Consider the following 72089-nt stretch of genomic DNA (forward strand, 5'->3'; position numbering starts at 1 on the left):
AAATTATGTGTAAAGCTTGTTGGAAGGCGCTAAATGCCCACATTCTGAAGTACTGAATGAATATAGACTGGGTAAGTTGTGCGTTGTGAGCTGTACTGCCTCAACACATTTACACAGCTTGCAACTGTAATACTTGCATCACTGTGTTAAACCTTAGGCTAAGATTATACCTCTTAATGAATACCCCTGAATGAATAGATTATGACAGCATTTTAAAGTTTTAAATTCGACCAACAATTATACGAAATATTGAAAATCAAATTTTATTGTCCCTCGCCAGACAGGCAATCAGCAACTAAAATCGTGTGCCACGATCCATGAACCGGGTTAAAAGTTTACTAGGAGGCACCTTCCATATTGACACAACCATTTTTTACGATCATTCATGGCGCGCCATGTGATTTCTCATTATCATGTAGTAGTATTTTGGTCTAACAGTAGGTGACAGCTCAATCTGTAGAGGTGTAATCCCCGCACAATACAACCCAAATTCCCAACTGCGATCATTACGTAAGTGGACAACATGGATTCTTATCACGAAGGATAACGCTTGGCGACGCGGTTTCTGTGGAAGGAGGACGCAAACATTTCCGATATTCATAGGGGATTGGTGGCAGTCTGCGAAGAGTGTGCACTGACACGAGAAGTGCTCTTGCAACCTACGGCTCTCGTCCACAAAGGAGTCCGAAAACGAAGGCCACCATCGCCGAAATTGGATTCCAGGTACCGCCACATTCACTATATTCTCATGACGTTACGTCTTTAGCTCCTTTAGGCCTTTGGAGCCTGTCGCGCCCACTGCACGAGAGCTGCTCGCTATTCCCGGAAGTCTGCGAAATGATCGCCGCTCAGAGATTTCTTCACAGCCCCGAAGGGGTCAAGTTAGGAGAACTATGGTTGTGGTAGTAGTAGATCTCTCCACAATAGTATGGTAAAAACTGAAATTGTTCCAATCTTTGTTCCACATATCTTATTTTTATCCTCCAGGCTAGTGTAACTGCTGTGTAAAATTGGAGCTTAATGAAATTATATTTAGAGGTCGCTCATCTCCTTTTTTAATTTCAGGTGAATGAATAGTTGAGTATGGCCACTACTGCTACTGGTCTGAGATATCCTGCTAACTGGCTCCTTGCAAAGCCATTATGCTTAGATGTGTCCAATTCCACCATTTAGAGGAATACAAGACACTCCCGGACAGTTATAAATTGACCTGTGAAACTGTAGTTTGAATATGGATGCGTGCAAGGATTCCGACACAGCGAATAGATTCGTGTGTTACGAAACCATCTAAGCTACATGAGAAATATCTGAATTTAAAGAAAAACAGAAATAGATAGACAAAAGTTGAAATAATGAAACAAAATATATTCAAAAAGTATCTGAACCAGTTATTCGATATTGTTACGAAAAATATGATAAAAGAGATTCTAAATAAAGAAGACAAGCAGTTTCTTCAAAAGCAAAGTGAAGATATCTATTCTAGTAGAATGGCAGCGGCTGATCTGAAGACACTAGCAACAGAAACCAATAAGAGGGAGTGAGAGGAAGGAGAATAAAGCGAGTTCGATATCAAGAAGAAATGAATGAACCCATGAAAGGATCAGCAATAATTCTTTCTTCTGCTTCGTCATCATCATGTTTATCGTCTACTGAAACTGATGACAAAGAAGAATATCGACCATCGAAATCATGAAGTACAACTTCATCACCTGCTGCAGATGCTCTCTCCATACCACCGAATGTGCATGTAAACATTTTCGAGTCACGTAATGTTGTTAGTGCTCTGCATAGAGTCAGTCTTATAGATCGTGGAGCAGTATTTGCAGATCGAGCCATTGCACAGGCGCTAGGTCTAATGTTTCTGATTTAACTATCTCTAGTAGTTTGGTCAGGAAGTCGAGAAGGAAAACAAGGCAAGCAGTTGTAGAAAGGGAGGGGAAGGTAATAATTTCGATAGCCCTTTTCTTTCACACTGGGATGGCCAAATGCTTCCAGACATCAGTGATCGAAAGAAAAAAATTGACGGAATTGCTGTCCTTTTTACTGGAAATATACAAGAAAAGCTTCTAGGAGTCCGAAAAATAGAACAAGGAACTGTTGAATCTCAGGTTCAGACGTAGACCTGCAGAAATTTAGTTAGAGAGTTGAATCTGATCTCAAAAATCAAATAAATTGTGTTGGATACTACACCTAGTAACACAGAGCTTCACAAAGGAGCGTGGACAAAGACCAAGTTACTGTCAGAAAAAGAGCTGGTGCGGACTGCTTGCCGTCATCATACTGTGGACATTGTATAATCAGGTGTATTTTCCTTTACTTTTGGTACTTCTGCAAGTCTAAAAAAACATTGTTTAAACATTTCCAACAAAACTAGTTTTCAATTAATCACTCTAATTATTCTGCAGCAGCAGACTAACTATTCAAGGATCTAATAATTAAACAACTGCGGCATGAAATGCTGGATTACTTGCCAAATTCTCTACAAGTTCAGCAAGCAAGAGATGATTATAAAGAATTCTTAAAATTATCATTGGTGTTCCTTGGTGGTGAAAGAGGTACTAGCGAGTCATTTCGAGCTCCTGATCCGACACATAATTCTCGCTGGATGGCGAAAGGCATTTATGCACTGAAAATATTTATTTTCCAATCTCAGTTTAAAGTAACACAACAAAATGTTCAAAATATAACTGACTTCGCTTTATTTGGCTGTCATTTTTATATCAGAGAGTGGAATGAAGCGCACGTTACTATCAGAAGCCCTTATAATTATATCAGACTTGTTTCTCTCCTGGAGTATTATCACAACGAAACTGTAGCTAATAAAGGCATCTTTGATTTCTTTCTGAGCACTTGGTTGCCTTAAACTTCTTCCATGGTAGAGCAGAATCAGAAACAAAGGAAAATATGCTGAAAAACTTGCGACGCCCACGAATGTCTGATACTCCTCGTCGACTCAAGATAGTGAACGAGGTACAAGAGTTGGAAGACCTGAAGTTATAGAATCTTGTGGCAGAACGGACCACTGGCTTTTTCGACGTTTTAATTACAGGAGGAGGAGAGAAATCAGCATCTTTTCCACAGTTATCTCCTACAGAATGGCCAGATCTTCCAGTATTCAAAGAACGTCGTCACCGCTGCTCTGAGATGAAAGTAGTAAATGACACAGCAGAACGCGCTGTCAGCCACATCCAGTAGTCCAATGAAATAATGACGAAGGATGAGGTGCAAAAACCGTTTCTTCTTGAAATTATATACAAACATAGAAAAGTGCTTCCTACTTCTTCAAAAGCTGATGTCATGACACAATTCGGACATTCATCAAAAGATCTCTTTTTCCGTGAATTATGAAACTTGTGTTCCGTTGAGCAACCTCTGAAAGTAAATATTTTTTGATAAAATTTTACTGGTTTCTATTACACGTAAATGCATACTATGAGCCTTGGAGAGCCATGAACTTTGAAACTTCAGTCTTTTGGACCACCCTATTGCTGCAGTACCTCTAACCCTATTTCAGCGTTGGCGGCCGTGATTTTTCCACTCGTATGGGGACGTGCGTAGTGTTGCAAGATCACTTTTCTTGACGGTACACACTCTCCACACACTACCTCCTATCGTCTGTAAATATCCTCCGTGTTTAAACTCTCCTTACGCAGAAACCACGTCGTCCAGGGCTGCCCTTGATATCACGCTTCATGTTCTACACTCAGATAATGACAGAAGGTGGGAAAAAAGACTGTACTGTGCAGGTACTACGCTTTTGGTGATTTTGATCCGACCTAAAGGTAGACCAAAGTACTACGTCTTTGGAGGTGTAATGTGAGTCAAATGGTGTACCACGAATGATGGTTCAAATGGCTCTGAGCACTATGGGACTTAACAGCTGAGGTCATCAGTCCCCTAGAACTTAGAACTACTTAAACCTAACTAACCTCAAGACATCACACACATCCATGCCCGAGGCAGGATTCGAACCTGCGACCGTAGCGGTCGCGCGGTTCCAGACTGTAGCGCCTAGAACCGCTCGGCCACTCCGGCCGGCACGAATGATGGGATAAAATAAAGGTATAGGTATGATGACGACAACTGTTTGAACTCGGCATAAACAGGGACCATTGGTTTGTAGTAAATGTGTTTGAGGAACGAAGTGACACATCATGTAGTAGTGACACTTCATGTAACTCTCTTCATCCGACTTTCTCTCTGTAGATAACGTAGCTTCATATCACAGTAACTTCGAATGCTTTTAAATGCCTCCGAGTCACTCAGACATACTTATGTTTCGATGAATCGTTTACCAGCACCTCAGAAGCCCGGAATCTTCTCAGATCATTTCTCCATCAATAGAGCCTGTCGGTTTAGTTCTTTTCCTCCTTTTTTCGTTAGTCTTGTCTTCTAGGAACTCGTAGGTGGCGTACATAAACTTAGAATCCACACATCAATCAAATGCAGTGCTTACAAGAGAAGCTACCCATCGCACCCCCCTCAGATTTAGTTATAAGTGTGCACAGTGGGTAGGCCTTGAAAAACTGAACATAGATCAATCGAGAAAACAGGAAGAAGTTGTGTGGAACTATGAAAAAATAAGCAAAATACACAGACTGAGTAGTCCAGGTGTAAGATGGGCAACATCAAGGACAATCTGAGCCCAGGAGCGCCGTGGTCCCGTGGTTAGCGTGAGCAGCTACGGAACACGAGGTCCTTGGTTCAAGTCTTCCTTCGTGTGAGAAGTTTACCTTCTTTATTTTTGCAAAGTTATATTCTGTCCGTTCGTTCATTGACGTCTCTGTTCACTGTAATAAGTTTAGTGTCTGTGTTTTGCGACCGCATCGCAAAACCGTGCGATTAGTAGATGAAAGAACGTGCCTCTCCAATGGGAACCGAAAAAATTTGATCGCAAGGTCATAGGTCAACCGATTCCTCCACAGGAAAACACGTCTGATATATTCTACACGACACTGGTGACGGTATGTGCGTCACATGACAGGAATATGGTGTCGACCCATCTAACTTGTACACTTGGCGAGTGGGTAAAAAGATTCTTCTACCTTGCCCGATTTAGGTTTTCTTGTGGATGTGATAATCACTCCCAAAAAGTGATGGGAACATAAGAGTTTGTCACATAAACTGCAACAAATGAATGCAACAGTTTCACAGTCGCACAGATTTCCCTGTGCTCTGTCAAAACATATGTTTTTAACGTTTTCAAATTTTTCCGTGTGTAGACCGCCAAATCCTACATATGTCCTGGAATTTTGGAGAGCGAAGTTGATTATGTGTGAGTGCCTGAACTTTGATAATTGTCTGAAAATACAAAATTAAACTTTTTACTCGAGGGAAGACTTAAGCCAAGGACCTCTCGTTCCGCAGCTGCTCACGCTAACCACGGAACCACGGCGCTCGTGAGCTCGCATTATCCATGATGTTGCTAATCTTGCACATGGACTACTCAGTTTGTATATTTTGCTTATTTTTTAATAGTTCCACACAACTTCTTCATGTTTTCTCGATTGATCTGTGTTCAGTTTTTCAAGGCCTATCCACTGTGCCAACTTATAACTGAATCTGAGGTGTGGGGGTGGGGGGGGGGGGTGGGGGGTGCGATGGGGAGGTTCCCTTGTTAGTAACTCTTGTTCGGTAGTAAAAAACGCGAATTTAGTGTACGAATATTTTATCGCTACTGTGGATAGAGTACAACACTTAGTAGGAGCTGTAGAAATAAAGGAAAAGTCGCATTATAGTGATATTAAAGGTGGCAAGTGCAGCTTGGTGATGATGGTGTCTGTGTTATTCTCTGACTTAACTACTGATTTCTTCAAGGTTGTGGTGGATGATATTTAGAATGGCGTCGGCTGTGTTGCCTTGAATGTCCTGTTAGCCTTGTCGTATGACACGTGCTTAGTCACTTTCATTTCAAGAACCTCCTTGCCGATAGCTTGAGGTGGACACTCCCGGTTCTATCTCGAACATGTAACTCATGCCAGAGGAGAAGAATATTCCGAGCCTGTTTCGTTTACTTCTTTGTCACAAAATCCCCACATAACCATAGTCTACATGTACCATATATATGAGACGTAAAATCAATGATAACGTTTCGAAATACACAGTTATAATTTAGACGAACAAGTGCGCCTTCAACTATTTTGGACAAAACAGAGAAATGGATTCCATGCATATTATAAAAGTCAATGTATGTTTGTGTATGTACGTATGTTCCGCATCTCCTCCTAAACCACTGAATCGATCCCAACCAAACTTTGTGTTGTGGCGTAACAAGATAGCTACGCCACAACAGTTGGCGACGAGACAATAGAGTTTGTATTACTTTGCTTGTGTCATGGCTTCGCCACAATCTCCAGATGTACTGTCCGAATTTTATCGCTTGCAGAATCAGCAGACGCAGGCGTTATTGGATGCCCTTGGACAGCTCGTCCAGGGTCAACGTGCACTGCAAAACGATGCGGCCGCCGCCGCTTCACCGTTACCGCAGCCACAACACGCAGTTGCACCACCATTCCATAATTTTCAGCCCGACCTGGAAACATGGACAGAGTGGTCACGACAATTTGGATTCCATCTCGCTGCCTACAGAATTCAAGGTAATGAGCGGCAGTCGTTTTTGCTTTTGTGTGTAGGTGTGTCCACCTACCGTGTGATAGTGAAATTGTTTCCCCGACGCGACGTAGCAACTGTGTCCTACGAAGAAATTTTGTCCGCTTTAGATGCCTGTTTCAAGGAAACGGTCAATGTCGTTGCAAAAAGGTTTACGTTCTTTCGTACAAAACGTACGGCCGGTCAGACTAATAGGGAGTGGGTTGCAACATTGCAAGGACTTACTAGGGATTGTGCTTTTGAGTGTGAGTGTGGTCTCCCTTATTCAGATACTATGGTGCGTGATGCAATAGCACAGAACGTTTCTGCTGTTCACATACGGGAACAGATTTTGAAACTAGTCAGTCCCTACCTTCAACAAGTGATAGACATATTGGATAGGCAAGACACACTTGACTTTGCTCAGGAATCATTTTAAACTTCGCCAGCCGTGTGTCACATTAACTGGCCCGCCGGGCGCGCTGCACGGAACGCTAAACAGCCCTCGCGCACGTCCGCGCAGCTGCCGCCACGCTCTCCGCCAAGTGTGCCGCGTAAGCGAGCAAATGCAGTGAAATCATGCCCGCGGTGTGCAACTCGACATTCGCGTGACAATTGCCCATCACACCAAGCTATTTGCTTTTACTGTAATAAGAAAGGCCATGTTCAAAGTGTTTGCCAGAAAAAGCTCAGATCAGACAATCACAACCATTCCAGGCCCTTTGCTTCGCGCCGGAATCGAACCAAGGACAATCAGGCTCGTGGACCTTTGCCCATGGACATTCATGTAGTTAATTCCGCCCCGTCCAGTGCCACTTTCTCTAACAGTGACTGTGTTCGTCCCACAAAAAGTGTGCGTCGACGTCGCCGGAAATCCCGTCAAGTCGCCACTGCTTCTGTACCTGTATCAGTTCAAATTGCACGTGCAAGTCGCTCTTGTCGTCAGCAGGACAATAAACTTTTTGTAGACTTGGACTTTGAAGGCAAAGTGATCCCATTCCAGCTCGATACTGGAGCTGCAGTTTCATTGATCAATCACGACACGTACAAACAACTGGGCAAACCTCCGTTGCGTGCCGCAAATGTTCAGCTCACTAGTTATTCAGGACAGCATATCCCTGTGTTAGGACAGTGCACTCTTCTTGCCACATACAAGGGACAAACGAAACTTGTGTCATTTTACGTTCTTCGTTCTTCTTTTGCAGTGAACTTGTTTGGTTTAGATTTATTTCAGTTGTTTAACTTGTCAATACTCAATCAGGTCCTATCAGTGAACTCAGACTGTGCCTTCCGCCAGTGTTTCTCGTCTTTGTGAAGAATTTGCAGACATTTTTGCACCGGGCCTTGGTTGCGCTAAGAACTATGAAGCACATTTGGACTCCTGCTTTTGCTCCAGGCGACGTTGTATTCTATCGCAACTATCGGGGTTCACGGCGTTGGCTCGCAGGGCGCATTCTTCGCTGCCTTGGCCGCGCGATGTATTTGGTTTTGGGGGCCTATGGTGAGGTGCGTCGGCATCTCAATCAGCTGCGCCTCTGTCGTCACTGGGTTCTGCCGCTCCCCGTCTGCTTTCAGCGACGGTGCCGTCCGGTCAGCGCCCTGGGCACCCATCTACTGGCTCGCCTCATCCCCAGGTGTTATCCGACGCTGCCTTCCATTTTGCCCCATGGCGACGCGCCGCCGCCGCCGCCTGTTCTCCCGCCGGCGCCGCCCGCAGTGGACGCGTCGCTGCAACCGGCCGGCGCCTCCCTGGGTCACGCGCCGCCGATCGCTTCCCGTGACCAGATGTCCTCCGCCGAGAAACTCTTGCCCGCTCCGGACCAAACGTCGTCTTCGCCCGTCGGGTGCCCCGACGCAATGGAGGTCGACCCTTCGGCCCCTCCTATATCTCTAAGGGCGCATACACCGCATGTTGACGTGCACCCTGGACTAGGTTTTCGGGCGTTTCCTAGCTCCCCTCGGACCGAATGGCCGGGTGCGGGTGGCACAGCCTCGCCTGTTGTTAGGCTCCCCACCTCATCGCATACGTCAACATGGGGTCCTCCCCACGGCGGGCGGAAGCCTTAGAACACGACCGTTCGCCGATTTGCGGGGGAGGAATGTGGTGTCACCGCCAGACACCACACTTGCTACGTGGTAGCTTTAAATCGGCCGCGGTCCATTAGTACATGTCGGACCCGCGTGTCGCCACTGTCAGTAATTGCAGACCGAGCGCCACCACACGGCAGGTCTAGAGAGACGTACTAGCACTCGCCCCAGTTGTACGGACGACTTAGCTAGCGACTACACGGACGAAGCCTCGCTCATTTGCAGAGCAGATAGTTAGAATAGCCTTCAGCTAAGTCCATGGCTACGACCTAGCAAGGCGCCATTAGCCTTACATAGCTTGTATCTAAAGAGTCTCACTTGTATAGTCAAGAGCGATGTACCACAAGGATGGATTAAAGTTAAGTATTCAAGGAGCTACGTACTTTTCTTTATAGCATTCATTACGTATCCTGTTTCAGACCTATCTCTAGCCTGCGTCAGTAACGCGTGCCTTTCGGCTACTTCCGTGTGGCGTAGCTGTCTTGTTACGCCACAACACTTTGTACACTTAACACTCACTACATGGATAGAACCACCGTAGAAGTAAGAACCACATATCTGTGAAAGGGGAGGGGTGGGCTGGAAAAGAAGCGTAAGTCTCGATTTATAAACAGTCAGACTATATCATCCAATATTTGAGAATAAAAGGCCTGAGTGACCTGTAACAAACTTTACATTTTTCTAATCTTTACGGGACTTTTACTCGCTCACAGCGCCATAAAATGATGATAGGGGAAATGTTAACCGTTTGCTACATTCCCGCTGTTCATGCAGTAAAACTGCCGCATAGGCCATGGCAATTTAATTTATTTCTTTTTTTTTCCTTATAATCCCATTCGCAACATATATTTCACACAGTATTCACTTTTACCACTGAATGTGCCTGCAAAAATATATTATTGCACGACACTAAGTTTAGGAGATATCACGCCGTAAACGCTGAGATGCGTGAAAAGCATCCGCAACATGCATAACGATGTACTTTATTATTTCTTAACAACAAACTCTGTTCGCAACATATTTCTCACACAGTGTTCGCATATACCTGCAAATGTATGCCATAGTATCACACCAACTCAGGAGGTGTGGTGCCATAACCATTGAGCTGCATGGAAATAAACTACAGGGCGAAATTCTCTAGAGTACAGGTGAAATACATGTACAAATATGCATGAAATTTGTTAAATATATGTGTGACATGTTCGTACGTAGTCAAAGCTGAGAGTAAAATGCTGCTCCTAGCCTCTGAATGGATTTCTACCAAACTTGGTACACGTATCACTTACCATCTGGAAACAGATACTGCGGGGGTAAAAACCTACAACTTCTCACTGGCGTGAGGTGATAACATGCAGAGAGAAGGGGAGAGGAGGAGGTGGAGAGACAGATAGGGGAAAGAGAGAGATGGAGAAAGGAAAGAGGAAGTAAGTGGACAGAAACAGGGGAGAGGAAATGACGGACAGCTGAGGAGGAGCTTATGGGCAGAGTGTGGAGGGGGTAGGCAGGTGGACAGAAAGGTGGAGGGGGAGGTGGAGATTGCCAGAGAGAGGGAGGAGGTAGGAGATGGACTGGTGGAGTGGAAAAATACACACAGACACAGCTAGTGTCGTAATGAAAGGACTTGTTTTCTACGTTTTTCAGTGTGCATTTCTCTTTATTTTGTCAAACAAAGCATTAGGTCATTAAATGCAAATTAACTGTGATTGTATTGTTACAATACATTTTTATACATCTGTAAATACCCGTTCAGATAATTGTGTCACTTGGTCGGCGAATAAGCAAATGTTTACTGCCACACAGGATGCACTTGGCCTGATTAATGTTTTCCGTTCACTGCGTAAACATGACAATTATTTCTGTCGTCACTTGCATAAGTGTGGCTGTAAATTGCTGCGCCTCATTAAACCACTCACAACATCAGGTATACAGTCAAGCGCCATCAATCAACGCTGTCTGCATACAGCGTACTTTTTGCATTAACTCTTCTGTTTGCTGTTTCGAAGCGAATGGCAAAAGGAAATCTGTCGCAGAGCTGCATAAGCCAAGATGGCATTATTTTACTCTTTGAAAAATATATTTGTGAAAATTGCTGAGATAGGTACGTATGACCATATGACTGAAGTTAATTCTATGTGATATATTTGGTATATGACGATACACAAGTAATTAGGATTATGGGATGAATTTTCACCATGCAGCGACTTATACACTGATGTGAAACTTACTTTAAGATTAAAACAATACGAACTCGGAACCTTTGCCTTTCATTGACAGGTAGTATTTACGGAAACAAACCTGTGAGGGCGAGTCGTGAAATGTGCCCGGATGGCTCGCTCGACGGAGCAATTATGCGCGAAAGGCAAAAGTTTCACAATTTTAATCAGCCGGGAAGTTTCAGGACTGCAGAAATTTGTACACAAGCTTATAACAAGGTAAGAGCAGTGTAGATGGCGTCGAATTCAGCAAAAACTCTATGTAAGGATAAACCGGAAGTGCACAGTGCACGGTCAGTTACCTTCACTATCTTTGTCAACTCATAGTTCCTGCTTTGTCTGTAACAGTAGTTTCCAACCTTCTGAGACCGTTACCCCTGAGTGCTGACAGTTACTAGGTAGTACCTTCCATTCAAACTCTCCCCGAATCAACATCGGAACTAGAAACTCACTAAACATTAGAATGAAAATGAATTTTCTTTGAACACATCTGTTTTTAAACTAATGAAAGATAAATGCTATTTAGTTTTGTAGGTGTTTTATTAAACCACAAACTAATGAGCCAATGGGACAAATGGTATTGATTCAAAAATGTTTCAAATGGCTCTGAGCACTATGGGACTTAACTGCTGAGGTCATCAGTCCCCTAGAACTTAGAACTACTTAAAGCAAACTAACCTAAGGACATCACACACATCCATGCCCCAGGCAGGATTCGAACCTGCGACCGTAGCGGTCACGCGGTTCCAGACTGTAGCGCCTAGAACCGCTCGGCCACTCCGGCCGGCAAATGGTATTGATCATTTGTAACTATGTAATTATACAGGCTGGTCAGAAACAGGCTAAAAAGCTTGTAAGAATGTTTCAAGGGAGTAGTACTTGTTATGAAAAAATTTGATATCTTGCGCCGTTTCAGTGTTATTTAACATCGAATTTTTCCAACCAGGTCGTTGCGAGTGCAAATCCAAGCACCTGCAAACGATAAAATGCGGTAATGCGCAGGCATCTGTGCTCCTGCCACTTACCACTAGTTCCATGTTCGTTACCAGTGAAAATATGCCTTTATCTGAAGTGATAAATTTCAGGTAGGCGATTAAAATCCATGTTTGTTCGGTCTGAGGAAAACAAACGTAGATCACGTTTGGCGACAATGTCTTTGACACGCAACATGCGCACGACCGACCTGATTGGCTAACTTCAATGCTAAATAGCTCGGAACGTACCCAGTATTGTTCTAACAGTTATTTCTTAGCGCTATCTCCACTGCAATACCCTTACCAGCTTTCTAGGCTGTTTCTAAACACACTGCAGACTAATGAAGAAATTATCTGTGCATAGCCAGTGGTACTTACAACTTCTCGTCAGAAAAGGAATCTAACTATCAATATTAATGGAAGACACTTGTTGCAAATATGCTCACTCTGCCCCACTCCTCTCCCTAGCAACACTTTCTTCACTCATACCTTGCACTCCTAGCTGAAATCAAGGAAGGTAAAATGCGTGGACAATACATACTAATTAACTAGTTACAATACATACACTGCAAAAATGCTGTGAAGTTGCTCAGAAATACTCGCTGTCTTTTTCCTGAATTTCTTTGTTGCTTCTTGTCATGGCGTGTTTCAGGGTTATCCCATTGAGCCGTGGTAAAAATTGCTGTTTTGAAGAGCGCGCCGCAGCGCGTTGTGTGAAGCAGTCGCCCTCCGTTTCTGGCGGTGGCACCGCTGTGGCAATCGCAGCTATGGTGTCTCCCTCTGGCGGGAAAGGTTGTCTGTTCACGTGCATTTAAGGGGCGCTATCAGCTCGGCGGTTCGTCAGTCGGAATGAGTCTAGGTCAGTCTGAGGAGTCTGGTCAGTTGGTCAGCCAGGTCAGTGTGGGGCAGTGAGTGTCTGTCGTCCGGAGTGCTAGTATGTGTTAGGCCGCCAGTCTGCTCGAGTTACTTAGGCAACGGTCATTGGCGGTTGGATCGATCGGTTGGTCGGACGCGCACTGGGACACAAGATGACTTGTCCGTCTTGAACATCGGCGCATATGAGGTCGCCACGACAGTCCAGTGGGCCGCGGCCGACACGAGAGCAACAGGAGCCAACCCACGACGTCGGTCTGGCCGGTGCGAGCTGCGACGCCGTGAGACGGGAAATCGGCACGCCTTCCTGCGTCCGTTGAAGCGGCTGGCAGCGGACGGTTCGGGAGTGCGTTTTGGGGGTGCTGCGCCAGGTCTTCGCCAGAAATCGCAGTTATCAGAAGTTAAGTGATTCGTGATATGTTGTTTCAGTTACTTGTTAAATTTTACTTGTTTTCTTGGTCAGTCTCTCGTCCCCAGTTTGCTCGTTTGTCTCTCGTTTGCATTTGTTTTGCAGTTAGTGTCTGTCTGTCGTCTGCCGTACGTTAATAGCTGCCTCTGTCATGTTTGTCGGATTCGGTGTTAATGAATTTATTGCTTAAGGTGTAAAGGCCGAATTCCTGAAATATGTTTTTATCTTTCCTATCATCTTCAGAGGCGGTATATATGTAATGTAGAGCATGTTTGAACATTTTATGTAAGACTGCATTTCATGGGTTTTTATTTAAATGGTCATTTTAGTACATAAAGTTGCCACCCTTCCACCGTAAGAGTTTTCTTTTAAATACAATGTTTGGTACCATTTGCATCCCTCTTACGGGGTCCATAGTTTATGTGTTTGTGTAAGTTGTTAAAATTTTTAGTTTAAAGTACTCTGGTGTGTTGCAGATGTGCACCAGTATAGTGTTTCAGAGGTCGTTGTGAACGGTTGTGACTACGGTCGTGTTAAAAGGGAGCGGCAAGGTTCTCAGCCCGAAAGCTCATACCATATTAAAAAAAAAAAATGTTATTTCTACCTCTGAATAAATTGTAACTTGATATTTACAGGGTGCTTTCTGATTATAATTTTAAATCTGTTTTTTTTTAAAAAAGGTTTTTAGGAATAAAATTTCCATTTATAAAAAAAATTAATTTGTTTCTTCAGTTACCATTGGCAACTACTTCCCCGCTCACGTAGTGTGATTAAATATGTTAATGTTCTTGATGAATCGCTAGTAAATGTAGTAAATTCTTAAGAAAAGGTTTTGAAAGTAAATTCACGGTTCACCCATCACATGATGTCTACAAAGTAAATACACGCATACGCACAGTAAATTTGCCGCTAACCGCCTTATATACCCTCTGATTCTAACACAGTTCAAAACACTATGACCACCTGCTAAATAACTTGATTCTCCGCCTTTGGAAAGAAAGACATCACTGATTCTGCGTATCACGGATCCGACAGTTTCTTGGTAGGTTTGTAGAGGTGTGTGGCATTAGATGTCTACGCAAAGGGCATGCAATTCGCGTAAATAACGGGCCACTAATTTGCGTGATGGCGCCCGATAGCTCTCCAGACAGGATTCATACAATTTACATCAGGCGAATTTGATCGCCGAGACCTCAACGTGAGTTCACTATAATTCTCATCAAAGCACAGCAGCATGGCTCTTGCTCCGAGACACGAACAATTATACTGCTGAAAGATGACATTGCCGTCGGGGGAGACATGAAGCACGATGGGATGCAGATGGTTCGCAGCTGTCAGAGTGTTTTCGGTTACTACCACGGGTATCATGTAAGTGCACTAGAATGTATCCCGTAGCATAATATTTCTCCCACCATCCTGAGTCCGCGGTGCGCTGCGTTTTTCGAGCCACCGTTTACCTTGATCACAACGTTTGTGGAGACGACCACCGACCTAGTCTCGCAAAAAAGAGAAAAAAAGATTCATCCGAGGAGTTGACATGTTTCAAATGATCGAGGGTCGAATCTTGATGGTCCAATTCCCACTGAAATCGTATTTGACGATGTCGTTGTGTCAACATGTGAGCACGTGGGGGTGATCTACAGCGGAGCTTCAATTTCGGCGATGTACGATAAACGGTGTGCTCCAAAATTCTTGTGAGTGTACCAGCATTGTACTCTTTGGGCGGAGAAGACACAGATCATCATATGTCCTACTTTACAGAACAGATAAGCCTCCGAACTCAACTTTCTGTGAAGAGTTGTGAACGTCCAACCATTTAGCGCCTAACGGTAATTTCGGTGTCTTTGTACCTCTTTCTGTAGATGTTCACGACAGTCACACGTTAACTCTCAGCCAGCTTCGCCGTTTTCGAAATACTTGTTCACGGGATCTGCTTAATAATAATCTGCCTTTTGTCGAAGTCACTTATCTCGATGGATTTCCCCATTCGCAGCCCATATCTTATCTAGAGTGATCACCCATCCGTCTCGTCTCCGCTTACATACGAGTACTTTCGTTACCGCGTCACGTACCCGCAACTCCACCAGGTGGCATCCAAAGTCACGGCGGGCAGTGGTCATAATCTTTTGGTTTATGAGTTTATGAGTTTATGCATTACACGACTTGACAGTTCTAGCCTTTGCCTGGTTGGTTTCCTATTATCACTAAGTTTTTAGTCGATGAAGCTTTTACCAGGTGGCATCCAAAGTCGCGGTAGGCAGTGGTCATGATGTTTTTGTTTATGAGTTTATGCATTACACGACTTGACAGTTCTAGCCTTTGCCCGGTTGGTTTCCTATTAGCATTAAGTTTTTAGTTGATGAAGAATAAGCTTCAATCAGCGATACATGACTGGTATGTGGAAGTCGTGTTGTACATACGTATTTTATGGTTAGCACATGATGGGATACTCCAGAAATGGTGATAAGAAACAACAAAGAAATTAACAAAAACCAATGAATATTTTTGAACAGTCTTGCAGCGTTTTGAAAGTCAGTTGCATAATTACTGCGATAGTGATTGCATTTCTCTTTAAGGATATTCAGTTTAATGTAGATTACACTATACATACTTTTTGTAAATCAGTTGACTACTTTCTCGATACTTCTAAACTAGTAGAAACTGGAAGGCTTCAGGCTGCGAGTTCTGTGAGTCTTGAGCACTGCTACTAATAATAATAATAACACTGTGATAGGCCTACAGCAGTATTCTAATCATTATGAACATAGTTACTGTTGTACTGTGGTATCGATTAGTTCTTTAATCTGTTGACGTGGCAATATCGAAGCAATTTCCAGTCCATTGCGATAACTACTTATGTATTGCAGAAAGCATTTTACAGATATTTAAGCGTATGCGACGTATGTGACTCAATCTTAGTGTCATAGGTACGTGGTACAAGGCACTAAATGTGTATTTATTGGACGGACTATGTGCAAGAGAAACGTTCACAGAACTTCTCATTAGTGGCTATCTCCACTACATTGTGTCACGTCTTAACTATAGTATTAGAAAACAAATGTAATCATTGATAACTTACGTAATCAGTACTACAGTCCTACGTTACGACTGGAACACGATGGAACCATTTTGTTTTTACCCCTTAGAAAATTTAATTTTAACTTTCAGACACCGGCCACTGTGGCCGAGCGGTTCTAGGCGCTTCAGTCCGGAAGCGCGCTGCTGCTACGGTCGCAGGTTCGAATCCTGCCTCGGGCATGGCTGTGTGTGATGTCCTTAGGTTAGTTAGGTTTAAGTAGTTCTAAGTCTAGGGGACAGATGACCTCAGATGTTAAGTCCCATATGCTTAGAGCCATTTGAACCACTTGAACCTTCAGAGGATAATTATCCCCGATAGCGACGCTCTGGTCTAAGACTGAGCGTGATGGTGCAGTGGACTCGCATTCGGGAGAACGACGGTTCAAATTCCCGGGTGGCGATCCTAATTTTCTAAATCGCTTAAGGCAAATTCGGGGATGATCGCTTTGAAAGTGCACGGCCGATTTTACTTTCCATTCTTCCCTAGTCGGAGCTTGTGGTCCTTCTCCAACGATATCGTTGAAACTACAAATCACCCTCCCGGAAATTCTCTCTAACGGTTTTAATAACACCATAATTCAACTATAAAAGCTATACACTGAGGTGCCAAAGGTCGTCTGAAAAGGTTTCCGACGTGATGTTGGCCTAACGACGGGAACTGACAGACTTTTAACGTGGAAAGGCAGATGGAGCCAGACACATGGGACATTCCATTTCGGAAATCGTTAAGGAGTTCAATACGCCGAGATAGCAAGAGTGTGCCGAGAATACCAAATTTCAGGCATTACTTCTCGCCACGGACAACGCAATGGCCGACGGCCTTCACTTGACGAACGAGACCAGCGGCATTAACTTAGAGTTGGCAGCGGTAATAGATAACATACTCTGAAATAACAGCAGAAATCAATGAAGGATTTACGACGACCGTATCCGTTGGGTCAGTGTGGCGAAACTTAGCGTTAATGGGCTATGGCAGCTGATGACCGACGCCCGTTCCATTGCTGACAGCGCGACACAGCCTGCAGCGCCTCTCATTGGCTCGTGACCGTATCAGTTGGATCCGAGAAGCCTGGAAAACCGTGGCCTTGTCAGATAAGTCGCAACTTCAGTTGGTAAGAGCTGATGGTAGGGTCCGAGTTTCCAGAATGAGATTTTCACTCTGCAGCGGAGTGTGCGCTGATATGAAACTTCCTGGCAGATTAAAACTGTGTGCCCGACCGAGACTCGAACTCGGGACCTTTGCCTTTCGCGGGCAAGTGCTCTACCACCGCGAAAGGCAAAGGTCCCGAGTTCGAGTCTCGGTCGGGCACACAGTTTTAATCTGCCAGGAAGTTTCATATCAGCGCACACTCCGCTGCAGAGTGAAAATCTCATTCTGGAAACATCCCCCAGGCTGTGGCTAAGCCATGTCTCCGCAATATCCTTTCTTTCAGGAGTGCTAGTTCTGCAAGGTTCGCAGGAGAGCTTCTGTAAAGTTTGGAAGGTAGGAGACGAGGTACTGGCAGAAGTAAACCTGTGAGTACCGGTCGTGAGTCGTGCTTCGGAAGCTCAGTGGTAGAGCACTTGCCCGCGAAAGGCAAAGGTCCCGAGTTCGAGTCTCGGTCGGGCACACAGTTTTAATCTGCCAGGAAGTTCCAGGGTCCGAGTGTTGCGCAGACCTACGAAGCCGTGGACCTAAGTTGTCAAAAAGGCACTGTGCAGGCTGGAGATGACTCCATAATGGTGCAGGCTATGTTTACGTGGAATGGACTAGGTCCTCTGGTCTGACCGAATTGATCAGTGACTGGAAACGTCTATGTTCGGCTACTTGGAGATCATTTGCAGCCATTTATGGATTGATTTGATGAAAGATCTGGACAATTCGAATGATTGATTTGGCCACCCACCGAAAATTTATGGGACCTGATCGAGAGATCAGTTCGTGCATCAGTGCACCTCGACACACGAAATGCTAAGTGTCTGGTGGTTACAGTACTGTATGGTATTGTAAATTATTGATCTCATCAAAGGCCTGAGCTAAAAAGAAGGACTATCACGAACTTTGCCTAATATTTTGAAGACAAAAATGCACATACGCAAGAATCAGCCCCAGTAGTCGATTTTAGCTATAATTCTGACGTAAAGCAGTTATGACCTTCTGAAAGTGGAGCTTTCAAACGCCGCGCGGGATTAGCCGAGCGGTCTAAGGCGCTGCAGTCATGGACTATGCGGCTGGTCCCGGCGGAGGTTCGAGTCCTCCCTCAGGCATGGGTGTGTGTGTTTATCTTTAGGATAATTAGGTTAAGTAATGTGTAAGCTTAGAGACTAATGACCTCAGCAGTTAAGTCCCATAAGATTTCACAGACATTTGAACATTTAGCTTTCTAACTTTCGCTTGCACTTTTTGTCTGTCACTCGCTCTGCCCCGCTGCGGGCGCCTAATGCCCGAGCACGAAGTACTGCGGAGTGGAGTGACAACCAGAGCTCTCCTATTCGCGAGCTGTAGAACGCAAGTGAAGAGGAGGGGAAAGGTGGCCGCAGCTGACCAACGTTTTGTGCAATCTTGTTCGTAAATACAAGTTATTTTACGCGGAGTATAGTAATTACTATGAGTACGTAATGATTACCATCAGTAAGAAGTATGTCAACATCACGCAAATATACGCTCAATTTTAACAATATTGCCATGTTGACGTTTTGCGCATATGTACAGGGTGCTCTTAATTAAGGTTCCCGGTGCAAAAAGCTGTGCAAAGGGAACCACTGCTCAGAACGACGTCAAATTTGAACAAAATAATATTGATGTACGAGGAAAAATTTTTAAAAAAATTAAAAAGCGTCTCAGCGCCGATGGGGTCGACTACAAATGACAGATGAATCGCGATACGGAGGCTGTGGTTCGAGTTGCACATTACACCACCCGTACTGTTCAATGTTTTTGACTACACTAGTTCAGCAGTTACCAGATATGAGACTGTTACATAAGCCCATACACCACGACAGGGTCGTACCACATCGGATTTGAAAAATCGGTTTTTAATTTATTACACTAATTCGTTAGCTAACAGTTGTGGCCCTGGTAGGTAAGTCCATCCACCACATCAAGGTCGTACTTCATCGGATTGGAAAAATCGTATTTTAATTGTCCTAGGCATAAAAAGCAAAATGTCATCCGTTGTTAATTGTGCTAGGACCAAAAAACAGCATAAAAAGCAAAATGACATCGGTTTCTAGTCGTCGTAAGACTGGTGCAAGACATGTTCCATATGGTGTCTACCATTTTCTACCACAAGTTTAAATCGAGAACAGCGTGTTGCCCTACAGATCCGATTGTCTCTGGGATCACGTCCCGAGTGCGTTGCACAATGCCTGCCTTCAATTCAGCTACGTTAATAGCTGCAGCTCTGAAGACATCTTTCAGATAGCCCTACTACCATGAGTCACACGGGTTAAGATCAGCAGATCTCGACGGCCAAGCTGTTGGCAAATGACACCTGATAATAAGAGCATTTCCTAAATGCCTCTGCAGTAGCCGCTTCACTGGTTGTGCTACGTGCAGAGGAACGCCATCTTACATAAAAATAATCCTACCACACGTACACCCTAGTGAAGGGCTGGAATGATGTTGGCGCTCAAAAGACTCTCGTAGCGTTTACCAGTGACAGTGCAAGTAATAGTACTGACAGGACTTAGCTCCTCAAAAGAATACGATCCTACGACAAACGATGGCGTCAACCCGCACCACACGGTCACATCGAAGTTGTAGCGGCTGTTGTGCGTGCTGATTTTCCGTTGCCCATATTGTGCTATTCTGCAGTATTTACATGTCTATGAATATGTAAATGGGCTTCGTCCGTCCACTGAATGTTTCATGGCCATTCATTTTTTCCAATTCCATGCGAGCAAGAAATCGCCGAGTGAACGTTTGTCTTGCTGGCATGTCAGCAGGAAGCAACTCCTGAATATGGACGGTTTTGTATGGATGCCAAGGGAGGATTTTATGCACTGCGCTCGCAGGCATGTCTAACATTCGGTCAATCCCCGTGCACTGCACCGCTCGATACCTCCTGCAATGATGTTCCCCCGTCTTATTCTATAGACATGGAATCAACTGCTTTCCTCCCCCTGCCACATTGCACTTCAGAAGAACGTCTTTTCCAATTTTGTAATTATTTGCTCCAGACCCTTAGCAGACATTCTTACCAACGCTTGTTTCATATCCTTGAGTTTGCGGAACTTCTGCTGAACTACTGATGCGCAGTCACCATTGTTGTAAAAGAACTTTACCAGCAGAGTGCCATCCTTGATGGATACAGTCACGTTGGGTGTCGCCAACGCAAACTGAGGAATAGCTGCATGCCGCATGTCTGTTGGCGTGGACATTCTGACTCTTACAGCGGTCAAGCTTTTGTTCACTTTTTTTCCCCGTGATGTTTTTCCTTGCGTTGAAACGTCCCATTTTAAACAATTTTACACGACTGTGCTTAAACTGACACACAATATTTTGTTAGCGCAACGCAATCTGACTTTCAGAATTCCCTACAAAAGAATGGCCCTGACTAACATTAAACTATACCTTTCACAAATCACTAAATCACTTACCTCACAAAAATCTTCGTTACTCCCACTACTGCAATACAGCAAGCGCCACTACTGCCAGCTAAATAAAAGATTCAAACTATGGAAGGCACTAACTACTGATAGGGATAGTTAGCAAATGAAAGATATTAATAGAGAACAAACAATGTATTTACCTTAATAGTCATAATATATATAGCAGTTCATGACAAATTACAAAACTCCGCCATCTCTCTCCCCACATCCACCACTGCTGGCGGCTCACCTCCAACTGCGCAACGCTACGCGCTGTTCACATCCAGCTGCCTAACACTACAATGGCGAGTATTACAACAATGCAAAGCAGCCACAGACTGCACACAGCACAGCCATATGAAACGTCCCCTTTTAAACAATTTTACACGACTGTGCTTAAACTGACACACAATATTTTGTTAGCGCAACGCAATCTGACTTTCAGAATTCCCTACAAAAGAATGGCCCTGACTAACATTAAACTATACCTTTCACAAATCACTAAATCACTTAACTCACAAAAATCTTCGTTACTCCCACTACTGCAATACAGCAAGCGCCACTACTGCCAGCTAAATAAAAGATTCAAACTATGGAAGGCACTAACTACTGATAGGGATAGTTAGCAAATGAAAGATATTAATAGAGAACAAACAATGTATTTACCTTAATAGTCATAATATATATAGCAGTTCATGACAAATTACAAAACTCCGCCATCTCTCTCCCCACATCCACCACTGCTGGCGGCTCACCTCCAACTGCGCAACGCTACGCGCTGTTCACATCCAGCTGCCTAACACTACAATGGCGAGTATTACAACAATGCAAAGCAGCCACAGACTGCACACAGCACAGCCAGTGATTTTCATACAGAGGTGGCGTTACCAATAAAAAACCTAAACAGCCTACTTACAGCGTAAATAATATGGATCACATTTGACGTTATTCTGAGCAGTGGTTCTCATTCTAAAGCGTTTCTAAACTGGAACTTTAACTCAAAATCAAAATGAATAAAAGTAGATAACGAATGAATTATTGTGACCTGAAGTTAACGATTGTCGATGTACAATTTAATCATGCCAATCACGTTAAGGAACTTTGCATCTCCTGGAGAAGTTCGCTTAAACAGTGCCTGACTTAAAATCCGAAGAAGACAACGCTCTGTTGCAGGGTCAGGGAGTTGAACCCGGGATTCCAGATGGCCGAGCTGAAGCCGGGACCCGCCGCGCCGTTTTTTGTCAGGGGGCCGAGCAAGTTCGAGAGCGTCAAGGGGAAGTGCAGAGTGATACAGCGGTATTTGGTAACACTTGTTTATTCCGATAATTTACAATACTCAATGGATGGAGTGTCGTGTCGGCATGCCACCCGCGCGCTGCCCCGCGAGTCCAGCCAGCTCAGCAGACACCTGGCATGCCGACGCTGCTGCTGCCATCATCAAGGCTGCCCTGCTGGAAGTCGGCCGCGCTCTCCCGGTCGCTGCCCGCCGATGTGTTGCGACTTGTGCCGCGCTGCTGCCCGCGATCACAGAGACTGCTACTGTCCCTGGTCCTCGTCGTCCTCCGCCCCGTTTGGCCTGATCTGTCCGACCATGGGACAAAGGTGGATGTACTGGTCACGCATGACCCTCAGGCCGCCGCTGCTCCCAGGACAGGAATGGACTCGAACCCGAGCCCTCCTGGATGCTGTGCCGCAACTTGCCGCTAGTGGTGCTTGCCAGATGGCAACATCCACCGCCGTCTCTGGCACTACTGCAGTGCTGCTGTGCCTCCTGCAGTGTACACCTCGCTCAGACCCCGGTATGCCAGGTGGCAGCGAACGTTGTCCATTGACTTGAGTGGAACCGAGTCCCTCCTGGACCCACTGCAGACCGCTGTCACTGCCTGTTTCAGGCAGACCATGCGATCTCCAAGTTTCAGGCTGCCATTCCGTCCCGCCCCAGTGTTGTGTCCCTGGAGGCGGAATATATCCCGAACAAGTACACAGAAAACAGAATACAAGTTTGTGCAGAATACTTATAACATTGCTACCAGACCGGCCCCTATAAGTGAATACCAGCACAGGTCCGTCACGACGCTCGACTGACCTGGCACACACTGTCCAAGCTAAAATTGCTCGTCTATTGACATTGGTTTCTCCCTTGCTTCTGGCGTAGTATCAGAGAGACATAGAAACACATCGCAAAACTTAAAGCAACGCTGCAGTTTCCTACCTCACTGTTTCTCCACTCAAAACAAACCGTGCATGCAATACCGCCGTCACAGCTCCGCACCCGCGAGTGCCATGTTTACCTTGCCTGGCCTGCTGACTGTCGACTGTTACCACAGTCTGCCAGTGGCCCCAGATCTCATCACCCAACCCCGCCTTCATTGAATTTTGATAAAATTTCCCTTTCCCTGGACTAGGACTGACACTAGCGCAGCAGCTCAGCAGCGATGTTAATAAATACACTCCTGGAAATGGAAAAAAGAACACATTGACACCGGTGTGTCAGACCCACCATACTTGCTCCGGACACTGCGAGAGGGCTGTACAAGCAATGATCACACGCACGGCACAGCGGACACACCAGGAACCGCGGTGTTGGCCGTCGAATGGCGCTAGCTGCGCAGCATTTGTGCACCGCCGCCGTCAGTTTCAGCCAGTTTGCCGTGGCATACGGAGCTCCATCGCAGTCTTTAACACTGGTAGCATGCCGCGACAGCGTGGACGTGAACCGTATGTGCAGTTGACGGACTTTGAGCGAGGGCGTATAGTGGGCATGCGGGAGGCCGGGTGGACGTACCGCCGAATTGCTCAACACGTGGGGCGTGAGGTCTCCACAGTACATCGATGTTGTCGCCAGTGGTCGGCAGAAGGTGCACGTGCCCGTCGACCTGGGACCGGACCCCAGCGACGCACGGATGCACGCCACGACCGTAGGATCCTACGCAGTGCCGTAGGGGACCGCACCGCCACTTCCCAGCAAATTAGGGACACTGTTGCTCCTGGGGTATCGGCGAGGACCATTCGCAACCGTCTCCATGAAGCTGGGCTACGGTCCCGCACACCGTTAGGCCGTCTTCCGCTCACGCCCCAACATCGTGCAGCCCGCCTCCAGTGGTGTCGCGACAGGCGTGAATGGAGGGACGAATGGAGACGTGTCGTCTTCAGCGATGAGAGTCGCTTCTTCCTTGGTGCCAATGATGGTCGTATGCGTGTTTGGCGCCGTGCAGGTGAGTGCCACAATCAGGACTGCATACGACCGAGGCACACAGGGCCAACACCCGGCATCATGGTGTGGGGAGCGATCTCCTACACCGGCGGTACACCACTGGTGGTCGTCGAGGGGACACTGAATAGTGCACGGTACATCCAAACCGTCATCGAACCCATCGTTCTACCATTCCTAGACCGGCAAGGGAACTTGCTGTTCCAACAGGACAATGCACGTCCGCATGTATCCCGTGCCACCCAACGTGCTGTAGAAGGTGTAAGTCAACTACCCTGGCCAGCAAGATCTCCGGATCTGTCCCCCATTGAGCATGTTTGGGACTGGATGAAGCGTCGTCTCACGCGGTCTGCACGTCCAGCACGAACGCTGGTCCAACTGAGGCGCCAGGTGGAAATGGCATGGCAAGCCGTTCCACAGGACTACATCCAGCATCTCTACGATCGTCTCCATGGGAGAATAGCAGCCTGCATTGCTGCGAAAGGTGGATATACAGTGTACTAGTGCCGACATTGTGCATGCTCTGTTGCCTGTGTCTATGTGCCTGTGGTTCTGTCAGTGTGATCATGTGATGTATCTGACCCCAGGAATGTGTCAATAAAGTTTCCCCTTCCTGGGACAATGAATTCACGGTGTTCTTATTTCAATTTCCAGGAGTGTATATAGCGGACAAATTCATGTCATTCATGTCATTCATGTAGAACGCATTTGTGCATCGCAATATAAAAATGTTCGAAGCAAAGACATCTCTGGCACCAGTCGCAGGTTGGAAATGGCGCGTTTTGACACAATGGACAAAGCATGTTATCACTATCAAATTAGTATTTCACAAACCTCTTTCTCATTCCACTGTACAGTGCTTGCGCTCGGGCGTTAAGCGGCTGCTGTGGGGCGAAGTGCGTGACAAACGGTGCGCACGTAAGTTCAAAATTCGTTCTTTCAGATGGCCATGACTGCATTTTTTCACAATTATGGCCCAAATTTTCGCGCGGCATTGATGCTGAGATTGATATATCGCAAGTGTGCTTTTTTATGCTTATAATATCAGATCGGTGATGTTTCCTTGTAAGCGTATGCACGGCTTAGATCAGTGTAGACGATAGAAGACGGGTAATGTGGTGGGGGAATTACTGTTGAACTGAGACGTCAGAGTACATGTTATATGTTAATACGTTATGATGCACAGCGTCACTATTAATTTTGAGTCGTTGACAGCACGGGATGGGGTACGTAGGTGGTAAGTCACAAGTGTCCTACTCCAGTCTGAGCAATTTTAATACAGAGCAACTCACACAGATTCCAAATATAGAGAATGTACTCTCACCTGGACGCGTCAGCCGAAGATTTCCTGCTTGCGAGGTAGTGCTTGTTGGAACTAGTCCTGAAATTATTGTCGTCACTATTTTTCTGAATGTGTTACTGGCAGTTTTCGTTTTATAATACTCTTAGCGCATTAATTACTCCTACAGTGGCCTTACGCAACATATAATTGACAGAAAATTAAGACATGAACAAAATATGAAAGTTGTCAGTATTGGTATTATGGAAATAACTGTTTCTGTGCGTACGTCAGGAAGCAAATAAATTCAACATGCAGATCAACAGCAATTTAACTCTGAGGACTTCCCCTCAGTCTTTCTGACAGAAGCAGCTTTGTAAAAGAGTGGTAGTTTATTACCTTCCAGCGTGTACCGGCGCTACAGCTCTGGTTAATACTGAACGCAGTGGCCGTAGTTTCTCACGCTGTCACCAATCCTACGGTACAGGTCATATGGCATGCAGCCATTCCAGCTGGTATTGCTTTTCAACACTATCTTCCACGGTTATTTCAATTAAGCAGAAGCGGCAGAGTCATAAAATTGTACAGTGCCCCAGTTCATACCTCAGAATAAAAAGCCAGCACCATAATGGTGAAAGTGAACAGTACCAACATTGGCAATCCATCATCCAGTCACGTCTAGTCCTACGAAAACTTTATGGTCTAACGTTTCAGTTTTCCTTCGATCCTTGCTGAGGGCGTTCTAGAGTCATTCTGCTACTTGGTCTTTAATTTGAGAACGTTTTTGGGATTCTTGTATTGGACATCCGGTTATTACATTGTAGCACATTTGCTACAACTTAAATACGTACTCCAGTATTTGCTGTAATTCAAATTTATGTGGCATCTATTTACTCCTTTTTCCGTCCAATTTTGTGTATCCTTCTGATCAGCACATTAATGTCATCTCATTAGGAGCTATTTTGCTGTCGTGCTTTGTACGTAAGTCCATACGTCGAGTCCTCCCTCGGGCATGAATGTGTATGTTGTCCTTAGCGTAAGTTAGATTAAGTAACGTGTAACATTAGGGACCGATGACCTCAGCATTTTGGTCCCAAAGAATTTCCACAAATTTCCAAATTTTCCATACCTGGATATTATAACAAATCACACGGTTTGTCGTGATTTTGTGTTGTATGCGAGTATACCTTTCTACAAGAGCTGAGTTCATTAGTATATTTATGATTTCTGCCACTCGTTAAATTTTACAATTTTTCTGTAATATATATATCTGCCAGAAACGATAATTAAAAATCAAAATTAAATCTACAATTACGTATGAAGGGATGTAAGGCAAAAGGTTAGTGCCCATGTGCTATCATGTGTCATTTTCTGTTACTAAATTACTGACATAAATAGCTTCGAAACAGGTAGGCCTTTGGCAACCACAGTTTCAGTTAATTGATTAAGATATAATTTCCCAATAATAGGGAAAAAAACAAGCATGCCTTGATTAATAAGAGTTTCAGCTAATCCAAATTGTGAAACAGCTCTTAACTTAATTAAAAGGGAACAGGTAGGCCTTCAATAATAACAGATTCAGTTTAGTCACAAACAGTTTGAACTGCCTCGTTGCAAGAGGTGCACCTGAAGACCTATACGCAAGGAGCACAAGATTACACCAAATAGGGAGGCCAAGAAAGGTTACAACGATAGGACCGGCCTCTCAACGCTCTTTTCGTTGCGTATAGACTGGCAAAAGAAATATTAACTCAGAAAGGTTAAATACATGAAAGCAACAATAACTAGCCAAACAGTACACCCGCGTCACTGCAAGATACCACCTCTACAACGACGGCGAAACGCCCGAAAGGAAACTAGGCTGCTAAACCTATGTTACGACTTCTACAGTACTTGTTAGCAGCAGACACAATGGCTGCGCCAAAGACTGAGACGGCATGGAGCTTTACAATTATTTATTGAACTTTCTTTACAATTTCTCCCTCGTCGTCGCTGCCCAGCCCTGCGGATCCCTCCGCCTGGCTGCTGCTGTGTAGATTCTCCGACAATGCGCGCAAAGAGCGTCGCTGATCGCACTAGGAAGCTTCAGGCCACCAGTGCTCCGCTGAAGCCAGGATGCCCTGTGGTTGAGATGAACTCGTCGCCGCTCGGCGCCCCCCGTACGGGCACGCCCGCGGAGCCGCCTCGCCTTGCGGTCAACTGCCGACGCCTGCTGCACCAGCGGCTGGGAAGCCGTCAGTCGCGATGTCCGCGGAGTCCCGTCATGGACGGACCACGCGCCGTGGGGCCAGGTTGCCGCGAAGTCCGGGCGTCAGTCCCCGGCGGCGCCTGTGACCAAGACCGCGCTGCGGCCGGTCCTGTTGGAAGTTCTCGCTGTAGTTAGTCAGCCATGGTGCCGACCGAACTCGGGCCGACCCCCAGAGCTGGCGGCGAACGGATGACTCCTGTGAGCTGCAACAGACTTCCGGAATCGTCACCTACGAAGATTAGACATTCGGACATGGACCATGTCCGTCCTCAGATCCGAACTGCTTCCTAATGGCTTCTGTCTGTTGCTGCCTGCGCTCCACTATTTATATCCGGCAGGAGGACGTTTTACCCTCGGTGGTAGCTTTTCGTTATTACTCCCACAGTATATTGCAGCATAACTTAGCATGCTGGCCTCAGTTGGCCTTACTCAGCAATCTCCAGGCTTCGCTCAGCGCTCGGTCTGCGTGCGTCCTTGTGTCAGCTTGTTGGTAGACTGCTGCTGTCATAAAGGCTATCTGTGCTGCACTTACTTCGCAACGCCTCGGTCGCTGGGGTGCCTATGTTTTGCCATTCTCCACTGCGTGAAGCAACGCTTACTACATATGGTCGAACACATAGTTAAATACCCTCAGGAATTGCAAATTTTGAGGTGCTGGCACCTCCTAGGCCAATGTAACTAACAGTGCGATGACGACTGCAGTGCCCGAAGGTATCTGGAAATCGGCACCCGGCCGTATTGCGAGAGAAAGGTACCTATCTGATGTTCAGAAGATTTTTGGTAGGGTGGTCGGTCAAAACCCAACCATCTAGGAACTGCGTAACTACGGGGGGTGGGGGAGGAGGGCTCCGGCCACAGCATAGAAGAAACGCGTTGTCGCTCGGGCTCAGGAAACACCATTGGCTCACACCGTTTAAGATATCCTGTTAACAAACGACCAAAGCCAGTATCGACTCAGGAAAAGCAAAATTCAAGGAACCAACAGTTGGTGAAATAGATCAGCTAAGAAATCACAATGATGGCGACAGACCTATAGGTACCAATAAGGATAATAACAATTAAGATTTCAAAATACAAAGTTTAACTGAAGTTTACAAATCGAAGCTGAAACTTGCCTGTTACAAAGGGAGCCTAAAATCCAGCACAGCGAAACTAGCTTCAACTTGAAACATCCCCTTAGAAAAAATTAGGAATTACTGTGCTGATAAACTCCTTACGTTATTTGAGTTTCAAACAGCTGAGCAAAACTGAACGTACTCAGACATTTCTCTCTATACTTATTCTGATCATCACTAAACTGACACACAATATTTTTAGCGCAACGCAATCTGACTTTCAATAATCCCTACAAAAGAGTGGCCCTGACTAACAATAACCTGTACCTTTCATGAATCGCTTACCTCACAAAAATCTTCGTTACTCGAACTACTGCAATACAGCGAGCGCCAATACTGCCAGCTAAATAAAAGATTCTAACTACTGAAGTCACTAACTACCGATAGGCATAGTTAGCAAATGAAAGATTTTGATAGAGAACAAACAATGTATTTACCATAATAGTGTTCAAAAGTCTATATATATATATCATGAACTGCAGTTCATGACATCCAGTCTTACAAATTTACTGTCTCTGATGGACAAACGTCCAGATCATACGCTCTCAAAACTCCGCCATCTCTCTCCCCACATACGCCACTGCTGGCGGCTCACCTCCAACTGCACAACGCTACGCGCTGTTCACATCCAACTGCCCAACACTACAATAGCGAATTTTACAACAATGCCAACCAGCCACAGACTGCAAACAGCACAGCCAGTGATTTTCATACAGAGCGCTACGTGGCGTTACCAATGTAAAAACCTAAATAGCCTACTTACAAACTCTCTCATCAGTGTGCAACGTCCCAGATGTAGCTGTCCAGGTTACGTACTATAAGTCAGCCACAGTTTCAAATCGGCCCAGAAATATGCCCACCAACTACTAGCCGGACTCCGTGCCCAAGAAGCTTGCGCAAGTGCTCGCCTTAGTCGCCGGGCGTACCTCTCATACCGTCCTCCTCGCTCCATCATCACTATCCAAGTACCACGCCACAAAACACCTCTTCCCCATCAACAGCCTCGAGCAAAGATCTTTGTGGTCTCAAATACAAGGGACATCACGCGACAGATCGAGCTAGTTCAAAATGGTTCAAATGGCTCTAAGCACTATGGGACATAACATCTAAGGTCACCAGTTCCCTAGACTTAGAAGTACTTAAACCTAACTCATCTAAGGACATCACACACATCCATGCCAGAGGCAGGTTTCGAACCAGCGATCGTAGCAGCAGCGCGGTTCCGGACTGAAAAGCCTGGAACCGCTCGGTCACAGCGGCCGGCAGGTCGAGCTAGTGGCGCCAGGAATTCGAAAGGCGACACCAGTAACCCCGCCCCGGCTGACAAAATATGTTGAGTCTTTCACTCGTTATAAGATTTTATTTCTTTAGATTTTGCTCTGTGGTAGGTATTTACCACAAAAGGTCACTATTTTGGTTTTGTGGATGGGTATTTCTATAGATCATTTGCCTGCAATATGTTTAAGGTCAAGGATGTATCAATGGAAATTGTCTTCTGTAGCTGCTTATAAAGCGAAACTGACTGCAAAAATCAGAGCTCTATGTATAATTTTGATTGATGGTGATGCATCAACATTTTATAGACCTGAATTCTCTTGTTATGATATTAAATAATACTAACGGGAATGAACTTCTGGTTATGTGAGTAGATGGTTATAAATACAAAATCAGAGAGGGTGATGCAAGCGTAGATTTAATAACGAATAAGAAAGTAGTAACGTAGGTAACATACGAACAGTTTAGTGAACAGATTATCGTAGACAGACACCACCCACAATAGTATCTACATCTACATCTACATCTATACTCCGCGAGCCACCTTACGGTGTGTGGCGGAGGGTACTTATTGTACCACTATCTGATCCCCCCTTCCCTGTTCCATTCACGAATTGTGCGTGGGAAGAACGACTGCTTGTAAGTCTCCGTATTTGCTCTAATTTCTCGGATCTTTTCGTTGTGATCATTACGCGAGATATATGTGGGCGGTAGTAATATGTTGCCCATCTCTTCCCGGAATGTGCTCTCTCGTAATTTCGATAATAAACCTCTCCGTATTGCGTAACGCCTTTCTTGAAGTGTCCGCCACTGGAGCTTGTTCAGCATCTCCGTAACGCTCTCGCGCTGACTAAATGTCCCCATGACGAATCGCGCTGCTTTTCGCTGGATCATGTCTATCTCTTCTATTAATCCAACCTGGTAAGGGTCCCATACTGATGAGCAATACTCAAGAATCGGACGAACAAGCGTTTTGTAAGCTACTTCTTTCGTCGATGAGTCACATTTTCTTAGAATTCTTCCTATGAATCTCAACCTGGCGCCTGCTTTTCCCACTATTTGTTTTATGTGATCATTCCACTTCAGATCGCTCCGGATAGTAACTCCTAAGTATTTTACGGTCGTTACCGCTTCCAATGATTTACCACCTATGGCATAATCGTACTGGAATGGATTTCTGCCCCTATGTATGCGCATTATATTACATTTATCTACGTTTAGGGAAAGCTGCCAGCTGTCGCACCATTCATTAATCCTCTGCAGGTCTTCCTGGAGTACGTACGAGTCTTCTGATGTTGCTACTTTCTTGTAGACAACCGTGTCATCTGCAAATAGCCTCACGGAGCTACCGATGTTGTCAACTAAGTCATTTATGTATATTGTAAACAATAAAGGTCCTATCACGCTTCCTTGCGGTACTCCCGAAATTACCTCTACATCTGCAGATTTTGAACCGTTAAGAATGACATGTTGTGTTCTTTCTTCTAGGAAATCCTGAATCCAATCACAAACCTGATCCGATATTCCGTAAGCTCGTATTTTTTTCACTAAACGTAAGTGCGGAACCGTATCAAATGCCTTCCTGAAGTCCAGGAATACGGCATCAATCTGCTCGCCAGTGTCTACGGCACTGTGAATTTCTTGGACAAATAGGGCGAGCTGAGTTTCACATGATCTCTGTTTGCGGAATCCATGTTGGTTATGATGAAGGAGATTTGTATTATCTAAGAACGTCATAATACGAGAACATAAAACATGTTCCATTATTCTACAACAGATTGACGTAAGCGAAATAGGCCTATAATTATTCGCATCTGATTTATGACCCTTCTTGAAAATGGGAACGACCTGCGCTTTCTTCCAGTCGCTAGGTACTTTACGTTCTTCCAGAGATCTACGATAAATTGCTGATAGAAAGGGGGCAAGTTCTTTAGCATAATCACTGTAGAATCTTACGGGTATCTCGTCTGGTCCGGATGCTTTTCCGCTACTAAGTGATAGCAGTTGTTTTTCAATTCCGATATCGTTTATTTCAATATTTTCCATTTTGGCGTCCGTGCGACGGCTGAAGTCAGGGACCGTGTTACGATTTTCCGCAGTGAAACAGTTTCGGAACACTGAATTCAGTATTTCTGCCTTTCTTCGGTCGTCCTCTGTTTCGGTGCCATCGTGGTCAACGAGTGACTGAATAGGGGATTTAGATCCGCTTACCGATTTTACATATGACCAAAACTTTTTAGGGTTCTTGTTTAGATTGTTTGCCAATGTTTTATGTTCGAATTCGTTGAATGCTTCTCTCATTGCTCTCTTTACGCTCTTTTTCGCTTCGTTCAGCTTTTCCTTATCAGCTATGATTCGACTACTCTTAAACCTATGGTGAAGCTTTCTTTGTTTCCGTAGCACCTTTCGTACATGATTGTTATACCACGGTGGATCTTTCCCCTCGCTTTGGACCTTAGTCGGTACGAACTTATCTAAGGCGTACTGGACGATGTTTCTGAATTTTTTTCCATTTTTGTTCCACATCCTCTTCCTCAGAAATGAACGTTTGATGGTGGTCACTCAGATATTCTGCGATTTGTGCCCTATCACTCTTGTTAAGCAAATAGATTTTCCTTCCTTTCTTGGCATTTCTTATTACACTTGTAGTCATTGATGCAACCACTGACTTATGATCACTGATACCCTCTTCTACATTCACGGAGTCGAAAAGTTCCGGTCTATTTGTTGCTATGAGGTCTAAAACGTTAGCTTCACGAGTTGGTTCTCTAACTATCTGCTCGAAGTAATTCTCGGACAAGGCAGTCAGGATAATGTCACAAGAGTCTCTGTCCCTGGCTCCAGTTCTGATTGTGTGACTATCCCATTCTATACCTGGTAGATTGAAGTCTCCCCCTATTACAATAGTATGATCACGAAACTTCTTCACGACGTTCTGCAGGTTCTCTCTGAGGCGCTCAACTACTACGGTTGCTGATGCAGGTGGCCTATAGAAGCATCAGACTATCATATCTGACCCACCTTTGATACTTAACTTAACCCAGATTATTTCACATTCGCATTCGCTAATAACTTCACTGGATATTATTGAATTCTTTACTGCTATAAATACTCCTCCACCATTGGCGTTTATCCTATCCTTGCGGTATATATTCCATTCTGTGTCTAGGATTTCGTTACTGTTCACTTCCGGTTTTAACCAACTTTCCGTTCCTAATACTATATGCGCACTATTTCCTTCAATAAGAGATACTAATTCAGGAACCTTGCCCTGGATACTCCTGCAGTTTACCAATATTACGTTAACTTTTCCTGTTTTTGGTCTCTGAGGACGGACGTTCTTTATCAACGATGATAATGTTCTCTCTGGTAAGCCGTCAGGTATTTTATCGTTTCGCCCAAGGGGGGGTCCCTCTAACCTAAAAAACCCCCGTGTGCACGCCACACGTACTCTGCTACCCTAGTAGCTGCTTCCGGTGTGTAGTGCACGCCTGACCTGTCTAGGGGGGCCCTACAGTTCTCCACCCAATAACGGAGGTCGATGAATTTGCAACCATTATAGTCGCAGAGTCGTCTGAGCCTCTGGTTTAGACCCTCCACACGGCTCCAAACCAGAGGACCGCGATCGACTCTGGGCACTATGCTGCAGATATTAAGCTCAGCTTGCACTCCGCGTGCGATGCTGGTTGTCTTCACCAAATCAGCCAGCCGCCGGAAGGAACCAAGGATGGCCTCAGAACCCAAGCGGCAGGCGTCATTCGTTCCGACATGTGCTACTATCTGCAGCCGGTCACACCCAGTGCGTTCAATAGCTGCCGGAAGGGCCTCCTCCACATTACGGACGAGACCCCCCGGCAAGCACACCGAGTGCACACTGGCATTCTTCCCCGACCTACCCGCTATTTTCCTGAGGGGCTCCATAACCCGCCTAACGTTGGAGCTCCCTATAACTAATAGGCCCGCCCTCTGTGACTGTCGGGACCTTGCCGGAGAATCGGCCACTGGCCCAACAGGCGAGGCATCCTGTGGTGGCTCGGAAACGATGTCATCACCACTAGGAAGCACCCCGTACCTGTTGGAAAGGGGTAAGGCAGCCGCCACGCGGCCAGATCCCACCTTCGCCTTTCGGCCAGGCACGCGCGAGCCCACCACTGTCCGCCATTCACCCTGGAGTGATGGCTGACCGGTAAGATGCTCACTGCCGGAAGACGCAGCGACATCAGGGGTTCCATGTGATTCCAAGGCCACCGAAGTAGGCATAGGTCTCACCACAGTTGCTCCAACGCCACTACGAGCCGACGCCTGCGCCTCGAGCTCGATGAGCCTAACAGACAAAGCCTCCACCTGTCCCCGAAGAGTGGCCAATTCTCCTTGCGTCCGCTCACAACAACCACAGTCCCTACACATGACTATGTTTACCCTACTCTATACGGTGACAAATTCCCAAGATAATCTTCTGATGAGCTACTCTGATAATCAAGAAACACTCACTGAAATACGAGACGCGAAAACTACGCTAGGTTTTCCCAGAAAAACTATTTAAAAGCTAAGCGCAGCAAATAAGTACAAAAACACTGTTATTGAAATAAAAGGTTCTACCTAGTAAGCACTCGAACACGCAAGAAATTACAAAAATAAACTAGTAATTACACAGATAACTGAAAATAAGTCGCTGCTGTTTGTAAAATATGTAAGAAGCAAACGGTGTACTCGCCTTAGTAGTAGCAGGAGCTAGCGATGCGCTCTCGCTGACGGTCTAACTGACTAGCAACACTAGATGGTCAAGGGATTGAAAGAATATGTGATAACATAAAATAAATTGTTTAGATTTTTAAGGAGAGGAAAATTTAATTATGATGGGGTACTGGAAATCGATAGTAGGAAACGGGAGATAAAGAAAAATAGTAGGAGAGTATGAACTGAGGGAAAGAAATGGAAGAAGAAACTGCCAGGTAAATATTACACAGAGGATAATTTAATCATCGCTAGTATTTGGTTTAAGAAGCGTTAAAGAAAGTTATTTACGTGAAAGAGACCGGGACACATTGGAATTTCAAATTGATTGCATAGTGGTAAGACACCATGACAATGGTGCATATATTGTACTGTTTTGGGCTGTCATCCCTATAAGCTGCGGCCGCCAAAAGTACTAATAGGTTGGACATGCTGTGGTGTATTATTTATTCGAATATTCTGTGTCTCGGACCTACCTTACTTAGTCATCACAAGTTGAATGTGTCTTTGTTCCTAGACCCTTTAACTTTTGTGAACAGTTGCACACAAGCTACATAAATGACGCTATTGTCGAGAAATCTCGTTTTTTTATAATGTTGGCTTTTGAGTATTTTGATGGAAAAGCAATTGTGGTTTACACGGAATATGTAACGGTTCCTACCTCCATGTGCCAATTTTAAACCGATATTTGCTCTACACGAAGACCGACGAATACTTTCCGTTTCTTAGAGTCTTACGTTCTCAGACTTCAAGACGTTGTAATGTGTAATTCCAAAGAAATCAGTTGCTGAACCATCAGTTCAATAAGTCATGGTTGAAAAATACTTGAATTAATTATAGATGAAAAGAAAAACTGGTAGGGGCCAAACTCGCGGAAGATAAGTTACGATTCCGGAGAAGTGTAGGGACACAAGAGGCACTGCTGACCCTACGATTCATCATAGAAGAGAGATTAAAGAAAGGCAAACCTATCTTTATGGCCCTTGTAGTATTAGAGGAAGTATTTAAGGAGACTACACTCTTGGAAATTCTGAAGATAGGAAGGATCAAATGATGGGAGCGAAAACTTGTGTAGAAATCAGACTGCAGTTATAAGACTCTAAGAATATGCATGGGGAGCAACAAAGAAGGGAGTGAGTTGTAGCCTATTCCCGATGTCATGTAATCTGTTCCGGGAACGGGCTATGAAGGGGACCAAAAGACATTTGGAAAGGGAAACAAAGCTCAGGGAGGGAAATAAACATTCTGACGCTTGTGGATGACACTGAAATTTTGTCAGAGACGGCAAAAAACTTGGAAGACATGTTGAAAAGAATGGATAGTGCCTTGAAAAGAGACTATAAGATGAACATCAACGAAAGAAAAACAAGGTTGATTGAATATAGTGGAATTAAATCAGGCGTCACAGAAAGAGAGTAGGAAATAAGACGTTAAAATTAGTTGACCGATTTTGAACTTTGGGCAGAAATGTAACTGATGGTAGCCGAAATAGAGAGGATGTAAAACGCTGACTGGAAACAGCAAGAAGAACAGTTCTGAAAAAGAGAAATTTTATCAATATCGAATATACACTGAGGTGACAAAATTCATGGGATAGCGATATGCACATATACAGATGGCGATAGTAATGCATACACGAGGTATAAAAGAGCTGCGAATTGGCGCAGCAGTCAGTTGTGTTCGGCTGATTCATATAAAAATGTGTTCGACGTGATTATCGCCACACGACGGGAATCGACAGACTTTGAACGCGAAGTGGTAGTTGCAGTAAGACGCATGGGATATTCCATTTCGGAAATCATTAGGGAATGAAATATTCTGAGGTTCAAGAGTGTGCCGAGAATACAAAATTCCAGACCTTACCTCTCACTAAGAACAAAGTGGTGGCCGATAGCCTTCATTCAATAACCGAAAGCAGCGCCGTTTGCATAGAGTTGTCATCGCTAACAGAAAAGCAACACTGCGTGAAATAATCGCATAAATCAGCGTGGGAGATAGGACGAACGATCGGTTAGGACACTGCAGCGAAATCTGGCATTATTGGGTTTCTGCAGCAGACGACCGACGCGACTGCGTTTGTTAACAGCACAACATCATCTGCAGCCCCAATTTCAGTTGGTAAAAGCTGATGGTAGGGTTTGAGTGTGGTTCAAACCCCAAGAAGCAATGGACCCAGGTTGTCACTGAGACACTGTGCAAGCTGATGGTGGCTCCGTAATGGTGCGGGCTGTGATTACATGGAATGGACTGGTTCGTCTGGTTCAAGTGAAACCATCATTGACTGGAAATGGTTATGTTCGGCTACTTGGAGACCATTTACAGCCATTCGTGAACTTCCTGTTCCTAAACAACGATGGAAGTTTTATGGATGACAACCCAGATGGCCTGACATGAATCCCATCAAACATTTATGGGACGTAATCCAGAAGTCAATTTTTTTCAATATCCTGCACCGACAACCCTTTCGTAATTACGGACGGCTGTAGTGACAACGTGGCTCAATATTTCTGCAGGGGACTTCCAATAACTTGATAACTCTGCACTACAGCAGGCAAAATGGGGTCCGACGCAATCCTAGGAGGTATCCCATGACTTTTGTCACCTCAGCGTAAACTGAAATGTTGGGAAGTGTTTTCCGAAGGCAGAAAAGAATAGAAGTGTTTGAAATGTGGTGCTACAGAAGCGACCAGCTTCATTTTCATGTAATTTTATTTAAGCCAATGCGTGTTTTGGACTTTCACTCATCTTCAATTTAGCGTATTACGTATTACAATCTTCAGTAAGTATTGGTACGCAGTATCCATGTCAGGATATCTGTGGTAGGAACGACAGGGCCAAAGGGAGATTGAACTTTCTTATTATTTTAACAGACGTAAGTTTGATTTACTAAACATCTTTTGGAAAAACTCCTCCAGTTGCACTGACTATTAAGAAGCAAAATAATTTGCAATCATAAAACTGTAACAGATTAGTTAATAGCAAACTGACTAAATACATGGTGTTTATAAATGAATATCGGAGTTTTAACGCTTTTTAATATTTATTACATTAAACTTACAGTTATAAATGATATGTCAAAAGAAAGAGCAACTCAAACAGTTTTACCAAGAACCTGATAAATGTTCAATGTGATCACCATTTGTCACACGGCACACATCAAGTCTATAGGCCAAGCGCTGGATAGGCCGCAAGGGGCCCAATGACAGGGCTTGCTTTGCATGGCCTGCACGTTCACCCGACTTAACGGCATACGATTTTTTCCTTTCCGGCTTCATCAAGGATCGTGTGTACGTGCTTCCGCTACCAGCAGACCTCCCTTTATTAAGAACCGGATAGAAGCAGCTTCTGCTACAATCACTGAAGACACACTTATCAACTTTTGGGAAGAACTCGGCTATAGACTTTATGTGTGCCGTGTGACAAATGGTGCTCACATTGAACATCTATAAAGTTCTTGGTAAAACTGTTTGAGTTGCTCTTTCATTTGACATACCATTATAACTGTAAGTTTAATGTAATAAATATTATGAAGCGTTAAAACCCCGATATTCATTTATGAACACCCTCTACAGAACTAAAAATCTTTGTCGAAAGTAACTGTAAGGTGTAAAATTCAAAACAGAAGATTCTTTGCAAGTACGCATCATGTAAGAAAATTCTACAGCAGAGATGCGCAAGGCACGCAAGACAAATAGCCAGACAAAACTGATTGTAAATATTACGCACTGAATGGTATAAATAGTCAGTGGAACTTTCATAGAATTAATAGATCTTAAACCTCCTAGTGCTTGGCCAGTTGAAAAACCCAACATTGCATCACACAAGGAGTAAGATGAATAGCCATTCAATTGGCGGTGCCACACTTGCAAAATACACTTAAGTACATTAATCTAGCAATTGAAACTTCCTGGCAGATCAGAACTGTGTGCCGGACCGAGACTCGAACTCGGTCCGGCACATAGTTTTGATCTACCAGAAAGTTTCACAACAGCGCACACTCCGCTGTAGAATTTCATTCTACAATATAGCAATTACTAAATGCGTAAATTATCCGGTTAACGCTTCAGTAATTTACATGGGGCAGAAATTAAAAAAAAAAATTAAAAAGAGAACTGCAGTAGGCGCACAGTGTTGAAGACGTAGATAAATACATCGACGTGCTGTACAACCATGTGTTGGTAAGGCGTAGTGGGCTCGGAAAGATTAAGTGATGCATAACCGCCGGCTGCCGGCTGGCTGTTCGGTTGGCGCACACTTGGCACCGTTTTCGGACGCTGCTCCTGCTCTGTCAGCCAGACAGGTTTCACCAAGTCTGAGCAAAAGAAACACAAATGGTAGCCTAATTAACAGTGAAATACAGAATTCAGCACACGAATTGCGACATGCCTCTAGTTTAGACCGAACGCCGCCATGTTGTTGTGGTCTTCAGTCCTGAGACTCGTTTGATGCAGCTCTCCATGCTACCCTGTCCTGCGCAAGCTTCTTCATCTCCCAGTACCTACTGCAACCTACATCCTTCTGAATCTGTTTTGTGTATTCATCTCTTGGTCTCCCTCTACGATTTTTACCCTCCACGCTGCCCTCCAATACTAAATTGGTGATCCCTTGATGTCTCAGAACATGTCCTACCAACCGATCCCTTCTTCTAGTCAAGTTGTGCGACAAACTTCTCTTCTCCCCAATCCTATTCAACACCTCCTCATTTGTTATATGATCTACCCATATAATCTTCAGCATTCTTCTGCACCACCACATTTCGAAAGCTTCTATTCTCTTCTTGTCCAAACTAGTTATCGTCCATGTTTCACTTCCATACATGGCTATGCTCCATACAAATACTTTCAGAAACGACTTCCTGACACTTAAATCTATACTCGATGTTAACAAATTTCTCTTCTTCAGGAACGCTTTCCTTGCCATTTCCAGTCTGCATTTGATATCCTCTCTACTTCGACCATCATCAGTTATTTTGCTCCCCAGATAGCAAAACTCCTTTACTACTTTAAGTGTCATTTCCTAATCTAATTCCCTCAGCATCACCCGACTTAATTCGACTACATTCCATTATCCTCGTTTTGCTTTTGTTGATGTTCATCTTATATCCTCCTTTCATGACACTGTCCATTCCGTTCAACTGCTCTTCCAAGTCCTTTGCTGTCTCTGACAGAATTACAATGTCATCGGCAAACCTCAAAGTTTTTATTTCTTCTCCATGGATTTTAATACTTACTCCGAATTTTTCTTTTGTTTCCTTCACTGCTTGTTCAATATGCATATTGAATAACATCGGGGAGAGGCTACAGCCCTGTCTCACTCCCTTCCCAACAATTGCTTCCCTTTCATGCCCCTCGACTCTTACAACTGCCATCTGGTTTCTGTACAAATTGTAAATAGCCTTTCGCTCCCTGTATTTTACCCCTGCCAACTTCAGAATTTGAAAGAGATTATTCGCTACATACAGTCAAAATTACAGCAACAAGAAAACCTATATAATTTTTCAGCGGGTTAACGGAGTCAAATTAACGAAACTTCTAAGGCGACCAAACTCTAAGTGCAGTTACCGAGCAGTAAGTTCGACTGCCAGACGCAAATGGTATCAAACTTAGTGTGTTCACTGGCGCCTTGTCTGTCCGTGAATAGCAGCACCAGCGCTTATCGATAGCGCGTACTGTGGTACTATTTTTGGAGCGGCCTGTAGCATTTCCGGGTCGTCGTGAGTCGAGCGAGTTGAGTTGGGACGGAGCAGCAGTGAGGTCCGGACAGCCAGTACTCGCCCGACCGCTGGCGACACACAGGCACCGTCCGACGGAAGGATGTGGTCGCGAGAGTGCACGTCCACGTCAAGGACTGGATTCACCGAGTTTTAGTTGAATGGACCCTGATATTCGAGTAGTGAAGCTTTCACTTGTGTGTGTGTGTGTGTGTGTGTGTGTGTGTGTGTGTGTGTGTGTGTCCGCTCGTCGAAGTGATTTCATGGCACCAGTCGACGATTTATACTGGAGTCTTTCCCGTGCCTGACTTGAGTGGGGACGACCGTTGATTGGTCGTACGGACGACGTGCTTTTGCTCTTCCTACCGCTTCTGGCTTCTCTGTGTGCCGACTTATAATTCGTCCGTGTTGTTTCACAGTGAGTGGTTTTAGTATTGTGAGTTATTGGTGTAATTGTTTTCCCGGATCTGCGGCTATTTTAATGCTGTCTGCGTACTGGACTTTGAGAGGAGTTGCGAAAGGGACATCAGGTCGGTTTGGGTTCAGCAGCCGGATCGCGGAGGGGTAGCTGCGGGAGCGACGACTTCGTTGCAAACTGTACCATGGACGTTTGAGTGAAGAGTTTATTGCTAATGCAATCTCGACTATTCTGAGATCTCGCCTTTGGTCGGCGGGTTGTTGCTCCCACAGCAGCTGAGCCTGGCGGCAACGAGTGAAGTGATTCGAGGCGGTCAAATATTGCAGCCGTCTTTCTCTATAGGTTATTCATCAAATGGTTCAATTGGCTCTGAGCACTATGGGACTTAACTTCTGTGCCATCAGTTCCCTAGAACTTAGAACTACTTAAACCTAACTAACCTAAGGACATCACACACATCCATGCCCGAAGTAGGATTCGAATCTGCGACCGTAGCGGTCGCGCGGTTCCAGACTGTAGCGCCTCGAACCGCTTGGACACCCCGGCCGGCTGTTATTCATCATTCAGTATTATCCTTATTATTGAAGTGCAACCAGCGGTATTTTCTGCCTTATGGCCGCTAACACCCCTGGAGGTTAGTGTACTTTTCCGGCACTGTACCTTTCCTCGGCGTGTTAATGCTGTCCGACACGGCGTGTAGTTCGACAGCCTCTTGTATTGTACTCTGCATGTTCTTTTGGGAGGTCTACCTTGGTTCTAGTGTTTCCTTCGTTCTTGGGTGTTTTATGAAGACATATTGCTGTCTGTCTCTTTTCCCCTTGCCTAAAAATATTCTATCGTTGTACTGGTGATCGGACGTTAAGCGGATTGGTTAGTCGGTCGGTCGGCGTTTAAGCTGTCCCTAGTTTGAGTTGCCATCCTGTTACGTGAGTACGCCTCTTGGCTGCCTGTCTCACCTTACCTTATGTTTGAGTCATCTTCCCAGGCCGACCCTTGGAACACTTGCTGTGAACTGCTTGTTCTGATTCCTTAGAGTGTGATGTTTGTTGTAAGCATTTTTGTAATTTTATAATTATTGTTGATGTGTCCTTCAGCCGGGCATAATTTCGCTTCTTTGATGATAAGGCCTTTAGCCGTGTTACAGTAAGTTTTTTTTTATGCAAACCTGTTTCGAAAGCAAGGGATTTATTTTAAGAGTGCTATTTGGAATTGTTTTCCTGATTTCTAACTCAGGCTTTCAGCCGTTTGTTATTTGAAATTGTTTGTGGCCTTCAGCCGAGTTATTTTTTCACTTCTTTTATAATAAGGCCTTCAGCCGTGTTACAGTTTGTTTTAAAACGAAGTTTTCAGGATATCAATGGCTATACTGTCCACGCCTCCGCGAGTGATCCTATGGACAGCGGAGTTGCTATCTACGTCCGCCACGGGATTTCTGTGACCGACGTCACCTTCCTTCCAACATCTCGGGCCTTGGCACTCACTGCCATGGGGACACACATCATTAATGTTTACGCTCTTTCAAGCACCGACCAGCGACATGAACGGGCCCAGTTTTATTCCGAGGAAATTGCCCCTCCCCCACCCCCCACCCCTGTTTTTAGGGCGATATAATATGCCTACTAGGAGGTGATTTTAACTGAGTTTTGTACCCCAAAGATCAGATTACACACTATACAACGTTCCAGGAACTACGTATAGTGGTGCGGGACCTGCTGCTTCACGACACCTGGGAAGTTCAACATGGCGACCATTCTAGCCATACCTTTCTTACCAGTCATTCGGCAAGCCGTCTAGACAGGATATATGCCTCACAAACTCTTAGATCTGCAATACGGGGCCACTGGCCTTTTCCGACCATTGCGCTTAATCTTTTCGGTCTTCCTTCCGCAGCAATCTGTATGGCTCAGTCGTGCGCCATGGAAACTGAATACTTCTCATCTGCATGACCTGACATGTCACCACCAAGTCGCTGAGAAGTGGACAGCCTGCGAACGACGGCTTCCCCGCTACCGCTCGTCACTGACATGGTGGGTGGACTGCACCAAACCAGAGATCCGGAGGACACTGAAGAGATACGGGGAGGACATGGCCGACTGGCATCGTAACACTGTTGACTTCTGTTATGCCATTCTCCGAGATCTGGACACTCAGTCGCCAACCCCAGACAACCAGCTGGAACGGCAAAGAACTGTTGTTGTTGTTGTGGTCTTCAGTCCTGAGACTGGTTTGATGCAGCTCTCTATGCTACTCTATCCTGTGCAAGCTTCTTCATCTCCCAGTACCTACTGCAACCTACATCCTTCTGAATCTGCCTGGTGTATTCATCTCTTGGTCTCCCTCCGCAATTTTTACCCTCCACGCTGCCCTCCAATACTAAATTGGTGATCCCTTGATGCCTCAGAACATGTCCTACCAACCGATCACTTCTTCTAGTCAAGTTGTGCCACAAACTTCTCTTCTCCCCAATCCTATTCAACACCTCCTCATTTGTTATGTGAGCTACCCGTCTAATCTTCAGCATTCTTTTGTAGCACCACATTTCGAAAACTTCTATTCTCTTCTTATCTAAACTATTTATCGTCTATGTTTCACTTCCATACATGGCTACACTCCATACAAATACTTTCAGAAACGACTTCCTGACACTTAAATCTATACTCGACGTTAACAAATTTCTCTTCTTCAGAAACGCTTTTCTTCCCATTGCCAGTCTACATTTTATATCCTCTCTACTTCGACCATCATCAGTTATTTTGCTCCCCAAATAGCAAAACTCCTTTACAACTTTAAGTGTCTCATTTCCTAATCTAATAACCCCAACATCACCCGACTTAATTCGACTACATTCCATTATCCTCGTTTTGCTTTTGTTGATTTTCATCTTATATCCTCCCTTCAAGACACTATCTATTCCGTTCAACTGCTCTTCCAAGTCCTTTGCTGTCTCCGACAGAATTACAATGTCATCGGCGAACCTCAAAGTTTTTATTTCTTCTCCATGGATTTTAATACCTACTCCGAATTTTTCTTTTGTTTCCTTTACTGCTTGCTCAATATACAGATTGAATAACATCGGGGAGAGGCTACAACCCTGTCTAACTCCTTTCCCAACCACTGCTTCCCTTAATACCCCTCGACTCTTATAGGTGTCATCTGGTTTCTGTACAAATTGTAAATAGCCTTTCGCTCCCTGTATTTTACCCCTGCCACCTTTAGAATGTGAAAGAGAGTATTCCCGTGTACATTCTAAAAAGCTTTCTCTAAGTCTACAAATGCTAGAAACGTAGGTTTGCCTTTCCTTAATATAGCTTCTAAGATAAGCCGTAGGGTCAGTATTGCCTCACGTGTTCCAACATTTCTACGTAATCCAAACTGATCTACCTCAAGGTCGGCTTCTACCAGTTTTTCCATTAGTCTGTAAAGAATTCGTGTTAGTATTTTGCAGCTGTGACTTATTAAACTGATAGTTCGGTAATTTTCGCATCTGCCAACACCTGCTTTCTTTGGGATTGGAATTATTATATTCTTCTTGAAGTCTGAGGGTATTTCGCCTGTCTCATACATCTTGCTCACCCGATGGTAGAGTTTTGTCAGGACCGGCTCTCACAAGGCCGTCAGTAGTTCTAATGGAATGTTGTCTAGCCCCGGGGCCTTGTTTCGACTCAGGTCTTTCAGTGCTCTGTCAAACTCTTCACGCAGTATCATATCTCCCATTTCATCTTCATCTACATCCTCTTCCATTTCCATAATATTGTCCTCAAGTACATCACCCTTGTATAGACCCACTATATACTCCTTCCACCTTTCTGCTTTCCCTTCTTTGCTTAGAACTGGGTTTCCATCTGAGCTCTTGATATTCATACAAGTGGTTCTCTTTTCTCCAAAGGTCTCTTTAATTTTCCTGTAGGCAGTATCTATCTTACCCCTAGTGAGATAAGCCTCTACATCCTTACATTTATCCTCTAGCCATCCCTGCTTAGCCATTTTGCACTTCCTGTCGATCTCATTTTTGAGACGTTTGTATTCCTTTTCGCTTGCTTCATTTACTGCATTTTTATATTTTCTCCTTTCATCAATTAAATTCAATATCTCTTCTGTTACCCAAGGATTTCTACTATCCCTCGTCTTTTTACCTACTTGATCCTCTGCTACTTTCATTATTTCATCTCTCAAAGCTACCCATTCTTCTTCTACTGTATTTCTTTCCCCCATTCTTGTCAATTGTTCCCTAATGCTCTCCCTAAAGCTCTTTACAACCTCTGGTTCTTTCAGTTTATCCAGGTCCCATCTCCTCAAATCCCTACCTCTTTGCAGTTTCTTCAGTTTTAATCTACAGTTCATAACCAATAGATCGTGGTCAGAGTCCGCATCTGCCGCTGGAAATGTCTTACAATTTAAAACCTAAATCTCTGTCTTACCATTATATAATCTATCTGATACCTTTTAGTATCTCCAGGCTTCTTCCACGTATGCAACCTTCTTTTAGGATTCTTGAACCAAGTGTTAGCTATGATTAAGTTGTGCTCTGTGCAAAATTCTAGCAGAAGGCTTCCTCTTTCATTTCTTACCCCCAATCTATATTCACCTGGTATGTTTCCTTCTCTCCCTTTTCCTACTACCGAATTCCAGTCACCCATGACCATTAAATTTTCGTCTCCCTTCACTATCTGAATAATTTCTTTTAATTCATTATACATTTCTTCAATTTCTTCGTCATCTGCAGAGCTAGTTGGCATATAAACTTGTGCTACTGTAGTAGGCGTGGGCTTCGTGTCTATCTTGGCCACAATAATGCGTTCACTATGCTGTTTGTCGTAGCTTACCGGCATTCCTATTTTTTTTATTTATTATTAAACCTACTCCTGCATTACCCCTATTTGACTTTGTATTTATAACCCTGTATTCGCCTGACCAAAAGTCTTGTTCCTCCTGCCAGCGAACTTCACTAATTCCCACTATATCTAACCTATCCATTTCCCTTTTTAAATTTTCTAACCTACCTGCCCGATTAAGAGATCTGACATTCCACGCTCCCATCCGTAGAACGCCAGTTTTCTTTCTCCTGATAATGGGGGACTATTTTACCTCCGGAATATTTTACCCAAGAGGTCGCCATCATCATTAACCATACAGTGAAGCTGCATGCCCTCGGGAAAAATTACGGCTGTAGTTTCCCCTTGCTTTCAACTGTTCGCAGTACCAGCACAGCAAGGTCGTTTTGGTTAGTGTTACAAGGCCAGATCAATCAATCATCCAGACTGTTTTCCCTGCAACTACTGAAAAGGCTGCTGCCCCTCTTCAGGAACCACGCGTTTGTCTGGCCTCTCAACAGATACCTGGCCGTTGTGGTTGCACCTACGGTACGGCTATCTGTATCGCTGAGGCACGCAAGCCTCCCCACCAACGGCAAGGTCCATGGTAAATGGGGGGGGGGGGGGTGAATAATTTCGCTGGTAGGCCGGAACTTGCAATAGGCGCTGATACAGACGCGGCGCCAAGATCATGTGGGTTTAGAAATTCCATGCATGCATCATATAGTGTCCGACTAACGACGGCGTCGTCGGCAGGTCATCAACACTCCAAGCACGCCTCATGGCACGCAGGTGACCGATCAGAATGACATCGTCCACGCTTTCGACGAACACTACCGTCGTACTTATAGTGAAGAAGACGCTGATACTGAAGCAGACTACTCCATTTTGCATTACGTCACGTGCACCCTCCCTCACACGGAGGCGGATGCTTTGACAGTGGCGGTCACGTGAGACAAACTCGACAACACAGTTGAGAAGGGTGCAGTCAACAGATCACCTGGCATTGAAGGCTTACCAATTGAGTTTTACCGTACCTTCCGGGACCTCGTGGCACCGTGGTGGCGACTATATATCAAGAACTGATGACATCTGACCAAACAATCCCACCAGCGTTTGCTGAAGGCATCATCATTCCGGTCTACAAAGCAGCCCGTGGTTAGATGGTCACGAGTTACAGACCGCTCACCCTGCTCAATGCCGATTACGATTTTCGCTCGCTTGCTGGCATTGCGTCTCCGAACAATACTCCTTCAGATCCTCTCCCCAGAGAAAACGACGCTTGGGGGACAGGTTAACATACAGATTGCCACAGGGGAATGCCGCGACTTATTTGCGATGGCGGGGGCCTGCAGACTCCGCGCAGCGGTCGTCGCTATAGACTTCGATAGCGCCTTCGATAAAGTGCGCCATCGTTTCCTGTTTTGGGTGGCGGCCCAAATGGGCATCCCCACTCTGTTCCTCGACGTTCTCCGGCGTCTTTACAACGGTGCCAGCTCACATGTCCAAGTCAATGGACGTTTAGCAGGGCCGGTTCCCACCTGCCGTTCCATATGGCAAGGGTGCCCACTCTCTACCCTCCTGTATGCCATTGCGATTGCCCCCACGGGATGGTAGCCTCGGGCTCATCAGTGTCCATATGCGAGCTGCGGCCTTGTATATGAGTACCATGAGAAGACAGTGGACCAGTCGTGGCACATCTCTAACATGCAGCTTGCTTGAGGTCGTCCTACCTGCTTCCAACTCACCTCCGGTGTCTGTCGGCCATATCATGCCTCATTTGTCTTATATTTCGACCTTTTTCGTCGACTACAGTTACATACATACCAGTCTCTCAGATACGCGCCCACCCCGGACTAAGAATTTTTACAGCCTACTATTGCGCCGTGCTCCCCGGAATGTGATTGAGAGGGAACATACTTCCATTTAGTGGTCCTTAGTGTGGACTACCGTCCACCAGCCCTTCCTCTCTATGGGCGTCCGGGCACTGTGGCATCACATAGCCAACAGGAAATTTGCCACGAAGCAGCGAGTGCACAACATTGGCTTGTCAGATTACCCTCTTTATCTCCCTTGCCAGCAACTGGAATCTAATGACCACCGTCTCACGTGCGCCTCTTCGCAAGATGTCTGGCGCTTCATGCAGCAGCAAGTAACTGCCTGCTATCTCCGAGTGCCACCAGACACAATCGAACCTAGAATGTTTCTTTACCCAGAAGACAAACATTTTCCCGCCGTCAAATGTCATACTATTATGTGGGTCAAAGGGTGGACGGTCTGTTATCTCTTTCATGAGAGACCTAAATTTCGCCTCTACATCTGGACCTATTTACGAACAGTCCACGCAGCTCTCGAAAACACGCCACGTTACCGAACGTTATTTGCAAACTATCTTCGAGCGGCCTTTGTTAGACCTCAACTAAGTTGGGGGGGAAGGGGGGGGGGTGCCTGTAGCAGAGGTTGGGAGAGCGCGTCGTAGATTGCGCGGATTTTATTTCCTTTTTTGTTTCCTTTTTTCACTTTTCTTTACCCAACATTTATATATTGTTTTCTCTGTCGCCGATGTGTTCCACATAATTTCATAATAATAGTGAATATTACAAAAACAAAATGTGAATAAATAACACCGTCCACTTCTGTTGATTCCTGTGTCTCCCACTTTCCTATGCTCCACAGGCTCGGTGGTGGAGAGGGGGTCACTGTGGCCAGGCCCCGGGTTTCGATCCCTGCCCACTTTGCCCCCCCCCCTCCCCCGAGCCCCCATTGGTGTAGTATCCCTCAAAAAAAAAAAAAAAAAAATTGTTATTTCATTCTTCGAGAGCTGCAAGATCAACAATGGAATCTGTCCTTTCGGATATACCATCTTCATACACAACAGACTCATGTGTTCCTAACATTGTATGAGGGACTAACACTGTATGAAGGAAGGGAATTGACCTACCCATCTTCCGCTTTTACTTCCACTGGATTCGATTTACTGAACGGAGCTAGTTTCCTAGATTATACAGACTCTTGCTTGAAAACGTGAACAAGCAGCAAATGTTCACCAAGAGAAATCACTAGTCAAAGCCCGTTCCAAATCACTGAACGAGTTGTAATGCGTCCCAACGGCGCACAGTATCAGTAAGTGTTGAGAAACTGAGGACTACAACTTGGTTTAACCGTGACTTGGGCACTAATACTACTTTACAGAGTCCACTCACGGTGGGAAAAATGTCACGTTCGATGAGCGACGTGGTGCGTTTCTGTTAGAGGAATGCATCTGACAGCTCGCCAGGCATACAGAGCAACTTCATATTGCTGACGGTAGGCTCTTTGAGGTGAGACGTGTGACTCAGAGGCTGTCACCGGCTGTCCAGCCAGCAACGGTTACAGCGATCTCAGCCTACAATTCACGACCAGCATCTTCTTTCTTTCGAAGAGCATGAATACATGCAACCATCTCAGCAAATTCCTCAGAATGATCAATCGGAACACTTTGCTTTGCTAGTTTACATGCACCTACGAAGAAACATATCCTGGCTCTTAATTGCAGAATGTGGTGGATCTTGATTTTTGTCTCTGCAGTTTTAGTCTGAAGAATGACATAATGCAGCTCTCACGCTAGCCTATCGTGTGCAAGTCTCTTCATCTGTACGTAACTTCTACATACAACTGAACGTGCTTACTATGGGATAGCCTTAGTCTTCCTCTACAATGTGTAACCGCTGTCCTCGTACTTCCTTTACAAAACTAACGAGACGATTGTGTTTCAGAATGTGCCCTAACAACCGATCTCCCTTCTTTTGGTCAAGTTAAGTCATAAATTTTTTTTTTCTCAAATCGATTCGGTACCTCCTTATTACTGATTCGGCATATCTAATACTCAGAATTCGTCTGTAGCACCACATTTGAAAGCCTTCCATCGTTTTCTTGTCTTAACCACTTACCGTTCACGTTTCACTTCCGTACTAGGCTGCACTGCTGACAAATACCGTCAGAATGGCTTACTAACATTTAATGATATATATTCCTCTTATTGAAGAACGCTTTTATTGCTTTCGATAGTCAGCATTTATAACATCTCCACTATCGCCTTCGTCAGTTATTTTTAAGTCCAGACACCAAAATTCCTTGTCTAATCCTGATTTAATTCGTCTACATTCCCTTACTCATGTTTTACTGTTGTTGATGTTCATCTTGCAACCTAGTTTCTTGACATCCATAGGTATTGTAAAAATGTATGTACGTGTGCATGTGTGTGCGTGTGTGTTCTACAAAAAATGGCTCCAAGCACTATGGGATTTAACATCTGAGGTCAACAGTCCCCTAGACTTGAACTACTTAAACCTAACTAACCTAAGGACATCACACACATCCATGTCCGAGGCAAGATTCGAACCTGCGGCCATAGCAGCAGCGCGGTTCCGGACTGAAGCACCTAGAACCGCTCTGCCACAGCAGCCGGCTCTGTTCCACATCTCCTCCTAAACCACAGGAGCGATTTCAACCGAACTTGGTTTACATACCCTTTGCTGCTACTGTAACATCCTGGCAGGTTATTACTGTGTGCCGGACTAAGTCTTGGTTCAGCATATAGTTTTAATCTGCCAATAAGAATCACATCAGAGCACATTCCGCCACAAAGTAAAAATTTCATTCTGCATATCCTTTACTACTGCGGTGGTAAGGACCACTTACCTTACAAAATTCAGAACATGTGACTTCATAAACAATGAGATGCGTGAAAAACTGCCGCTTCAAGCATGGCGCTTCAATATATTACTTCTGTGCTACTAACTGTGTCCGCCATACATTTAGCAGACAGAGTCCACGTATGCCGCTAAATGCATCTACAAAAGTATATCATGTTACCACATATAGTTCAGGAGATATGACGTCATAATCACTGAGATGACTGAAACACTGCGGCATCATGCTTGACGCTTACATTTATTTCCCCGTTGGTACTAATTCTTCTCTCAACATATTTCGCAGAAAGTATCCACATATGCAGCTCAATGTTTATACACAAATACATCATTGTACAACGCATGGTTGAAAAGATATTACGTCATAAACGCCGAGAAGGGTGAAAAATCGCCGCGTAATGCATGAAGATTTAATACATTTATTTTTTACTGTTGTGACACTCGTATAGTCGAGTCAGCTTAAGGATATTCCTGACCTCCTGGCAGTACTTTTGAGACCTGTCAGCTGCGAAGCGGAGACGGCTGTATTGAGAAACAGTTACCGTCTGTAGAGCTATGACGCAGCGTTGCTATAGAGACGTTTACAAAATCGCGTTGTAGGCATGTGAAGCAGCTGCGCGCAGCGTGCAGAAACCGTCAGGGATCATGTTTCTTAGTTTTGATATCGTACTCATACATTTCTCCGTTACATACATTATTTTGTACGACTGTTTCATAATTACAAAGATTTTTTCACGAATACATTGTACAAAGATGAAATTTTTTCGATATTCCACTACAAGCACAGACCATTTTTTTTCTTGTTTTCGTTTCTAATAGAAAATTGACAAAATGAATATCCGCCCATGCCGTTTTATCAACTGTTACATAAATGATGCTACAAATTTAAATTCACGAAACACCTATGAAGAATTTGCTAAACAATTATCTTTTTCTACTACAGAAAATATGGAGCTAGAAAACTTCTACTTTGCTCACAATTGAATGATTAGGTGAAAATAAACACTGCTTATTTTTGAAACTGCGTTAACTTGTGAATCTGTAATTCATTGTTTATCTCTAAAATTAAGTACATTGAATATGTAGAGACTTCCCTTGATCAGATTCCACTTTTAAACACCTCTGTGCCGTTCTTTCAGGTTTGTTATATGAAACTTCTTTGATTTTTTTATAGTTTATGTAGTTAACTGTGCTTCTGCATAAGACTAGATCGTTACGTTGATTACGGAATACGTCTCAGCCTAAGGTGTATTCTTACGGGGCTAGATTCCATCGGTGTTATGCAAAAAGTCAGTCAAAACAATGCAACGTAAGTAATGTTTGCCTTTCACTACTGCACGCACAGTCCTTCACATTAACTCTACTACTTTAATAGGTCAGCAACAGGACGTTTGATAAAATTTCGAATTCAAGAGAATAAGAAGCAGTGCCGGAGATAGAACGTTTTGGTAATTTTTTCTCATTCGCCTAATCAGACAAACTAGTACTCGAAACTACAAAACTTGGCTTCCCCTCAATGAAGAGCACCTATGTGGCTAAACTCCTTCCCATTCCATGCGGTCCCACCCGACCGCCACTTGTCACTTCATTAGCTGACAGGAATAATATGATAAAAAAATGGTGCAAATGGCTCTGAGCACTATGCGACTTAACTTCTGAGGTCATCAGTCGCCTAGAACTTAGAACTAATTAAACCTAATTACCTAAGGACATCACACACATCCATGCCCGAGGCAGGACTCGAATCTGCGACCGTAGTGGTCGCTCGGCTCCAGACTGTAGCGCCTAGAACCGCACGGCCACTCCGGCCGGCAATATGAGCAAAGCGAAGCGAATGAGGACAGTGTGTGATTCTAGAATTCCTCGGTTGGCTTCAGCTATAACAGCCTTAAAAAATGATAAAAATACGCCAGCACTGGTAAAATTTGCGAAACACTAACAAAGAACTGTCCGAAGCGATCCAAACTCGAATGACGTAGTTTAGGAACAAGTCCAATAACTTTCGTTCATAGTGTACACTAGGACGATGTAGGAAGCCAATGTATACGTTGAATGCCTACTCGAGAGTAAGGAAGGATTACCAGCGCTTTAGCAGCAAATACGTTCACTTGAGAACTGATTGCTGTAACTTTGTGCATCACAATGTGTGTCGACATCAGGGGATTGTGCACAAACTACACTAATATTGAATATAGCAACGAAAATTTATGACACGGAAACGTAACACCAGGTTTGAAAAAAAAATTACTTTCGCGCTGTCGAAAAAATGCAGGGTGAAGGAACGTGAGTAATATGATTGAGTTAGAAAACGTCACTGTAGAATCTATACTTACTTCATCATACTCAAAACCCTAAAAAATACTAAAGAGCAGTCCAGATATACTAGTTTCTCGTATTAAGAGTTAAACATGCAGACGGAAAAAGTTACTAGTTGGCAGGAGAGTCAAGAAAAAGTCACATTCATTACGTTTGTAGATCCACAGAAACGTTCCGACCATACGAAGTGCAAAAAGTTGAAACCATCCAAACCAAACGGAAATAATGAAAAGGGAAAGACATGGAAATCACGTTCCTGTTAGAAAGAGTACAAAATTGTGTTGCGACTAATCAGTCTTACCAATCTTCTTGTGTAGTAACAAGGTAACGAAATAAAGGGAAGGTTTAGTTGAGGGAGTAGAGCGACTCACGCATAACACTGTTGTTCATGCTGACTAAAAAAGAATGAAAGTGGACCAGCAGCTTTTTTCGGCATACTGTATCATCGACAATTCGAACAGCAGGACGTATACTGTCAAAGGGTCACTTTTTCGAAACCCGATAATTGTCCCTCACTGTGACGCAGATGTACGAAATTCGACTCAAAGGTGCCTACAAACTTCCCCTGTAGTGGTGCAGAAGCGTGGTGTCCTGCGACGAACTCCCGGGCTTGGCGACGCTTCGAACAGCAAGGCGTCGACACATCCGAAGAAAAGATAACAGCTCAGAAATTTATGTGAGGTGTAAGGCGGATTAATGATATCACATTAGCACAAAATTTCACCTCAATCCATACAATGCGTGCGTGGACGTGTGACACGGTGTGAAGCTCGCCACGCCCTCTTACCTACATTTCATACCATATTTTGACGCCTAAGCAATGGACGTTACAACCGCGATGCCTAGCACTGAAATCACGCAATTTTCTTATGTGTAGCGGAAGAAAACATTTCGGAGGCAATGCCTCTCAGCATCGACAGAAAAAGGCTTCTGTATGAGGCAGAAAGGGCGTCACTGAAAACGCTCCTTCCCTTATGGCTTTGATTCTGTGACGGGGCAAAAGATTTAGATTGCCGTCATGGATTCTTTATCGTTTCAACATATTAATTTATAGGTAGGAGAGATGTTAAAACCAAGTAGATTGTAGCAACTTTATTAATGTTATATAACTAACGTCACTGTATGTCAATATGTAGGAGAAAAGCGAGAAAATGTACGAGCTAGTTGCGGCAAAGACTTTCCATGGACCCACAAAAGAAGCCAACAGCTGACCGCGCAAGAGATCCCATCTCATCTGGGAGGCTCCACACGGCACAGCGAAGGCTGCAGAAGAATAAAAATTTAACTGCTGAAAGCAGTGGAATCGTAAAGTTATTGTCAAAAAGTTGGCTCTTCTATGGTTAATACGTATTAGATAGTTCTGTTTGAGACAGTGTAACGTCGCCATTTAGATATCACGTGTAACAGTCAACTGGGAGAGACAAATGATCGGTGATCTGGCTGAGATCGTGAAGAGCTAATTTGTTGGAAATATCGTAGATGAGCTGGTTTGATTTGAGAAATAAATTTAGATGTTGTTGGGAATTTTGATCGCTTAGTCGGTGTGATCAGTTACTGAATACGAGTTTTGCATTGCGCCTGCCTATAATAGATTTCGTTCCGTAAAAGAGGATTAGGGTACGTTGAGGGCAGTCAGTTTTAAATTTTCTGGTCATAATTTTTTTTAAAGTTGAGATACCACGTTGTATATGGTACATGTGATAGTTGCCGCTATGAAGACGTGAATATTAATAGTTCGTGGTCACGGAAGCAGTAGGTGACGGGCTATCTTGCTGAGCATAAGTTGACGCACGAGTTGTAGAAACTGTGTTCTATATTCTGAAAAGCTAAATGTTTAGAGGAGTTGTAATCTGTCACAGAATTGGACTGTTAGTTACGATTTGTGGTTACCCTGGCGCGCGCAAGACATTGATAGTCGTCGTGGCTGAATTTGGTGGTTTTTGAGGTACGCACGTTGTGAGGTAACCGAGTGTTTGCTATAATTTTGTGGTTCTTGTAGAATGCACCCGCTAAGGTAGTTAGTTACTTAGTTTCATTTTCCATGTATCATTTGCATGATAAATCGCAGTTATATGGAACGAGTCATTATACATTGACATCTATTATTTTGTAAATATGCCTTCATGCTGATGACTTATGTTAGTCAGTATTTTCCTACCCATCGCCATTTACACATTACAGTAATAGATAATCGTCTGCGGAATAGGAGGAGCTATCAAAGAGAAACGTTTCCAGTTTCAAATTTTAGTTTCCTGTGTGTGAGGCATTTTATATCAATGACTAAGTGATTAAAACCTTTAGTTGCAGCATTGTGACACCCTGTTTGTGCTACACACTACCTTAATCTTGCATAATGAATGTCATTTTTTTTCTTCTGGTATGGTAGCTATGTACATCATTGGTACTGTTGAAGTGCAGTTGATTATTTACAACAAACTTCATGAGGGAGTAACTATGAAACGGATCGATTACTACTCACACGCCGAGTACAATGCAGGCACGACGAAAAGAGGTTTCTCATAAATTTTCAGCAAAAGCCTTCTTTAGATAGGAAGCACAGCACGCATGCACATTCATACAATCATACAAACAAAACTCACGCACACTGACCGCTGTCTCCGGTTGTTCTAGCCAAAAAAAATTTTTAAATGGACAGGAAATGTGAGCAATGAACAACAAATATCGTTGAGAGGAATGTAGGGCATCAGATGTTGCCCCAACAGTCAGTGGGGTCACGTAGCCGTGTATAGTACGCGGACGAAACTATTGATATAATGTGACTGGTGTCGGAGCGTTTGCGACTTTGAAGGCAATGAATATCACAGAAAAGAAGAGGAAGAACGGACACTGAGTGAAGTAAGGCAAATTTAAAGTCAAATAACAATAATAAACCATTACAATAAACGGAAGCTGTGCAACCATAATTCATATAAACAAAAGAAAATATTGCTTGAACGGCTCCATTTACGAATGAACTGTGACTCCTCTAAACCTTAGACTACGATCAGATTGATTACGTATACAGCCGTAAACAACACTCACTCTGGCTTCAAAACAACGTACATCCTAAGTCTATAGCGCCATCTCGCTTCTTTTTTAACCTCCATGATTATTTGTCATAATTATATTCAATTACAGAAAAAGTCAATTTAATAGCGGAAAACCTTTTAATACGAATTTCAATTGAGCGATATCAGAAATTGATAACTTCACTTTCAAAGGTTTAAAGAAATAAGTGTAAAAATATAAAAGAGATCAGAGGTGAGAGGAGTAAATATTATCTCAGATGTGGCTGACGCTCTATCGCTGGTCCATAGTAAAATTATAATTCTGACTGCATCGATAGGAATTCACTTCATAATACACAAGGTTCGGAACTGATATTATTTAAACAGAAACAACCGTAAGTAATATTAGTAGCAACTACGATCAATATTTATTGTGTTTATGTGTATCGAGTTTAATGAAGTAATTTGACGCGCTCTGTTGTAGAGTATCTCACCCATCGATTGTAGTTGTTTGTGATAGAAGACTACCACTAGCCGAAGTTATCTCTCACAGTGAAGTTAAGAAATATCTTAACGTATTGGAAACTTCAATTGTCATATTTGGTAGCCTCATAGTTTGCATAATATTGCGCGAAAATAATTCCAATACGATTTGTTGATATTACAATTACCATAGCAACATTATCTCTAAACGAATTAAGAGTTCGTGGTTGACACTCATTTAACTAGTGCCAGTGGGACAAGGTGTATTTAAGTCATATTTGTTATCAGAGAATATACTAATTCCGACTCGTAATACCTGTTTACAACTTCAAACGTGCCTCGATTTTACTAAGAGGAACAGTTAATTGAGTTCATATCTGTGGTGTGCGCACTGTAAGACTTGTCGCTCTAACGAAGTAGACGAGTGTCAGCAATATGTCTCGTGGTCTTATCGTGGCGTGTTTATCTTCTGCTGTTAGGTCAGACGATAGAAATGCCACTTGCACCCTTAGAGTAGCAGATTGATGGTGACCAAATTTAAACAGAACTTGGTTAATTTTCACAAACATTTATTAAAATAATAAAAAGCATAGACATTACTTAACTTGATTGTGGATGCTGTTTACAATTGACAATCTGAAGTTCCTTTGTTCTTGATACGTTAATCTTATCCTCACATATCTCTGATACTTGACAAAGTGTCTATACATTTCTCTTCATGGCTATGTACAGGAATGTGATAATCTTATTAGGCGCAGACTGAAACTTGACTATAGACTGGTACAGACTAATCTAGACTGGTACAGACTGGTGCAGACAAATGCAGACTGAGTAATCGGAGGTCTGTATACTCGTTATAATACCTCACGCATTCAGGTATCACTGCGCGAGTATGATCCGCGAGGAGAAAAGGTTCTACGTTAGCAGCAATCTCATTGGCTGCGTTACATATTAATACACGGATCGGCAGAAGCAGAATTTGGTCCGTCTCTAAGGCAGCGCCATCTTGTAGTGCGGAGACGGACGAGCGCTGCGCCTGTGCTGTTGTGCTCAGCGGGGCGCGCTCTAGTGGGAGAGTTGTTTACGCGCTGACTACGCGGAACTATGTACACAACAATATCTGTTTGACGTTTTGTGCATGTAATAGTGGCCCACACTCATGCACTTTTTTTCTACTGCTACAGCAGCTGTGTTAACTAAGAGCAGCCGCGAGGATGTAAATGTAATAAACGATCCTGGAGTTAACCTCCTATACGTACTGGGGACAAGATTTTGGTACGACTGGAGTCTTTTTGACAAGTTAGTGTAGCATCTCGCCACGACACAGTACAATTCCCACAGATTTTCGGTCGAAAACGACAGCTCATTATGCGATGTGCAATGGAATGACGTTCTCAACAATCTTTGGCACTGCTGACACTCCCCAAACGATTCTACTGTTGCGCGATCACAATTTTTGCTGTTATACAAGGTGGAACTTCTAGGGACTGTTCAAGACCATTTGACGAAATCTCGATGTGATCTGAAGCAGCAACGGATGCTTACGCCTGTTTAGCTCCTCTGTTTCCCGTCCTCCTGTGGCGTAATCACAGAGCAGTGGGGGACGGGAGAGGGTGCGCCATTGAACTGTGTGTGAATACAGCAACAAAGGGTCACTCTGAGACGCCCCATTTCGGCAGCATCCTCGGTGCTAGTACAGGTGGACCTTTGTTGAATAGTGTAGAAGTGTACTTGTACCGAGACAGAAAGTCACTTTTTACTACATGCTGGCGTGACAGGCATCCCTTACGACACTGCTTAGATTTCGCATGCTGCCAGCAGGTACTACTTCAGCGACATAGTGTCACTCATCTCAGCGGTGTAGAAATGGTGCCAGTCACTCCGGCGCTTAGTAATCACTCACTGGCTGTCTGTGGAGAGAGTCATTTCTAATGAGTTCAACGTAGGTGCGCAGTGTCACCGAGCGTGTGCTGAACTCAGAAGCACCATTTGCCGTTTTATTCGCGCGTGTGTCGCAACCCTCCTACCTTCCTCCCCCCTTCCCCTAGATCACGCCATAGGAGGGCGCGAAGCGGGAGGGTTGAAAAATCAAAAAGCATAAACACGCTTTACTCCGTCATTCAACTTTAGTCGAACGATTTTGAAGGATCGCTGGTGTCTCCACCCTGTGTACTAGAGAAAAATCTGTTTTTGCACTATAATACAATAGGGAGCGATCACGTTGTTTTAACAACAAACAGAATAGGATGTAAGCGCACATAACTAGCAATATTTCGTAAATGTACAACTCGCGAAATGTGGTAGCTAAACAAATGTCTTATTTGGCTCAGGGCACCTGCAGTATCAAATTTTCTGTCGATGTTATAGCAATGTACTGACTGGTGGTTACAAATATGTGTTATGCTAAGTGCAGATGAGTGAAAACCTGTAACGTGTATTGCCTTAAATAAAAAACAAAAATTTGGTGGTTGCTGTATTTCCTAAACTAACATCTGTGGGATAATCAACAGACGGGAAATTAATCTCATTGCCTGTGCTGCGACAGGGCTGTAATCTCCGCTGCGATCGTCGGAAGGTGATAGATCAATAATCAGCAAAAAAACTATGAGCAAAGTTCATCATAAGGGCCGTTGATAATCGCAGTTAAGTCGAAAGTGGTATAGCCACATATTTATTTAGCGAACTGATAATCTACAAGATGCTGAACAGTAATACAGAGGAAATACTTACTTCCTGAACATAAAAATTCAGGAAGAAAAGAAAGATTTTGTACCACGTAAAACAGTGAAAGGTGGTCATGTCATTTTGATTTTTGTGTGTTATCGATGTGCACGTCAGCGAAAGAGCAAGTTACGTTACTGTTAAACCATATTTGGTCTTGTCGTGACACAGTCTTTGCCTCTGAGCAGTCTGATACATCCTTAGCTGAAGTGTGGTAGGTGATGGACGTAAGTAGTAGTGCTATCGACAGTTTACACTGAAAACAGAAGTCTAAAGAGCTCAAGTGCCTTAATAGAAAAAATAAGAAATGAAAACATACCAAACACAGCAACAGTGATTTTATTTGATATGATTTCCATCTACACACTCATCCCAACAGACGAAACCATCAACATCATAGAAAGAAACCTCCAACTACAAGGAAAAATATTGGCAACAAACATACAAGAAATATCAACCATCCTTAGGCTCACCACACAGCAAAACTACTTCACATTCAGCAACAGATTTTACTCTCAATAAGGTGGACTACCTATGGGATCCCGTTAGTGGTCTCCTAGCTGACATTTTCCTCAATGAGATAGAAAAACAAATCATTGACAAAATAGTAATACCAAAACAGTACAAAATAATATATTTGTACAGATATGTAGATGACATAATTTGCTTAATAGATGAACCACAGCCTTGCATAAAAGAACTTCATAACAACATAACCTCCATCCACCCACAAATACAGTTCACCATTGAAACACAAACAGATGAAAAAATTTCTTAGATCTCACCATAAACAAAAAAAAACAACAAACATGAATTCACAATCTACAGAAAACCCACAATCAGCAGCACCATTATTCATAACCAGTCCAATCACCCCATAACTCACAAAGAATCGAGCTTCAGATATTTACTACACAGACTGAACAAAAGTCCTATGAACAAACAGAATTATACACAAGAACTGTACACCATAAAACAAATTGAACAGGAGAATGGATATGATACAAAGACAGTAGACAAAATAAACCACAAAATACTGAAACAAACAACACATAACCATGAAACACACACACAAACACAACACAACACACAACAAATGGTTCAAATGGCTCTGAGCACTATGGGACTTAACAGCTATGGTCATCAGTCCCCTAACTAACCTAAGGACAGCACACAACACCCAGTCATCACGAGGCAGAGAAAATCCCTGACCCCACCGGGAATCGAACCCGGGAACCCGGGCGCCGGAAGCGAGAACGCTTCCACACGACCACGAGCTGCGGACAACACACAACAAATCAGCAGACAGTAAGCAACAAATAACACATAATGACTTACAGCAACAAAGTCACATACAGGATGGGTAATATACTAAAGAAACAAGCACTCAACATAGCATACAGAATCAACAACACAATAAAACGCAGACTTGGAAGAAATACCACCAACACTGACAAATACAGCCAGTCCAGTATATATCAACTTACTTGTAACTGTTATCCATCTGTATATGTGGGCCAAACATGCAGGAATTTCAGAACCTGGTACACAGAACACCTCAGACCATTGAAAAACCATAGCCCACACTCAACATTTGCAGACGACCTGATAGCACACAGTCACCACATAACAAACATTGAAACTGAATTATACGTCCTTAAAACTAGTAGCAGCTTATACCAAAAATTAACTGTAGAAGAAAACTATCACATCCAAAAATCAATAGCCCAAGGAAAGAAAGTACTCAATGAATACACATCACTGTGCAGTAAAACCCTCTTCGCCACAATAGAAGATCTATACAAATACCACTCACACGAAAAGTACTGATGAGAAAAAAAATTCTTCCTCTCTCCCACTCTCTCTCTCTCTCTCTCTCTCTCTCTCTACCTCACTCCTGAACACACATACAAACACACACACATACACAAACGCGCGAGCACACATTCAAACAAACCAAACCAAACACCACAGATACCAAATACACTTTAAACTCCCACGCCTCACCCATCCAAACGCACTACGAAACAAATGAATACTACACAGCCACAACAACGCGTAATGACGGCGAAAACTCTGCATGTGTTTTGAAAGTCGGAGGAAGTGAAGTGCCAAGCAACCATAGGTCACGAATCGGCCTATTTTCTTCGCCAACAACATATGAGAAAGCACCACAAGATCAAAACCGTAAGTTACACACGAAGAACGGGATATATACTAATTTCCGTCTGTAAATGCATAATAAACAGAAAAATAAAAATTACGTTTTGCTGTTTGCAGATAAGAAGTTGCACATTATGTAGCAGAATAGCTACCAAAATAAATATCCAATAGTATCATGTAAGATATGTAAATTAATGCATACATCCACCCCTATTCCCAATTAGCTATAAATAGAACTTTGACATGTGTGAACTGTGAACAAATGATGTACAATATTTCACAACAATTATTCAGTCATTGTAAATATTATGAATCAAAAGTTTCGCAAAAAGTTTATATGTAATAACAATTTTACAGTTAGATAATAAAAAATAACCCACTGAAGGTATCACAGAAGTGCTGAAACATGTCTTGGTGAAACAAAATAGAAAAAAAGATGTCTTGCATGAGGCGGATTTCCTCTTCTCATTTGGTAGCAAGCACGGACATAACAAGAAGACCGGCAACACAACAAGATGATTGAAATTACATATGTCAGACCAGTTATGGAATGACGCCTCTAATCACCCCCAACACTTAATAAAAATTTGTGCAGGTGTGGTTACACTAATGGCTTATGGTGTAACACCACCAATGAAATTTTGTTCTGTTTTTTGTTTGTATCGCAGGTAGGAGCACCATATCACTTGGAGAGGTAAGGTTGTCAGTGACATGGGAAGAAATGTTACTTTCCCTGCATTTGAACATAAAATTCATTCCACTGTAGTTACCAAAACCAGCCAACTCATTCATTGCTGGTGTAGGTGCTGGAGGCTTTTATTAAAAGTGTTATTTATAATTGACACAAGTAAAATTCTTTTTAAGGAGCATATCCAGTTTATAAATCCTACTCATTCTAAATTCAAAACCTTTTTTTACAAATATCATTAGGTTTAATCCCATTCATTTTCTTATGTATTTACATTTCTTATATATATCTTTCTGACTCACTCACTCACTCACTCATTTGGACTACCGATGGTTCCCCAGACCTACTCACTCACTACATACATCAATAATTAATAGAGAAACACTCTCATTCTTAGATAATACTAATTCTCATCAATTATTGCTGGCAAACATAAGCTTTTGTAGTCCTCTCAGTCTATCCACGTTCATTCTCTCTTACCACAAAAAAGTAAAAGTTATTTTAGCAACACTCTAGTGATAAAAACACAAAAATTAATATATACATAATATAATTAATTATTAAGAATAACTGCAATAAAACATGGCTGTCAATGTATGATAGGGTGACATATGAAAATTATTACTTGCTATTAATTTTTGCACTTCATACGTACAATAACATAAAAAGTTATGAAGTTTTACTTTTAATTATGAAATGAAATACGTAGGTCTACACTTCATTTACGTCAATTTATTATTACAAAAGTGTCTCATCACTGCAAAGCAATCGTTCATGCATTCAGATGTACACACACATAGCTCACATCACATTTTACCGAACAAAATAAATGGAAGATAGTGTTTCTGAAAGAATGCAACCTAAACGTCTATAACACAAAAGGATCAATGAAATTTACATGAACAGAAAAAGTAACATACTGAATTACTTGAACATCTTGTCCTTTGTGGAAAGATCAGCTGAAAACAGAACAATATATACAATAAACATTGACATCGAATCTTCCACTTTTACCTATCGTTGTTTCAACATAAGAGAAACTGTCTCACGACGAAATTGCGCTAACAAGAGATATACACATGCATTGGCCACACTAATGGAAGAACGACGTAGATATGTTCAACGACGGAGAAAGATTGACCATTGTCGTCAGCTACTGGGAGTTACACGTAGCATATCAGGCGATTTCCGCCAGCATGCTTATGCATTGAGCAGGTCTCCTTCGTTCATATGAAACGTTGTTCAGGCAAGCCTAACATAGCGGCCACTTGATAAGGTCTGAAAGTAAGAATTAACTTGGAGGCAAGGAAAAGCATGAGCTGCCAACATCATGTGGATTACCAGTGTTTCGTTGCTACTCAGTAAGGGAAGAAAAATTCGTTTGTACCGGCTCGACTTGGTGTGATAGACCGCACACAGAGAGATGCTAGTGTTACTCACAGAGTGAAATGGAAGGAATAGTTTCCAGAATAACACCGTCAGACATAGCACTGCCATCTGCAGGTATTCGTTAACTCTGGATTGCTTTTCCCACCCGTTAGGTCAAGGCTGATAGCTTAAGGTTTTCTCAAGAAGAGAAAGAAAACGAATAATGCATGGCAAACTGGCCAATATCGTCATCGTCATAAAAGCAATGCATTATGATGAGCTCTGACACTACACTGTTTACCTCACCAACTGTCACGAGATGCTTTTAAAGCCTATTTTCTGTTGTTAAAGAGCCAGACGCAAATCAAATTTCATGCCACTGTAAAATCTCTGAGTACACAGTGTTGCCACAACAGAAATGACCCTTCTATATACTGTCTTGACACCTGTTAGCACAGCTGAGGTACTGCCATGTTCTCCCCTCCAGTAGAGAGACATGTTACCAGCCTTCCCTCGAGGTCTATAGGGTAAGCGAGGCGGAAATCTGATCGAAGAGTGGCATAACATTCCACTGGAGACTACACAATCACTATATGCCAGTATTCCAAGAAGAATCGTAGCTGTATTACAAGCAAATTGGGGTCCAACCCCTTATTAATAAACCATTCCCAACTAAGTGTAGGTGTTCGCATTGTTTTGCCTATCCCCCGTAAATCTATCAAGAATCCTACCTGTATATCCTACCTGTATTTCTTCTTATCTACTACTAGTAAACAGAACCCAAACTCTCCCTCCTGGCATCTATGCGAAAGAAGGTTACAACATATGAGTATCAAAGTAGATAAGTATCTTCCCAGGAATAGCGAATAACAAAAAACCTAGAAAAGTCATGGTCATGACAAACATAGAAAAAAAGAAATACAAATAGACAACATCCACAGAGAAATATCTCCATCAATGAACGTAAAAAATTCCCAAGATCTCGAATACAGCTATAATAGCATATTGCCCTTTAGATTTCTTGTACAATACTACGTACAACGTTTCACCTCACAGTAGGACATACACAGGATTTCACTCTTTATATCCTTCATTACTCATATTCGTCTCATCGTATTCCGTTTGTTTCTCATCATCATGGAGACACCACTTTCATTTTTCCCCTGCAGACATCCCAGAAATTTCCTCTACGTCTAGTTTCTCATCCCTGGTAATAGACAGTCGACCGCAGCCACACGTCCAATGTCGTCATTAAGCCATACTGACAGAAAGATAGTGTTATCCTTGTGATCATCCCCTGCTTCTCGTTTGTGACTCGAGTGCCATAGTTTATGCAGCAACTCCCGAAATTCCTGCAGCTCCTCGTTACCGCGAGCAGCGAGACCTAATTTATAGCTGGTGAGTAAATTGTGATAACATGTTCTTATGATCTAAGAACGTCTAAACGGAGCGTCAGGATACTGATTTTTATGTGTATCTCTTCCAAAATCTTTATCGGGTTACCATTGTGATCTTCCTCCAAACTGTCGCTGAGCAACATCTCTTGTTTAGTCCTTCCTTGTTTCTCTCGGCACCAATAACTAGCCAAAAGCTCTCCCTTAACTGGTTATGTGATTTACAAAGTAACATCACTGCTGTGTTGGCAGAAGAGCCAACACCGTGTTGCTAGAGGAGGCCGAAATGCACGCGTTTAATTACACGCAGACTGGCGTGAGGTCTGGAACGGGTCAGAGAAATAAGACTAGCAAAACAGGAGGTAACTGGTAGAATACTTAACTTTAATCCGTAATTGGTGTACATCGGTCTTGACGGTACATTAATATGCTCAATATAAACTGGTAATGGCGCCTTGCTAGGTCGTAGCAAATGACGTAGCTGAAGGCTATGTTAACTATCGTCTCGGCAAATGAGAGCGTATTTGTCAGTGTAGCATCGCTAGCAAAGTCGGCTGTACAACTGGGGCGAGTGCTAGTAAGTCTCTCTAGACCTGCCGTGTGGCGGCGCTCGGTCTGCGATCACTGACAGTGGCGACACGCGGGTCCGACCTATACTAATGGACCGCGGCCGATTTAAAGGCTACCACCTAGCAAGTGTGGTGTCTGGCGGTGACACCACATTCCTCCCCCGCAAATCGGCGTACGGTTGTGTTATAAGGCTTCCGCCCGCCGTGGGGAGGACCCCATGTTGACGTATGCGACGAGGTGGGGAGCCTAACAACAGGCGAGGCTGTGCCACCCGCACCCGGCCATTCGGTCCGAGGGGAGCTAGGAAACGCCTGAAAACCTAGTCCAGGGTGCACGCCAACATGCGGTGTATGCGCCCTTAGACAGGAGGGGCCGAAGGGTCGACCTCCATCGGGGCGGTGCACCCGACGGGCGAAGACGACATCTGGTCCGGAGTGGGCAAGAGTTCCATGGCGGAGGACAGCTGGTCACGGGAAGCGATCGGCGGCGCGTGACCCAGGGAGGTGCTTGGCAGTTGGAGCGAAGCGTCCACTGCGGTCGTCGCCGGCGGGAGAACAGGATGCGGCGGCGGCGCGTCGCCATGGGGCAAAATGGAAGGCAGCGTCGGTAACACCTGGGGATGAGGCGAGCCAGTAGATGGGTCCCCAGGTTGCTAACCGGACGGCACTGTCGCTGAAAGCAGACGGGGAGCGGCAGAACCCGTGCGACGACAGACGCGCAGCTGATTGAGATGCCGACGCACCTCACCAGAGGCCCCCAAAACCAGATACATAGTGCGGCCGAGGCAGCGAAGAATGCGCCCTGCGAGCCAACGCCGTGAACCGCGATAGTATACAACGTCGCCTGGAGCAAAAACAGGTGGCTGCCGCTGCATAGGAACCTGATGCGGCGGATGTAGCAAAGACATCAAGGTTCGATGAGGACGACCGTGGACCAACTCAGCCGGCGAGCGACCATCTCGGGGCTGAGACCGATACGAGGACAAAAAGAGCAATAACGCGTCCTCCCGAGAATGCGACTCTTTTAACTTCAACATCTGTGACTTGAAAGTCCAGACCAGTCGTTGACTGAGGCGAAAACGGCGCGGATGTCAGATGTTGAATACCATTGGCCTTGCAGAATGACTGAAATTCTGCGGACATGAATTGTGGGCCATTGTCGGAAACAATAGTCTGTGGAAGACCTTCAATGCAAAAGATAGCGGATAACGCTTGGATGGTGGCAGATGACGTCGTGGAAGACATCCGGACAACAAAAAGGAAATTACTGAATGAATCGACCACAACCAGCCATCAAGCATTCCAGAATGGACCAGCAAAATCGATGTGTAAGCGTTGCCAAGGGGAAGTGGCTTTCGGCCATACAAAGAATTTCCGCAGTGGTGCGGAATGTTGTTCGGCACACGCCATGCAAGAAAAGCACATATTCGTAATCGCAGCATCGATTCCGAACCAAGTACAGTGCTGACGAGCAAGTTGTCTCGTTCTCACTATACCCCAATGTCCTTGGTGGAGAAGCCGTAAGACAGAGGACTGTAACGAACGTGGGACCACGACCCTGGACTGATCATTATCAGAACGCAACAGCAAAACACCACATCGTACAAAAAGTCTCTCCTTGTGAGCAAAAATCGGCGAACCAACGGATCGTCGATCCGTGACTTTGACAAGGGCCATTGCGTAGCAACAAAAAGCAAAATGGTAGCAAGGACAGGGTCAGCAGCTGTGGCTGTAGCTACATGACGAAAATCAATCGGAAACGATTCGACCACGTCATCGGTTTCCGAATCAATGAACATGCAAGCAAGTTCAGAGGAATCGAATGCTCTATCCTCAGCAACAGGCAAACGGGACAACGCATCGTGTTTCCGTGCTTAGCAGTGGACCGATACAAGATATCGTAGTGGTACTGCGAGAGGAAAATAGACCAGCGAATGAATTTCTGTGCGGTACGTGGAGGTACAGGCTTGTTTGGATGAAAAAGCGACGTCAAAGGTTTGTGGTCTGTGATGATGGTAAAGTGACGACCATACAAGAAATCATGAAACTTAGTAACACCAAATACGAGAGCCAATGCTTCTTTCTCGATCTGTGAATAATTTCTTTGTGCAGACGAGAGCAATTGGGACGCGAAGGCAATAGGGCGATCGTGCGATCCATCTTTGTGCGCAAGCACAGCAGCGATCCCGAAATCCGCTGCATCCACCATCAACAAAAGGGGTTTCTGGGGATCGAATGGCGTAAGGCAAGTATTTGAAAGCAATGCCGATTTCAACTGGCGAAAGGCGCGTTCGCAGTCCGTCGTCCAGACAAACGGAACACCTTTACGGCGTAAGCGATGAAGCGGAGCTGAAATGGAAGAGGCATGCGGTACATATCTGTGGTAATAATTTTTCCCAGCACACACTGTAGCTGCTTCAAATTCTGCGGCGAAGGCAAGTCTTGTATGGCACGGAGGTGCTCGGGACTGGGATGTATGCCTTGGGCATTGATTACATGTCCCAGATAGGGTAAGTCACGAGCAAAAAACACACATTTGTCCTTCCGCAAGCGAAGACCATTTTGTCGCAAGACCTGAAATAATGTTCTGAGATTGGCTAAATGTTCTTCTTCCGTCTTTCCGTCTTTGCAGATATTGCTGAAACAATGCAGGGACGGATGCACACCCGAATGGCAGTCTTTTGAATCGATACAAACCAAGATGTGTGTTAACCACCAAAACGCGCTGGGATTCATCGTCCACTTGTATTTGCAAGTACGCCTCTGCGAGGTCCAACTTCGAAAAATATTTACCCGGGCACAGTTTGTCAAAAAGATCTTCCGGGCGGGGTAAAGGAAAAGTTGCAATCACTAGTTGTGGATTCACTGTTGCATTGAAGTCCACACAAAGTCTCAATTTTCCGGAAGGTTTTGGCAAAATTACTAAGGGTGGTGCCCAGAGAGAAGCCTGCACACGTTCAATCACACCATGTGATTCCAAATCGTGTAATGTTCTTGCGACCTCATCACGCAATGCGTGGGGAACAGTGCGCGCTCTGAAAAATTTCGGTTGCGCGTTGCCTTTCAGTTCCAAATGGGCTTCATAGTTCTTAGCGCAACCAAGGCCCGGTACAAAAATGTCTGCAAATTCTTCACATAGACGAGAAACACTGACTGAAGGCACAGTCTGGTTCACTGATAGGACCTGATTGACTATAGACAAGTTAAACAACTGAAATAAATCGAAACCAAACAAGTTCACTGCAGAAGCAGAACGAAGTACGTAAAATGACACAAGTTTTGTTTGTCCCTTGTATGTTGCAAGATGGCTGCACTGTCCTAATACAGGAATCTTGTGACCTGAATATGTAGTTAGCTTAACATTTGCGGCACACAACGGAGGTCTGCCCAGCTGTTGGTACGTGTCGTGATTGATTAGTGAAAACGCAGCTCCGGTATCAAGCTGGAATGGTATCATGTGGCCATGAATGTCCAAATCTACAAAAAGTTTATTGTCCTGCTGACGATAAGAGCGACTGTCTCGTGCAACATGAACAGACACTGGTACCGAAGCACTTGCAACTTGACAGGATTTCTGTCGACGTCGACGCACACTTTTTGTGGGATGAACACAGTACCTGTTAGAAAGAGTGGCACTGGGCGGAGTGGAATGAACTACATGAATTTCCATGGGCACAGGTTCACGAGCCTGAGTATTATTGGTTCGATTCCGGCGCGAAGCAAAGGGCCTGGAATGGTTTTTAGTGTCCGATCGGAGCTTTTTCTGGCAAACACTCTGAACATGTCCTTTTTTATTACAGAAAAAGCAAATAGCTTGGCGTGACGGGCAATTCTCACGCGAATGTCTAGTAGCACACCGCGGGCATGATTTTAGCACTGCATTTGCTTGCTTGCACGGCACACGTAGCGGAGGGCTTGGCGGCAGCTGCGCGGACGGGCGCGAGGGCTGTTTACTGTTCCGTGCAGCTCGCCCGGCGGGCCGGTTGATGTGACACAAAGCTGGCAAAGTTGCAAATGATTCCTGAGCAAATCAAGTGTGTCCTGCCGATCCAATATGTCCATCACTTGTTGAAGGGAGGGATTGACTATTTTCAAAATCTGTTCCCTTACACGAACATCAGAAACGTTCTGTGCAATTGCATCACGCACCATAGTATCTGAATAAGGGAGTCCACTTTCACACTCAAAAGCACAATCCCTAGTAAGGCCTTGCAAAGTTGCAACCCACTCCCGATTAGTCTGACCGGCCGTACGTTTTGTACGAAAGAAAGTATACCTTTTTGCAACTACATTGACAGATTCTTTGAAATATGCATCTAATGCAGACAAAATTTCTTCGTAGGACAGAGTTCCTACGTCGCTTCGGGGAAACAATTTTACTATCACTCGGTACGTGTGGACGCCTACAGCGGAAAGAAGAAATGGCTGCTGCTCATTACCTTGAATTCTGTAGGCGGCGAGATGGAATCCAAACTGGCGTGACCACTGCGTCCAGCTTTCCAGTTCAGCATCAAAAGGACGAAAAGGTGGAGCAACTGTGTGTTGTGGCTGCGGTAGCGGTGGAGCGGCGGCTGCCGCATCATTTTGCATCGCACGTTGACCCTGGACGAGCTGTCCAAGGGCATCCAATAAGGCCTGCGTCTGCTGATTCTGCAAGCGATAAAATTCGGGCAGTACATCTGGAGATGGTGGCGAAGCCATGACACAAGTAATTTAAGCAAGTATATAGTTAGGAACAAAAAATCCCCGTCGCCATGTGCTGTGTTGGCAGAAGAGCCAACACCGTGTTGCTAGAGGAGGCCGAAATGCACGCATTTAATTACACGCAGACTAGCGTGAGGTCTGGAACAGGTCAGAGAAATAACAGAGGTAACTGGTAGAATACTTAACTTTAATCCATAATTGGTGTACATCGCTCTTGACGGTACGTAGCAAATGACGTAGCTGAAGGCTATGCTAACTATAGTCTCGGCAAATGAGAGCGTATTTGTCAGTGTAGCATCGCTAGCAAAGTCGGCTGTACAACTGGGGCGTGTGCTAGTAAGTCTCTGTAGACCTGCCGTGTGGCGGCGCTCGGTCTGCGATCACTGACAATGGCGACACGCGGGTCCGATGTATACTAATGGACCGCGGCCGATTTACAGGCTACCACCTAGCAAGTGTGGTGTCTGGCGGTGACACCACAATCACCATCGTCATTTTCATTGCTGCACCACGGCAAGGTAGTCACACATTTATATCCAACTTTGTCTCAGCGATCAAGGTGAAGCCAATTATGTGAAGTGCCAACAAAGGTATGAACGGGACCCTTGTGGCTGCTATAAGGATCTGTATCACCTGGGCTGTTCAGTGGCAGATCGCTCCCCAATGAACTCAGATTCTTCATTTAGAACTGTCAGCAAATGATTTCACGATATTAAATTTGCGTAGATCTGTAGTTAAGCTGACTAGGTCGTATAGAAAGACATACATCAGGTGAAGAACAACATTATTGGTCGCAAAGTATGCATAACGCGTTTCTGAGTTGAAATTTATGTACATAACATGATATCTTGGCAAAGTTTACGGTAATGGATTTGAGGTTCAGAAATGATTATCATTCTAAGAATATAATCACCTGAAACATAGCTACGAGTAAACATACATTGATTGTAGGATCATAACAATCGGAGAAGAGAAAACAACATGCAGCTACCCGTGTTTGCTTGGTCAGGGAGGAGTCAGCAAGACATTATGTTCCCAAAATGCCTAACTTCGCTCCGTCCTAACCATCCAATGCCGTCACATAATCTCGCTACAATCGTTGTGGAGGAATGCAAACTGCGTCGTGCAATGGAGCTGGGTGCCATTGATACTCGTCAGACGACGTCCAGCCCACCTCTCCGTACAGAAGTTCCACACTCTACCGTCGCCGAGGTCTGAGGCCTCTGGTCTTAACCCTGGTGGGGTGAGTGCATTGCCTCACGTCTCCTACCAGAGTCTCTCTTTCCTTCGCTTTCCTGTCCATGGTGTGACCAGAGTCAGCGCCATAGAAATAATCCTCCAATGAAAAACGGTTTGCCGAACTCTGGCTAATGAGGAAGTTGTTATGACATTGTCTGTTAGCCAACCAAAGAACCAGCATGAATAGTTCACCTGTCAGCTACCTACTCCCCAACGGTGTTTCTAGAACACCGTATGTCACTCTAGTCCAACGATTCATGGTCTTCCTGATTACAAAATTTTGAGAACGTTGCTCGTAGTATTTGTTTAAGAAAATCCATTGAGGACAACTCCCATCTTTTGGTGGAAGAATTCCTCAGGATACCGGAGCTGGCACAACATTAAACCAACTCACTTTCACCGGTAGGCAGAAAACTCAGTAGACCAAGCTGAATACCGTCGCTCCCTTCGGTTGTGCAAGAGATAGGCGTGATTGGACCGAATTGGATATGGTTGTAAAATGACCATTTATTTACTTTGGTGAGTCTCTGCCACGACTGATTATTCTTAACGTCTTTACTGTACCTGAGCTGCATGCACTGCCCACCTAAGACTTCTGTCCCCTACCCCTCCCTGTAATTACTGATTCAAATTAATTATTTAAATTCTGTCTCTCCCGACTTTCAGGACACAGACTTCGTCCTTCGTAACAGCACACTGGACAGGCACGGTTGAAAGTTCTGAAATGTCGATTGATAAAAATAGTTGGAATTTAGCTGGTAAAATTCTACTTCGTTAGTTTTCGTGGTTCACGTCAAGGTGTCTTCTTGCTAGCTTTCCTGTAGAATATCGACAAAGTATTTGGATTTGCTGAAATTCACGGTCTTGATCTTGTTGTGTCAATTCTAATCAAAACAATGAACACGTTTCAGTTATCACTTTGTTGATATATTCTGGAAATCATTCCACAAAATGTAAATAACACTCTTTCTTTGAGGTTCACAATTATAAAAGGCCCTTTTCAGTATTGTCATTTAGACATTATGGGAAACAATTACCCGACTTCGACCACATGTGCCCATGCGCAACTTTTCTCGGGAAATTAACTTACTTTACCCGCTGATAGTCCATAGGTTATTAAATGCAAAGAAAACAACACATTGGTCAAAG

The sequence above is a fragment of the Schistocerca nitens genome, chromosome 5 (genome assembly GCF_023898315.1).
Source record: "Schistocerca nitens isolate TAMUIC-IGC-003100 chromosome 5, iqSchNite1.1, whole genome shotgun sequence".
Classification (NCBI taxonomy): domain Eukaryota; kingdom Metazoa; phylum Arthropoda; class Insecta; order Orthoptera; family Acrididae; genus Schistocerca; species Schistocerca nitens.